We start from the raw sequence: 55,363 nt of genomic DNA, 5'->3' as shown, positions 1-55,363 counted from the left end.
CACGTTTATTATTATATTTACAAAGTACCACAAATTTTGTCTTGGTTGTATCATTTTATTTTTTTGTATTTATCTGTGACACCTTAAGCCCTTTGCTCAAGGAATCAGTCTACAGAATGAAAGGGCGATCCAAATAGAACTCTATGAGTGTGGTGCAACTGGGCAGAGGGAGAACACATCTGCAAATCCAGCAACATCTGCTCTCTGGGCTGGTGTGAGATGGTTACATCTCTCAGCTACCTTGGGAAAGACTGTCCCCGCAGATGTGCTGGAAGTGGTGATATCCATGAAAGATGAATGGATGGTTTGCAACAAGATTATAACATGATAAAATGTGGACCAAGTGAGCCGTACAAATACTTTCTGGATGCACTGTAATCTTTTGCACCAACACATCTGCTTCCTATATGGACTTTTCTTTTGCACTTTTTACTAATATATACATGAAGCAAAGATCAAACGATATATGATTCAACGCACAAATGACTAGTCTATGTATACAGACTGTCAGGGCTCTGTGTGCGGGCAGGTGGAAATGTGGAACCAAATGCAGGACTCCGAGACAAAATGTAACTGAAAACCACAGCTTTTATTGCTGGCATGAAACAAAAACAGAAACCAAACCATGAAACCAAACAGGAACACACAGGCAGGATCTGAGGGTATGACGCGACAATGAGCACAGGAAAACACAGGGCTAATATACACAGGGTGGTAAACATTTTTCATGACATTGGATTTACAGCCAGAGGATGTCATATTCCACACAGACAGATGAGGCAAATTCACAGGTTACTTAAACTAAATTAACTTCTGACTTGAAAAGTGTTGATAATGATATTTTATACTCAGAAGGACAAACGGAGGTGTTGAACACACAGTTTCCTCAATACAATTACATGAAAGTGTAGTGTTAGGAGCACTTAACCAATCGGAATTATGGTGATTGGATAGTAAGTTTACTGGCAGGAAAGTGGCTTATTTTACAAAAAAAGTTCATACATTTTCCCCATAGTATATGTTTATGTTAAATGCATACAATGCTGATTAAAAGCTGTGATGCGTGTATGTGTGTGTGTTTACCTGTTTGCACTGCACGGGAGTTTAGTATTAAAAGCATTATTAAAATGCATGAGCTTTTTAAGCCCTTTAGTCAGTAAGATTGAAAAAACCTACTATATTAATAAAGTTTAGCTTACTTCAAGCCAGTAAGAAGAGCTGGCAAAAATGCTGTGTGAGTTGACAGATTTATCACAATTCTCTTATTGAGACATTGGCGAATCTGACAGATTATTATTAGTATTTCATTAAATTGATGTTTAAACAACAGTTTTAGTCTTTTCTACCTACTGCCGCAATAGCATTTAACCTTAATCTGTCTGCTAATTTGCCGTATGGTCAACAGATTAAACTAGAAATCTACATTTAGAGAATTGTTGGCTTTCTCTAAGAGCAACATGACAAAATTAGAGCTGTCAGCGTTAATCTCGTTAAAATGACGTTAACACCTTAACCGCATTAATGCGGCAAATCTCTGTTAGCGAGTTACCACGGATCGCCCTGTGCGTGGGGCTGCACGTCGTCAACACGTTAACGAGCTAACCGCATATTGCGTTGACACTGTGCATCCCCGCGCCTTGCTTTACAGGAAACTGATGGGCAATATTTAGCATTTTTCATATTTTAGGATTATATACTGATGTATATAATCTGGAAATTGTGAAGCTGTTTGCAGTCAAGTCAAGAATAAAGTCTAAGAATCTTTATTTATTACCAATGAAAAACAGGGAAAGACAAAGGAACTAATCCTGATCCTTTCTCAGAGATCTGAGGGATATTTCAGGAACTGTGACTCAATTTTCCTAAATGGTTATTAGGCAGTGATTTCATGATTGCTGATCTCTTATCCTGAACATATCATACCACTTCCATGTCCTGAGTGCTAAGGCTAGTTAAAGTAGTTTGGGTGGGTAGTTCAGGGGCTGAGGGTATCTCAGTCAGAGGGACTTTTAGAGGCAAATATAAATAATTTTTTTTAGTTTTTTTTATTTTAAAAGGGTAAAATACTCCCAAACTTATGTTACTTGAGGCTAGTCAGTGTGGATTTCCTGATTCATCTGAGGCACCAGAACTTCCATTTTGTGCCAGAATACAAAACATAAAACTAATGGTTTGCTGGTTTAAGTAATGTCATCTAACACTAAAATTTGATTAGATGAAAACACAGAAAACACAGGTTACAACTTTGTTAACTTTGTTTTTTGTTTATTTTTTCATTCTGACTATTGAGACTGATTAGATCAATTACCAAAGAAAGAAAGAAAAGCACCAGGGTAGAAAAAACCTTCACATACAGTACAGTTCTTATACAGCAATGCCAAAAAGAAAAAGAAAATACTCCAGAGACTATTAAATCTCCAGGGGCTCTAAATTCAAACTATTACACTGAATATTATCCAAAGGGACATATTAATAAGCTATTGTTGCCAAACAAAAGAAATTAGTTCCCTGGGTATATTAGAGATGTTCAGTTAATCCCTCAGAGAGAAATAACAGACTGCTTTAGGCCTACAGGAAACTGATCTACATTCTGTAGCGTTGTGTTGTAATCAAAATGATTTCCAAGAAAACTGAAACAGCACTGTGGTTGTAACTTACACTTAGTTTCACAATATGTTGGACAGAGTTTTGCCTCTACGCATCACCATAATAGATATTAAAACAGTCAAGATATGATTCAAATGGAGAGTTTAAGTTTTCATTTAAGAGGTTGTATGAAGTGTTACATTAACTTTTCAGGTATTGGAGGCATTTTTATGTACTCCTGCTTAGATTTAACCTGAATGAATGAGCTCCAGTCACTAGGAGTGCAACGATGTACAAAATTCACGGTTTGGTTTGTTACGATACTTTGGTGTCACGGTTCGATATTTTTTTGATACAAAAAAAATGTTCATGCCTTTTTTAAGTTATTCAAATTATAAATTATTTCTTTTAACTCAAAAGTATAGTTTCTAAATTAAATGTTGCTGAAACAACAAAATAAAAAAATAAAAATTATCTGATGGAGAAATCACTCATCTGTGGAAAAGAGTTTATTACAGAGAAACTGCTCTTTCCAAAATAAAAGCTATTTTGTCGACAGCAATAAAAGTAACAATTGCCCTGTCTATCTCTTGCCCTCTTAGAATCATGTGCTAACGGCTGTCTAAATAACTTGGGTAAAGTTTGTAGCATGCGTGTTTATTGTTGTTTTTGTCTGCTTCCACTTGTCTTTGCATTAGCGTGATGTCAGCGTAAATGTGCAGTCATATTCGTTGTGTTCCGACCAATGTAATTGAGCATTGCGTGGCACATTCGACATACTGTTGTACTTTTGTCCACGACGTGCTGAAGTAGAGTCTTACTTAACATGAAAACCAAAACGGTTCCAAATGCCAGATCTGAATGACAGTGGATGAGGTTCAATTTTGGGTAGCGTTGAGGCAGTTGCCATGCTAACTTGAGTGAATGCATATGGGCGGCGCTCAGTGGATCTGCGCTCGACAATGCAGCCTAGGCGGAGTAATCAAACGCAGATCCACTGATCCCTCAACACAGACGGCATCATCAGAAGAAAAGTTGATCAAATAAATTAAAAATTTTATATTGTTCAATACATATGCGTACCGAACCCAAAGCACTGTATTGAACGATTCAATACAGATACATGTATTGTTGCACCCCTACCAGTCACATATTGATTTATTTAATCAACTGTGGTGACGTAGAGACAAAACTGTGTGTATTTGTCTGATGAATTTTGGGCCTAATTATTGATCTGTGATTGACTCTTTCAGTGAGTTTGTTCACCAAATCACTTGGTATAATACAGTCCCTAGGCCTGAGTTGCCTGAATAATAAGTGAAAAGGCCCTAAAAGATTACAGGTTTACAGAATTAGCATGATCTTACTTTCCATCCTTACAAAGAGGTCTGTGAACTACTCTTCAGGCTGATCCCAGAGGAATCCCACCACAGTGCCACTGTATCTTCTCATTTTCCCCCCACAAGAGGCCTGATCTGTTTTTCTACTCCTAATAGGCTGTTCCTTGGAGGACAACACTGTTGTCTGCTAAACTTGTTATGACCAAACTGACTAATTGATCCTGAGAGGCTTCAGAGAAAAACACAAATATTTATCACACAGATGGCTCAACTTATAATTGTTCAAGAACTTTTTGTTTTTTCTAGTCATTTTAAAGGTGCATTCAGATGCTTCCATCACAGGGGTCTTTCTTACACATCTGACTATGACATTTTGGTTTTTGAGCTTATATCTTATTTATTATTTTTGTGGATTTTTGCTCTGGAACAGAAAAAAAGGCAGAATATAGCAGGTAGTGTTCTTTCTTAAAAGAGAATTTTCATTTAAATTCTTTTAAATAATAGAATTAGTGACTTTTAGATGAAAGCCCGTGCTTCTCTGCACAGGGTCTACAAGGCCTGCAGCAAAACACACAGTCTTGGTAATGTTCATTATGTGGCCTCATGTAGTGTCTTAATTTTGAAGCCAATCCTCACATTAAATCAAAACACATGAATTCCCTTCAGTTTATCTCATATAACTCACATAATATTATACTCACTGACTCAATGCTTTGTAAGGGTCACAATGATCAATCCACTTCTTCATTTTGGGTCCAAAGACCATGGGCTGGCGGGGGCCCTGCTGTAACAAAATGGGAATAAAATTCAGACTTTCCAATTACGCCAAAATGTGCAATACATCAGAGTTTTATATGGTTACACATTAAATCAAGATAAAAGGTGTGACACTTGACTCCACTGACCTTTACGTATTGTGATAGGCCTTGGTATAGGCCCCATTTGAAATATAGTCAACTGCCCCAAATAATTGATGGTAAATTACATTTTCAGAATCAGAATCAGAATCAGAAATACTTTATTAATCCCGAGGGAAATTAGGGTTACAGCAGGCAGCACGCTAATGGCGCATGCGCACTTACAAAGGAACCTTCTGACCAACTTTACACAAACATCACATTGGGCAGACATGTCAGAAGGTAGGCTGATAGGAAAAAACAACGAAAATCACAAGGGGCAAAGAACAGTATGAAAGAAGGGCTTATATGGCTTCTTTTACATGTAGCAGGCTGTCTTGATAAATAAATAACCTTTATAACTGCCACAATTTTGCCTTTAGGCCTAACTTCATTCTTCTTCATTAAACAAGGTGCTGTAAACAATCTTCGCAGATTTTGGACACATCATTTGCAGTTGCTGCAGATTTGTCAGGTGTGCATGTCCTGCGCACTTGCCAGAGATGCTTATTGGACTGTCATCTGGTGAAATCTGGTTTCTTGAACATGACTCTTTGGCATGTTCAAGAAAACAGTTTGAGATGATTTGAGCTTTGTGAGCTTTGGGTGGTACGAAGGGCCCCAAAGTGTGACAAGAAAATATCCCGGCACAATTACAGCACTAGCAGCCTGAACCATTGATACAAGGCAGAATAGATTCATGCTTTTATGTTGTTTAAAAAAAATTCTGACCCTACAATCCACATGTCAGAGCAGAAATTGAGACACTGAGAAATTGAGATGTTTTATAAACACATGTGCATAAGGACATTTAATTCAACTTTCACACTTATCAGGATCATTGCATAATTTGCAATTATGGTGTGATGATGACCTGGTTTGACCTCCAATGGAAAGAAAATGGTTCAGGCTGCTGGTGCTGTAATTGTCCCTTGAACCAAACATGTTGAAAAACAGCTGAAAGAAGCCTACACTCATAACAGACTTGTGTGCTTGATTTTTGTAGAGGGCCTGTCTGTGTGGCATACAAGAAATGGAAGATGTGTTAAAGATGATGAAGTAAAGAAAAAAGGAAAATAAAGGTTGCCCTGAGGGTAGTGGGAGGGATGAGGACAGAGTGTGTTAGAAAACTGAGACAAAAATAATATCACAATGTAAAGTTTTTGTTTTAAATACCATAGAAATCATAAATTCTTAAATAAAAATGAAGAAACTGATGAACATTTAAGGCTGATAGCTGAACTCTTTTAAACCATGAAAGTAATTGTAGACTACAGTATGTTGAAAATTAAATTGAATTGTGCAGACTTATAAGCATATTTATGAAATGTGGTGTAATTGCTCAGTTTATGACCACTAGGGCTGGTCCATATTATAACATTCATGGTAATACCGGTACAATGTTTGGCAACGATAAGAAAATAAAATATTACGATAGAATATGGGTAAAACGCGCATGCGCAGTGCTTTTGTTTTCATACGCACATGGCCAAAAAAGCAAGGCGGCAATGGAGAATGAGAAGGGGGAAAGGGGATTGTTGAGTGAAACGGATGAACCAGAATTGGTTTGTAAAAATGGTGCAACTTCAATGATGTGGAACTGCTTTGGTGTTTGTCTGTCAGATACCCACCAAAGCACATTTTTTTGTGGAAGATGCAAGCGGGCCGTCGTTATTGCCGTATTTGTCGGACTAAGGTGCTCGTAAATCTGGGAGTAATCTGGGTCCAAAACGGTCTGAAAGGTCTGAAAATGGTAACTGGTAAATGGCCTGTATTTGTATACTGCTTTACTTAGTCCCTAAAGACCCCAAAGCACTTTACACATTCAGTCATCCACCCATTCACACACACATTCACACACTGGTGATGGCAAGCTACATTGTAGCCACAGCCGCCCTGGGGCGCACTGACAGAGGCGAGGCTGCCGGACACTGGCGCCACCGGGCCCTCTGACCACCACCAGTAGGCAACGGGTGAAGTATCTTGCCCAAGGACAGAATGACCAAGACTGTCGGAGCCAGGGCTCAAACCGATTGCAAGACGAACTGCCAACTCCTTAGCCACGATCGCCCCAAAACTGTCTAAATTTTTTCAACTTTAATAAAATGACCTGCTTTACCAGGTGTAACACGTAAGTTTAACATCCACGCATCCGTGAAAACAGAATTCATTACATTTAACGGAGTTAGAAGTTAGTAGGAAGTTAGCTCGCTAGTTTCGCTAGTTACCTAAGCATGATATACCATGTTCTGACGGAGAGATTTCTGAAAAAATTCAAACGTACAGCTCTGCTATCACTTCCAACATAAATGAAGACAGGAAACTAAACAGCAGTGACGTTTGTAGGGTTACTGAAGTTGGGCTAGGTGGTATATAATGATGACCAACTTGAACGCTAGCGAAACAGCTATGTTAGCATGACATAAACAGTGAAGCTGCAGGATGAACGCTAACACTTTTCCACTCGATAAAAGTTAGTGTGAGGGTTCCTGATGGTTAGAGACAAATGCAATTGCATGGCAGGGTGCTGTAAACGGACCAAACTTCAGTCAGAAGAACAACTGAGATAATCCATTCATAGTACGAAGTTAGTCATTAATATACTGCAACAACATGAGAATAGAGCAGCTGTGACAGAATACAGCATTAATGAATCAATGGTACAGACGTGGAGGAAGCAAGAAGAATGAGTTGAATAAAGTTTGATTTAAGCTAAACAAAGCAGTCAGATAATGTGCCTTATAATCCCGTGCACCTTATGGTCCAAAACATACGCATACCTCTTTTTAACTTCAGTGGATATTATACATGGTTATGCTCAGGATATGTCAGCCCATTTCTACTGGAAATGCCTTTTGGTTAAACTTTCAGCAAGAAATTGCATTTGCACTTTTAATATTTTATATAGCTTTAATGCACATGAAAAACAGCTGCTTGTTTAAGTGAAAATAAATGGATGGGTTTTTTGCGCTAGTAAAGTTGTGGAGTTGTATTTTGTCTGGCATTAGTTATATCGTCAGCTATAATGTTATCGCAAATTTTCAAATATATATTGTGAGAAATATTTTTGGCCATATCACCCTGCTCTAATGACCACTGCAGATTGTTGAGCTTAATTATTTATTTAAAAAATGAACAGGGCCCACATTGACTTCTTGTGTACAGTACAGTGTGCATGCAAAATTCAAAACTGGAACAAAGTCGCGGGCTAACGTTAATATTTATTGAAATATATTTATTCCTCCAGATATAAGAATGAATCTTTTCTTATGGACTCAAACACGTTTTGCTGAAAAACTGAATATGGAACAAGCAAAGCTTAGTACTAAACAATATATATATTAGCTGTATAATATAGGGATGGCACGATTCCACTTTTTTATGTCCGATACCGATACCGATATCATAAATTTGGATATCTGCCGATACCGATATAAATCCGATATATCTATTTTTTAAACTGTTTTTGTATAAGTTCAAAGTCAAATTTAAAAAGACAAAACACTAAAGCTATTCTCTTATACTTGCATGCAAGAAAAAGACTGCACCCAAAATATTGCTCACTTCAACAATGCATATCTCTTTATTTAAACTTTAGCACTGTTTAGCTGTCACCACTATCAAAATATCCATCCTGAAAGTGCGCAACATAATGCAGAACTTTAAATGTCGAAGTATTTAAAGTAACATTCATCAAAATAAAACTGCAACATTATGCTGAACTTTAAATGTCGAAGTATTTAAAGTAAAATTCAAGTAAATAAAAGTGCAACATAATGCAGAACTTTAAATGTCGAAGTATTTAAAGTAACATTCATCAAAATAAAAGTGCAACATTATGCAGAACTTTAAATCTTGAAGTATTTGAAGTAAAATTCAAGTAAATAAAAGTGCAACTTTATGCAAATTTCAAAACCCCTTTGGTACTGAAAAAAGGTGCAATTTTAGCAGAGCAAACAACATTCTTGTAATAATGCAGTTGTAACTTTTTTTTTCACTTTAACATGAGAGGTAGGTTCTTCTTCAGAAAGATCAACATTTCAACCTTCTCAGCTGTCAGCCTGCTTCTCCTTTCATTAATGATAATGGAGGCTGTACTGAAGAGTCTCTCACTCTCAATACTTGTGGTAGGTGCACAGAGAAATTTAGCTGCTGTAGAAACCAGAGTGGGAAATCTAAGTTTGTTGATTTGCCAGTACAGCAGTGGATTATCTGAGCATTGAATGGTCGGCTCACTAAGGTAAGTTTGCACTTCAGTGCGTGCACTTGTCGTGGCTAACTGAGGAACAGGATCTTGAGTGTTTTCCTTCAGGATTTCATCAAAAACACTTTCAAGTCTTCTTTGCTGGCTCCAAGACTGCTGATGTCCCCTCTGCTGGCTCTGAGGAGTTTAATGTAGTTCTCAAAAACTCCATCTTCCTCACCTCTGCCATCAAAGCATCTTTAGCTTGTTTTGAGGTTTCTACACTCGTGAAGTACCTGAAATGAAAAAAGTCCAAACTTGAATATTAAACAATCATTAAATTTATCATTAGTATCATTCAGCAGTGTGATTAAACTATCATTCCTCATTCTTGCTATTTATTCCATGCCCATTATAAAGACCTCAACATACTTTGCTGTACTACTCTGAATCAGACAATACATGTTATAATGCGCAATGGTGGTGTCCTGACTGAATGACAAGTCTATCACAAGTAATCTAGAATGTCCTCACCATTTTCTGACACACTCTCTCTAATGCACTGGATCGGATAAAAATTTTAAATTTCTCTCCGATATCCGATCCAGTAATTTACGTCAATATCGGACCGATACCGATACTGAATATCGGATAGGTCCATCTCTAGTATAATACCAGTAGGCCAGCTCTGATAGTAATTTGCTATGGCTTCGCGGGCCAAATGTACACTCAACAAAAATATAAACGCAACACCTTTGTTACTGCTCCCATTCCCCATGGGATGGACGTAGAGACCTAAAATTCATTCCAGATACACAATATAACCATCCCTCCCAAACAGTGGTCACAAATCAGTCCAAATGTGTGGTAGTGGGCACATCTGCTATATTGAGATAATCCATCCCACCTCACAGGTGTGCCACATCAGGATGCTGATCTGACATCATGAGTAGTGCACAGGTGTACCTCAGACTGCCCACAACAAAAGGCCACCCTGGAATGTGCAGTTTTTTGCGCTATTGGGGGTCTGGGGACCCAGAACCGGTCAGTATCTGGTGTGACCACCATTTGCCTCATGCAGTGCAACACATCGTCGCATGGAGTCTATCAGATTGTCAATTGTGGCCTGTGGAATGTTGGTCCACTCCACTTCAATGGCTGTGCGAGGTTGTTGGATATTCGTGGGAACTGGTACACGCTGTCGTATACGCCGGTCAAGCACATCCCGAACATGCTCAATGGGTGACATGTCCGGTGAGTATGCTGGCCATGCAAGAACTGGGACATTCTCAGCTGCCATCTGCCCTGAACAATGTGAACCATGATTCATCCGTGAAGCGCACACCTCTCCAACGTGCCAGACGCCATCGAATGTGAGCATTTGCCCACACAAGTTTGTTACGGCGACGAGCTGGAGTCAGGTCAAGATCCCGATGAGGACAACGGGCATGCAGTTGAGCGTCCCTGAGACGGTTTCTGACAGTTTGTGCAGAAATTGTTTGGTTGTGCAAACCAATTGTTCCAGCAGCTGTCTGGGTGGCTGGTCTCAGACGATCTTGGAGGTGAACCTGCTGGATGTGGAGGTCCTGGGCTGGTGTGGTTACACGAGGTCTGCGGTTGTGAGGCCGGTTGGATATGCTGCCATATTCCCTGAAACGCCTGTGGAGACGGCTTATGGTTGAGAAATGAACATTCAATGCACGGGCGACAGATCTGGTTGACATTCCTGCTGTCAGCATGCCAATTGCACGCTCCCTCATTGCTTGTGGCATCTGTGGCATTTTGCTGTGAGACAAAACTGCACATTCCAGGGTGGCCTTTTGTTGTGGGCAGTCTGAGGTACACCTGTGCACTACTCATGATGTCAGATCAGCATCCTGATGTGGCACACCTGTGAGGTGGGATGGATTATCTCAATATGGCAGATGTGCCCACTACCACACATTTGGACTGATTTGTGACCACTGTTTGGGAGGGATGGTTATATTGTGTATCTGGAATGAATTTTAGGTCTCTACGTCCATCCCATGGGGAATGGGAGCAGTAACAAAGGTGTTGCGTTTATATTTTTGTTGAGTGTAAGTAGGCTGCGGGCCAAATTTGGCCCGCGGGCCACAGTTTGACACCTATGCTCTAGATGCATTTTGGAGATTGATTGTCAGGACACTGACAAGACGACAGAGGATGGTGGAGACAAGGAAATAGAAACAACTGGCAACAAACCTCAGAGCCACAATAGTGGATTTATTTGATCTAGAAATGTGATCTAATTATCTCTGGCTGTTAAAATATTGGGGGAAAAAATGCCAGGATATGTTTTAAACATTTGTTTTGTTTTCCAGTTTTTTATTTCGTTGATTTTCTCTTAATACAGATACTTTGATATATGAAAAACATGTTTAACTCGAAGATTTACATCAACACAGTGTCCATCATAATAACATCTATAGTATAATATCAACTGTGTCCATAATCTTAAGGTATTATATGTGTTAGTATGTGTCTTGACAAGCCCAGTGCTAACCCAAACTCTATTTTTATGCAGAAGGATAATTCACGTATTCGGATTAATACCTATGATAACCTAAATCTCAGAAGGTCAGGGCCCACATATGAATTGTCTAACTCCATCTTCTCTAGTTACTTTTCTTATTCCAGCTCCATTTTCCTCTAGGCCTCATCACATGTTAAAAGTAACGTGTTACTGTAATCCAATTACTTTTTCTAAGTAACAAGTAAAGTAAGGGATTACTATTGCAAAAAAGCAATTACATTACTGTTACTCTCCTGTAAGAAGGCTGCGTTACTGCGTTACTAAACCGTGATTTCGTTTGTGAAAGTGTCTGATGACAATGATGTGTGAGCAGTAACAGATGTTTGTGGATCAACAATGGGTAATATGGAGTGTGCGAGAGTATGACCGTGCAGCGTTTAAATGCGCACAAGACCGCTAAACAAACAAAACTGAACAAAAAATCCTTCAAACTTCATGTAATCGGCTAAAAAGGCTGGTTATCTTCCAGAGCTATTACTGACTCCAAACACCAAGTTTCACCACGCTCTGATCAAAATTCACTGAATGAGCCGCCCTACTTTGGCAAAACGTCTTACCGTAAATAGTTTATGCACATTTCTGCTGTCACAGAGTAATTCTAGCACAAATTTAAGTAGGTATGACGGTTTGCCATTTAATGTTGCCCATCAGAGTATGCTTGTAGCTAGGACTGGGCAATATGACCCAAAATTCTTATCTCGATATTCTTTAGCTGGGTGGCGATATACGATATATATATCTTGATATTTGTTAAAGCCATAAAGTAAGAACAAAAAGAGAGCTCTGTCCCAAGAGCTAACGAGACACAGAAAGCAATGCAGACTAAACTCAAGACACGTAAACTTAACACAGAGACATCAGACATGGCAACAGGGAGGGAACATAGACACAGAACAGAAGGCGGTCAGAACACAAAACAGAAACCAAACCCTAAGAACAAGACAATCTTAAGAATTAATCTGAAACATAAAATAATAGTATTCAGAATCAAAATCACTAAGTCAACAGACTCAGGACCGTGACAAAAGTCGTCAGATATCCAGTTAGAATCATGCCAGAAGCTACCAAAGTGTCTGGTTGTGTCAGGGCTCTGTGTGCGGGCAGGTGGAGATGTGGATCCAAGTGCAGGACTCTCAGACGGAAATATAACTGAAAACCACAGCTTTATTGCTGGCACCAACAAAACAGAAACCAAAACATGAAAACACTAACTGGAACACACAGGCAGGATCTGAGGGTACGACGCAACACCGAGCATGGGAAAACACAGGGCTTAAATACACAGGGTAGTAATGAGGGAATGGGCAACAGAAGGGAGACACAGCTGGGGGAGATCAGGGCTAACGAGACGGGGGAGCTAAGCTGCACACACTAACATAAGACAAAGACTTCCACAATAAAACAGGAAACAAGAATTACTAAACCAGATGCAGACATGACACTGAGAGACAGACTAGACACTGAACAGAAACTGTAATACACATGAGAACCCCAAACCTAAGAACTGATCCCTCACCAAGAATAACAGAAACAGATTTATAATGATAATAATAAACAAAGCACCAGAACATCAGAAAACAATCCATAATGCAAAAATAAACCAAAACATAATAAACTCAAAATACTGGGTCCAACGGACCCAGAACCGTGACAGGTTGTGTGAGAGGGGGGCAGAGGCCTGTACAAGAACTGGACTCAAGTGCAGGATTGAGGTGCGGAAGCATAACAATTTAACTAAAAAGAAGCTTTTATTTACAATGACATTGGATTGAAAAGGCAAAACAAAACCTAGAACCTTGGCTTGATACCTAATATGATACTAGTAAGGGAATACTAGCATGGTGGCTTGAGGTATGTTACATAATGGGTGACTGGTGGAGTGGTGCTCAGGGGGCACACTGAAGAGTAAGAGAAAGAGTTAGTGGGTGCATGGATTGGGCCAGAGGTACAGTGGATACTGAGATGGAGTGGCTCACTTTAGCAGGTGAAGGCTAAGGCTTGGAGGGGGAGGTCTGAGTGACTGGCAGAGGAGCGTTAGATGTTCTGACCTGTGTTTTTAAGGATCTGCGTGAGTGGTGGTGGCAGGAGGGCAGGCAGGTTAGTGTGATTGGTAATTACTTCCTGGAGTGTGGCTGAAATACTATGAGGGTTGTGATGAGAATCCAAGAGGTGAGTTTTAGTGGTGTTGTCGTGACATAGCGAGCCAATGGAGCTAGGAGCAAAGGAGATAAGGTAAGCAAATAAGAACTTGGCTCTCGAGCTAAGAGTGTGAGCCTGTTTCCAACCTAGGTGGGTTGATGAACTTGCAGTGAAATAATGGTGAAACTGGCCATAAATACCCTCTGCTGATTGCCACAAATTAAGTCCAGGTGAGCTGCCCAGGTGAGAGAATGGCAGGCTCGACCCGAGACAAGTAGAGGAGGCAGGGATCCACACAGGACACTCCCAGCTGCTCATATTGACCAAGACAGGACGATGCAAAAGTTGTTGAAGGACATCAAATATTAGTGAGGGTGCATGTATAATTTTCAGTCTGTTTGTGTACTTTTAGGCCTGCGTAGATTAACGGAAATCCAAAATCATTTTTAATCATTCCACCCTGGAAAAATAACTGTTCAAAGAAATAATAAAACACCACAAATCAAATCAAATCAAATCACTTTTATTGTCACATCACATGTGCAGGTACATTGGTACAGCACATGTGAGTGAAATTCTTGTGTGCGAGCTTCACAAGCAACAGAGTTGTTCAAAATACAAAAATATAAACAAGCAAAATACAAGAATGGCTACATCTGAAACGAATAAATATATGTACAATATATAATAGTATATGCATTTCTGGATGTGTATACTAAATATTTTCCTACGTGTGTGTGTGTGTGTGTGTGTGTGTGTGTGTGTGTGTGTGTGTGTGTGTGTGTGTGTGTACACATATTTTACAAATTAAATAGAGTAAACAATAAATAAAATATATAAATATACAAAATATAAAAAATATACAATTACCATGACATTCAGCTCCATGGTGAGTGGATGTAAACTTTTGACCACAATCGTAACCATGACCTTTGGAGAGCTGAGTTTCACCTAACCTAAGGTGGTCTTTGATATTTACAGCTTGTATATTAGAATATTACAGGCTCTTTGCATTCACGCCTTTTATATTATTCATGAACTTCTATAAAAGTCTTTTCCCCTCTGGGCAGAAAGAAGATCTTTAGCTGCCACAGAAGTGCCATCTGTCGTCGACAACTTTCCTTTCTGCTTTACATTATTCTTCCAAATTTCTTCTTACCTGATAATAACCCTAAATATTGTATAGCCACCAATCTCTTTTCCAGTGTTTCCAAATGAGTCAGATAAATGGATTAATATTTGAGCTAAAAGAGCAACATGTCTATGAAGTATGTCCAGCAATAACCAAATCAAACATCAAAAGCAACATTATTATTGATTGTTCACTTCCATTGAAACACATTGAAACATTAACATGAAAAATGCATGACATGAATGTTACTGTGGCGACCTCTTGTGAGGGAAGGGAGTAACTGAAAATAGCTTTCTCTTTATTGCATGAATTTTACCTTTGTGATATATGGGTATGGAGGGCTTTGAATGCCAAAATGAATGAATAAAATAAATAATTATGTCATGGTCCTTAGTCTGACGACTCAGTGTTTTGTGTTTCTTTATATCATCCTATGTTCTTGTTTATTCTGTTATGTCTTTTGTTTAGGTTTGCTATGTGTTTGGGTTTTGTTTTATGCCTGCCTGTGTCTGTCCACGGTGTCTGCTTGTAAGTCTGTTAAGTTCAGGGTCTTGTCAGGTCCTCTGTGTCTGTTAGTTTCCTGTTTTATTCTGAAGGTCCTTGTCTCATGTGGGTGTGTTCAGTTTACGTTTCCCCTGTCTCGTCAGCTGTGGTTTGTTCCAGGTGTGTTCCCCTCCTGTCTCCCATCCTCTGATCACTGCTGTGTGCATTTAAGCCCTGTGTGTTCTCCTGCCTGTTGCCGGTTCGTCTGCGTTCATGTCCTCCGTCACCCTGAGTGGTTTCCCTGCGTCTCTCTGTCCGGTTATCATTTCAGGTTTGCTTTTTAGTTTTCCCAGTTTAGGTTACTCTGTTCTGTTTCTTGCCTCCCTGGCCTTGTGCATTAGTTCCACCTCCTTCAATAAAGCCTCCTCACTTCTGAAGTGCCTGCGTTTTGGGTCCTTAAATAATTCCACACGACTGCTGCCCCAGCCGTGACAAATTATCTATTAATTAAATGTGTCAATAATTAATGCATTCATTATATAAATAATGAATCAAATATGTCATTATTTCTTGCAATTGTAAATAAATAAATAATTTCTTAAATGTTTTAAATGATTTGACATTTAATTAATTATTTCTATATTTAATTCATGAATTAATTCAATTTTACTTAATTCGTGACCCACTTAATTAATTATTTAATTATGTATTAAATTCATTCATTCTGGCACTCGAGGCCCTCCAAAGACGGTATAGATGCAGTTGAGTTTTATTGTTAAACAACATAAGGTGAGTGTATAAATTTAAAGCAAATGGTAGTGAGAAAAAAAAGAAGTTACCAAAGTGTACCGTACAGCATGTTCATCAGAGCTGATCTTAAAACTCATCCACCAACCTATAGTTATTTATATATATAAACACACACACACACACACACAATAAATAAATACTCAAAGCTATCAGACGACATGTGCATTTATAGTGTGGAACGATGAGCTGTCATAGAAGTATTCTGCCAGAAGATGGCATCATCCTCAATCTTTACTGCAAACAGAATTCACCCGCTGAATTCAGGCAACTCCTGCCTTGCAACTCTGTTTGAAAGATCTTTTTCCATAATTTTATTTTTTCCCTTATAATCGATGTAAGCACAATAAAGGAATGCTGAGAGAAGCTTCATGAGAAGATATCACTGCACCAGGGTTTTAACCCTGTTGTTGTGGTCTGAAGTAAGCATGAGAGATATGTTTTATTAATGTTTACAGCCAAGCTCAACACTTAAATGTGGATTTGTATAGATCACAGATATTTAGCTCATACTGCAAATTATAAGGAGTTCTTACGGAGACTCAGATTTCCTTGGGAACACTGATTTGTATAAATACTGTTGGTGTATTGTTTGGAAGCAAAGCAGAAGTGATGCTGGCATGGTTAATGCCTCACACGCACACACAAACACACAGAGAGTGGTGCTTTTCACTACTGTAACCACAGCCCGCTCTGTCTGTACGCAGTCTCTTCGAGAAAGAATAGCTGTATTCATGTTAAATGTGGCCTGCGTTACTGTGACACAGCATGGCTGCAGGGAGGAGAGGAGGGACAAAAACTACACAGGACTCCACTGGTAACACAGAAACAGTCAGCATCTTCAGTTTGAATAGCTCTTTATGCTTCTCTTACACTGCACTGCTTTACACCTAGTGATATTCTCAGACACATATCTTTTATTTCTTTAACCACTGAGCAAATAACACATGTAACATATTTTGTTTGCTCAGTGTGTCGTTAGTAGACGAGTACATGACGTTTAACACGTTTGCAAAACTCTCCCAGGGCAGCAGGCTGGGTTGTTCTCTGTGCTGCTCCTCCTGCTGCACTTTGGTCTACTCGATGTTGAGCAAACTCGACAAGTGACTCAATGCCATCACGTTTTAGTTTTTTTTGTTTTACAAATCAGAGTTTATTCTTTCTCGCTGTGTACGACTGTATCGGTAACTTTGAGTAAACATTCTGACTTACTTGACGTGTTGAACACGAGAAACAACACAAACATTAATCAGGGGTTTTTATCCAGTGAGAAACTGTTGACTGTCACCTCACAGGAAGCATACTCCTGCACACAGACATGCTTAGTTGTTGCATCTGTAGTGTTTTTCTTTCAGTGTACCCATACTCATTTTTGAAGTGTCATAAGATGTACTGCAATACTTAATAATACTTAATATTTTGTACACAAAAAACTGCAGTACCCCTCACATTTTTAAACACCTGAGATTTTTAAACGCAGCAATAATTGCGCATCATTACTGCGTGTATCAACTATAAATATGTTATTATTCATATTTATAGCTGATACTTCATTTAAGCATTTAAGTTCATTTAACTAAAACAAGTAAAGGAGGAAACAACATTTCGATCCTGTGCATGCGTCCTGAACAAATTGCAGAGTTGACAATAATGTTGAATTTGAAAATATTGCTTTATAGAGTGCATCAATAACTTATGCAGCAATCTTACACATCAGTTGAAAAAGTCTTTGGATCATTTACTGAAACAACAACTTTCAGTAAAACAATAAAATTCTAGTGTCAGCGGCACTGCTATTATATTATTAGACTTTTTGCATCATTTTGAATAATCAGCTTTGTTATTACAAGAGTGTTTTTACAAATTTAAGTAAAATCTATTGAGTTTTTTTCTTATTTGTGTAGCACAGCCTTAAACACTTAAAACATCTCTACCACTGCTAAAATTGGTGGATTAACCTCCCACCTGATGTGTTTTTGTATATTTAATGAAGCCGTGCAAATTCTGTGCATCACAGCATACCGCAAGATGTTTCCCACATACTCACTTACTTTTTTTTCCCCAATGTGTAATGTGATAGTGTTGCTTCCTTGTTAGTTTGTACCGCCTGTCTGATTCCACCACCAGATTGTGATGATGTGTAATCTTGGTACACATTCATCTTTTCTACAGAGACATGAAAATAAGGAGCTTTCAGCTTCAGGAGGTCTAAAGTGATATCTTGATATGACTCAGAAAACAGATAAAATCATTCAGGCTCCCGCTACTGGTTTCTACTATTCTACATCATACAGTCATGTGAAAAAGTTTTCATAGCGCTCTATGGAGTCATCTGAAGTACACTCCTACTGCTTCCATAAGGATAAGTAGCAGCCAGCTGCTTCTAATTAAATGGACTTGTTTAATTGATCATCAGCAAGTGTGAGCACACCTATAAAAACAGAGGTTTGGACAGTTTGCAGATCTGGAGCATTCAGCTGTGTCTAAAGGATTCAGTTAGCACGTTAAACACTAAATTTCATGGCAGTACAATTAGAAAAATACTACGGGGCTTGTTTTTTTTGGCCAGTAGAAATGCTTTTCTCTCAAAAAACAAAAAACACAGCAAGATGGTTTAGGTTTGCATAGCTGCATCTGGACAAACCAAAAGACTTTTGGAGCAATGTTCTTCAATGAAAATCAAACAGCATATCAGCACAAACACCTCGTACGAACTTTCAGCATGGTGGTGGAGCAGTCATGATTTGGGCTTGTGTTTCTAGCCACAGGACCTGGATACTCTGCAGCTTCTCTGTTAACAGCACCATCATCCCAAATTTTACAGTTTTGTTAAATTATTGTGATATTGATGCTCAAAAGAGACTAAATGTGTTTTACTTGTTCCAAGAAGTTGAAGAATCTAAATTTAAGCCCACCTCTATTTACAACACTAACCTGTGAGTGATAGTTTCAAGGTGAAATTCAACATACCAGAGTCACTGTAACAAGAAAAACTCTTTTTAGAATAATTTGCTGAAGTTGTTAAGATGAAGATTGGAGTCCGGTGTCTTGTTCAGCCCTCTGGTTAAAGTCCCACAGACTGTGAGCTAAGATGCTGTTAGAATGATTAGTCAGTGGCGCTTAAAACATTACAGTTCACGTGCAATAAATCATGACAACGAGGTAGCGCACTTCAATAACTTTTATTTAGTTTACAGATGTATTCCATTTTGAAGTTTGCAGGGGGGGAGGGGAGAGCATTAGTGCTATTTACAATTGGTTTGAAAACGTGTATCTCTGTACAGATTTGAACCCTGATCAATATAAACAATATTTTTTTAAGACCTAGTGCTGTTACAAAGCGATTCTTTAAAGCAAAAACAACAAAACCCCACAAAGAAACAGGATTATATTACTTTATAAACAAATGAAAAAGAAATGAATAATAAAAGAGAAAGAACAAAAGAAAGAAAACAAAAATCCATCAGTCCATAAATGATTAGGGAGGATTTGCTGCTGTTAAGCACAAGACATTGTCAGAGAGTGACTGTGAACTGGCTAGAAGCTAACCGTATACACAATCATAGACTAAACACCAATATAATGTATATCACCAAGATCTAAAGTCGTCATTTTCTATATAAGATTCATATTAAATATATTCTACACATGTTACCTTAGTTTGGAACATTACTTCCACTGGAAAAATATAAAATAAAACAAAGCTTTTTATACATTTGTTTTAATCTAATGAAGGAGCACATGCTTTAGTTGTGCAAACTGGACTTATTAATGCAGATTTAAGAGGCAAATTAAGACAAATAAGGACCCTTTTCCTTCTGAGTTAATGTCCGTGCTTACAAAGCAACTGTCTGAGAGATCCTTCACAATACTGCTATAAAAATAAAGGGAGGGGGGCACAGTGAGACAGCGACGGCGTGTCACGGAAAGAAAATTGGCATGATGTTTCATTAATCACAACACTAGTCGGTCGATAATATGAGTGGACTGTCAAAACACAGTCACCAAAAAAAAAAAAATCATGAACAAACAAATATCGAAAAACAAGACCTTAAAAAAATGGTTGTTTTCTATTTGTTTGCTTGTTAGGCTTCGTTTGGCTAAAATACAGCGGGCTCAAAGGAGTGGGATGTGTCGCTCTCGACATAAAAAAAGGGAATCGTTTCTCTCTTGCGACCTTTAAGGGCACATGCAGAGGAGGGCAGTAAAGAGGGCACAAACGTGTGTGTTATTATGTGTGTGTGTGCGTGTCATGTTTTGAGTTCTCTGATCAGGCACGTCTGCGCTTTGTCTGCCGCACTAAGGGGTATCACGCAAGCACGCGCGGCTCGATGTGAGGACAGGAAGTCGGAGCGTGCGCGTTTGTTGGTATGCTGATGAGCTGTTAGTGGTTAAAATTCTCAGCGGTCTGTATGAGAAAACAAGGCCACACGCACAAATTTGGGCACTGCATTACAATGACAACCGGCCAGAGTAAAGAGCCAGTTAGAAAGGTGACTTGTAAGAGACCGCCTGAGGATGGCTCGACAAGGTGTGTGTGTGTGTTTACTGCAAATGTGTGTGTGCATGCATGTGTATGGCAGAAGGCTTCAAAAGGATTTCATTAAGAAAGAAAGAAAAAAAACATGCAAATCCAGTTCCTTCTCATTTTCAGTTATGACAGCAAATCAAGTACAACAAAGGAATCAACTCTATCTTTAATCAATTTACTGCTCTCCAAGTCTGTCCTGGATCAGCCTGAGCCTGCTGTCCTTCTATGCATGTGTATGAGGGAGAAGGGGAAAAACAGAGAAAGTGCGAGTTTGTTTGTTTCGTTAAATGTCTCTATGAGTATTCGCAGTGTAGACAGGCTACAGGACAAGGTACAAGCTCATTAGGTCCAGGACATGGAGGGCGAGAACGGATGCAAAGGATGAAAGGGGGTGGCGGTGGAGGTGTGTATTTACAGAATGACACAGCAGTTACTCTCCCCGGTCTTCTCTCTGTTCCTCTGACCTGGACACACAGCACACAAACGTCATGATTAAGCAAACACCCACACAGCACTGTCACAGAGTTACTCAGCTCAATAGTCAGACATCACCTCAAAAGGACAGATTTAGAAACATACTGGTAGGCCAAGTTCAGATACAGCAACACTGCATGGAAATACTTTTGATATACTACAACCATATAACATATGTAGCTCATAAATGTTCAAAAGAAGGTCTAAATCTCCATCTCCTACAGCTGAGCAGCATTTTGGGATTTCATGAGACTGGATCTGTTGCTCAAACTCTTTGAGTTTGTTACATTTCCTAGTGGTACCTGAAGCAACATTGCCTCATTTTTTTTTTTTTTTTTTAAATGTAGACTCTTGAAATCTACACTTACAGTGTTGTGTAAAAGTCTTAACCCATCTCTCATTTCTTTACATTTTGTTAAAATGGGAAATTGGTGCTGCAATTTACTGAAATGTGGAAATGCAGCATAAAAATCTTGAAAATCGAGATTTGGTATGACCACAGGCTTAACTTTCTTAGGCAGGATGATCCAACACTGCTTTAATAAGGTTGGGGAGGCCAATTCATGAGTGATAGTGCTCCTGACTTTGTGTTTTAATGCTTTTCCTGCTTTGGCAGTGTGTTTGGGATCATTGCCATGCTGAAAATGTATTAAATGTAGTAAGTCAGATGCTTTCCAGTTGGTACTTCATAGTGGATCAAAATCTGATGGCACTTTTCTAAGATCTCCAACACCACTGTCTGAAATATAGCCCCAAACCATGACACAGCCTCCACAGTCATCTAATTCTACAGATGCTTGGAGATAGTCACTGTTGTACCTCTCTCCTGACCTCCAACGTACATATTAATACCAATTTGAACTACAAAATGTCACATTTGTATTCATCACTCCATTGCCATTGGTTTTCAGTCAAGATCTTGTGCAGTTTGGCATATTTCAGCCTTTTCTCCCTGTTTCACTTCCTTAAAAACATCTGCCTAACAGCTCTTTGGGAATCAACTTGTTGGTGCAAACATGCTATTTTATGTCTCTCAGACTGTGTTGTCTTTGAGATTTTTCATAGATTCAACTAAAGAAACGCTGGCTCATTCTTTAAGGCTTGATAAACATAAAAAACATTTCTCTGAAAATGGTCAGGTACAAGGACTGGACTGAAAAAGCAACCAAACTTTAAAAAGCCTAGAGAACTCCTGCTCAAGAGCACTATAAAAAAACATACAAGACCAGAAATTAAAAAAAGAGGGGCGACTCAGGTCTTTTGTACAATTCACATAAAGAGTACTTCAAATCTAACTTTGTAACTGTTTCTCCACATAACAAAAGTTCATTCAGATTCATTCTTCCTCACATGGGCTCACAGATACCCAGTATAAGAACTTGATGTCCATTTGAACTCTATTCGCTTGTCATAGTCATAAAAAAATGAAGCAAATCTTCTGGCATGATTTATATTAGCTATACTCTACACAGTGTGTTGTATCTTGGGGATACACTTCAAGGAGCCAATTATTTGCACTAGTGGCTGCTCCTAAAACAGAAGCCATGTGCAGAAATAAATAATGGCTGGGAGCGGAACATTTAACGTTGTTCAGCGTGTGAAAAGCCTCCTGAAAGGAAAAAGGGGAGACGGGGAGCTGGTTACCTTGGGAATTTGGCTCAGGCAAAGTCTCTCTGGCAACTAAATGCATCACTGTGGTCTTCCCCAAGGGCAGTTTGAGAGCTGAGAGAGGGAGAGAAGGAGGGAGAGGATGAAAAGGTTATTCAGTGCGCTACATTATATTTGCCTGCACAGTGTCACTCAGCAGAAGTATAACATGACTTTTTAACAGCTTTCTGAAACTGAGTGTAAATTATAGATTGGATAATGCTGAGCTACACATAGAGAAAATTAAATTGTCAAATTATGCGATTAAAGTGGGATTGCAGAATAATAATCACTTGAAATTGTTGGCAATCTGAATCCATATGTAACTGAATCATTTAAAACACTGTTCACAAGCGGCTCAAGGAGCGGCTAGTTTCTTGCTCTTGAATAAGACGACCCGGTTCCAAGTTTTACTGTTATTTGCAGATAATATTGCAACATAATTACCAGTAATAAAGGTGCAAATTAAACGATACTTAACACTAAAAAGGATTAATTAAAAAAGAAATGCACAAAATATCTGACACACGTGTAGAGTGTAGTATGTACATGCACATGTATACAGTGGATTCAAGTTCAACGGGATTAGTTAGCAGACAAAAGTGAGAAAACACAAATGTGGAGGTTGCAGAGCACCCTCTGGTAGACATGCTATGTGACATGTTTGAAGGGTGTTTTTCCCCATTTCTTCTTTAGTTTTTAAATTTTAATTTACCAATACTGATATATTAGCTACTATAAGCCAATATATCTGCCCTGCCAACATATCAGTTGAGCTTTATTGTTTTTTGTTTTTTTTTTTGTTTTTTTTGTTTTTTTTTTGCCTGTCCCTTTATTGGTAGGCATTCATGTTAGTATGAAAAATAATGGAAAGCAATGGCTATGAGGAAGGCAGGTGAAATATCAATAAAAAAACAACAACTTTGTAATACCGAATAGACCAAAACCAATAGATGAGCTGCTGGATACCCCTTAAAGAGATAATATAATCCAACTTGGCGCCTGCAGCCTGGGTCAAGAAGCCAAAAGGAGTAAAATCAGAGGTCGATCAGTGCGCTTGAAAGTAAATCAGCAACATCAGCAAGGAAAAAGCAGCCAATAAGATTGTAAAATATTATTTTATTATTGTCTCACAGCACTCTAACGAACCTAAAAAACAAAAAAAAACACAACCCACCCACACGCCTTGGAACAACCCTGCAGGAAGGTGAGGCACCACCGGATTTTGTATGAATGCAGCATAAATGCACGCTTCATCCTGTCTACTGACGCCACTCGGCCCTGCATGCGTGTGTGTGTAGCACAGCCTCGCCCTTGGCCACACAAACACACAGACCTGCTGCTCTTTTTAAAATCCATGACACAGACACCAGAGGAGAGAGATGGAAAAGGAGCACATTCAGTCTGAAATGGTGCCTCCAGGTTCATCTAAATGTTTCCATGAGACGCTGTGGTATGCCCTCGCCTTTGGTAGGTGTGTCAGAAGTGCTCGTCAGCAGTAGCAAGTTGAAAAGGTAGCGCTCACAACAGACTGCCATAGGTGCATAACATAACAGGTTGTTCAGTGCAACCCTGCTTCTGTTTAAATAAGAGTTTTGCTACCTCGTTGTTGGAGCTGGGCACAGTCTATTTCAATAGGTTTTTACAAAGTCCTCAGACTACACACACAGCTGTAATTGGCATGGGGTTAAACAACCACTGCCTAAAGGCTGGAGCCCAGAAATGTCGTGAATACACAAAATAAGAAGGAAAATTTGCAGGATCTCTCACCGCTTCGCATAAGTTCATATATAGTTATAACTTTTAAAACTACACACTGCTGTTAACATGTAATAGTTGGCAACTTGTGTGTGTGCTTTAAAATGTGTGTGTCTGTACTCAACAAGGATTCTGTGTTAATGTGCAAACATGCTAAAAGATAAGGGAATTATCAGATGGATGGCAGATAGAAGACTGCAAAAGGGTTAGGGTGCGCTGTAACACCGTTAACCACAAAGCACCAGTCAAGTCTAAATTGGGTTAGGCAGATAAAAAGCCTAAAAGCCAGAGAGAGTGAACTGGCCTTCCACAACAGAAGACGTCCTTTTCTGCCTTTCACTCTCGCTTCCTTTCTCTCTCTCCTTTGTACCACTTGAGGTCTCCTTTAAACGCCAGTCTTCCCTCTTTCCTGACCAGCCTCTTTCCCCTCTTTTTCCTCTATTTCCTCTCTCCTCCCTCTTTCCCTGTCAAAGCAAGCTTGTCCAGAGCACTGAGGTACCTCTGTTCTGTGACTCAGGAAAAGGATGAGAACAGCAAAGAACTTTCCAGCAGCGCACGGCTGTGATTTTGTGTGCATGTCTATGAGCGAATGAGCCATTTTCTCTGGGTGGTGTAGCTTCAGTGTTTTCTCACCTCCTAGTGTTACGTTGCCGTGTAGAAAACGTCCCTGGTAGATGAGCCTCAGGATGTTAGGACTGCTGACCTGCTCTTCCTCCCAGTCTGTAGGAAAGCAGAGAGAAAGGAGGAGACAGTTAAAGAGAAAGGAGCCCTGCTGGTTCATTTTTACCTCTTATTTTACTCGTTTTCCATGAAGTATTAATTTGACATTTCACAAGTACAATTTAATGTACTTCAAAAGCCACAATATACAAGAATCCTAAAGCTGTGTATAAAAAGCTGTCGTGTCGGCGTGATGAAAATGCTGAACACAGTGTAGTGAAAAGAAATCAGTTGCTGCCTGGTAAAGAAAAAAAAAAAAGAAGAACCACAGACAACCACACTGAAGATATTTTAAGACATTTAGGGCCTTTATTTTAAATCCTTAAAGGCAGAATGTATAATATTTGGGCTTTGCGGGATGCCCTACAGAACGTGAGAAAGAGCCGAGGCAAAAGAAGAAGACGAGGTGTGGCTCGGGAAGAGCTAAGGACAAAAGTGAACGCATTAAATGAGAGAGAAACGAGAGTGCGGAGTTGCGCAGCAACAGAGTCTGGCCACCAGATGTTTGTCTCTAGCTAAGCGCAGGGTGTTGTTGCTGACTGAGAGCCTGCTCCGGGTCTCTCAGGGTTCAGATGGGTTGTCTGGGAGGAACACAGGGTGCTCCCAACACTGACGGGATTGAACGGAAAACTTCTGTTGTCGAGGAGAATTCGAGTCCAACTGTGTAATTTGTAGTTTTTCATGCATCGTGGAGTTCTCTTAAACTGGAGTACATTAGCGGCACCGTGGGAAAAAGCTAGAGTTTTGAAGGTGACGTAAGGTGGGCAGTATCAAATGAATTCTAACCCTGGTGCACAGCAGCAGCGAGGCAAGTGGGTGTATTACAGAAAGGAAGCGGCTGCACTGTGATCCCACATTCCTGTATGCAATGATAATCAGGCTGAAAGGAGTTCATTCTAATTACCCTACACCAAAGATATGCACATTCCCCACACTGCTATATAGACCTGCATGTAAGCAATTAGCAGTTGGTCTGACAGCAATAAGTCTGATCAAGTAGTTTCTAAGCAAATTAACAAATATTTGTTTACAGTTAAATTGTTTAATTAGAGTTTTTACAGAGATTCGGTAGCTGTGCCTGCATAATGATAATATTTATTAAACACCACATATTAAATGCAAAAATGTTAAAGAATATAGAACTGTAAGTAAAACCAAAGCTGATGCTAAAATCTGACATGTATAAAGCAGATGTGAAAACCCAGATCTTTCTCATGTAAATCAAATAAATAATACAACTGTGTTATAAGCACCTTTGTAATGAGGTAAGAAAGAAAGTCAACTCTAATGCTAATTTTGCTGTTAACCTAAACCTTGAACTGTCCGTTAATCTTGTTTGCACATTACAAGCTAGAGCAGCTCCACAATCATCCACCGTCTTCGCTAGCTCGTTGCCGACTGTTTGGTGTCGAGCAGGTACATTTTCCACGTGTTATTTTTTAGTTTTTAAATGTCAAACATGAAAAAAAAACTTCCAATACTGAAAAAAGTGAACTGAAAAAGTACAACTGCAGGCTGGACAGGTAAACAATGATATTTTTCTTTTGCTACAGATTACTATTATAAGAATATATATTTAACCTGCTTTTTCACTTTTAAAAAAAGTCAATCAGCTTTGAAAATGTGGTTACTGTAAAAATAAGTTTGTAGATGTCTGTAAGAATTAATCAAATATATGAAAAGCTATATCTTAAAGAGGAAAGAGAGAAAAAACAAGTGTGCCCTGACTGCTTCCAGGAGTACCCTTGTACTGCTGTATGGATCATGAGTGCATTGCCACGTCCATAAAAACAAAAGTCTTGGCAGTTTGTTGGTGAGGTGTGTATTAACACAAAGCCACAATCTTCCCAGGAGGAGATGTCCCAGAAGGTTCACCCCAACGTCAGACCATGCAAAAAAAAAAAAAAACTGTACAGAACCCGAGAGCTAAATCTCATACTCTACAGGCCTCAGATAGCATTTTAAATGTCAAAGTTCACAATAGTACAGTTTAAAAAGGCCGAACAAGTATGGTTTTGTTTGAAAGGGTAAACAGGAAAAAGCCTCTTCTCACTAAAAAGAACAGGGCAGCACAGACTAGCTTTGCAAAGCTGCCTCTAAATGAGTGGAGATGTTTGTCTACAATAGAATGCTCCGTGTTTGGTGAAAACCAAAAACACTATATCAGCACAACTACCCCATACCTTCTATCAAGCACAGTGGTGGAGGGCTTAAGAGGTAGGCTTATTCTGTAGCCACAGAACCCAGGTATCAGGTCATTGAGTCACTGAGTCAACCATGCACTCGTCTCTATACAAAAGTATTCTAGAGTCAAATGTTAGATCTGTCTGAAAGCTGCACCTTAGCTGAAATTGGGCCATGCAACAGGACGATGATTCCAAGCACAGCAGCCAATCTGTAACAGAATGGCTGAAAAAGGAAATAATCGAGGTGCTGCAATGGCCTAGTCAAAGTCCAGACCTCAAACTAATTAAAATGTTGACAACCTTAAAGAGAGATGTGCACGAATACCTTTAAAGCTCAACGTACTGAAGCAATGCTGTAAAGAAGAATGGGACTACAGTCAAGCAGAAAAATGATTTGTGTTATTGCTGCTAAACGTGGCTCTACAAGCTACTGAATCTTGGGGTGTGCTTAGTACAGTGAAAACCTTTTCACTGTACTGTAAGCGACTGCCTTAGACCACAATGATTTTATTCATAACGTAGGAACTTGTTATTGCTTTCATATTAATATTGCACATACATTTATAGCAGACTCATACCTCTGCATATCGATGCACATGTATCTGATGTGAATAGCAATACATAATTGAGCTACTCACCCATTGGCCAGTTGTCATAAACGTGTTTGGCGATATCTGCTGCAGAGTCGTTGGGAGAGAAGAGGAATTCTTTCGTCTTTCCACTGACCAAAATCAGCCGCAGGTTTATCTGCAACACAGGTAAAAGCAAAAAACAAAAAACAAAAAAAACAGCATTAGTGAATGTGAGAAACAAAAAATGAAGACAGAGAAAAATGCACATTCAAACAAACAGCTGTCCCATATGTCAGATTATAGAGCTGGGTCAGGAAGCACACGGTTTCAAGTTAGTAATTTAATAGGAAACAGAAGAAGGATATGAAGACCCTGAGGAACATCCTTCCGTTGGATGAACTCCCATCAGTCTCTCCAACTTCCTCTTCAGCTTTCTCAATTCCCTCAAACTGTATTTCTTTGTCTTTGGTTCCCAAGTCTGAAATTGAATGGAAGTTTGTCTCTCGCTTACCATTCCTCATTTTTTTGTCCCTGTAGGTGTTTGAGCGAGACATTTTTCAGGCAACTAAAATTAAAGATTTTCTTAAACCTTTACCTGAAATTAGAAATGCTGTATCCATGTTTGTTTTGTACTGTAGTTTATGTAGTTAGTCACCTGTGTTTTTAATTACGTTTCCACAGTCATGTCATGTATGTATTTTTTAGGTTAATTTCCTGGATTTGTGTGTAGAATTTAACCCCTCCAATGTGCAATCACTGAGTAACTTTAGATTGATACTATTTATAAATCAGATTGTGAAGCACCTTAGTAACTTAAACACTACCACAGCACATGTTGACCTAAACATTTTGGTTTTAACAGTCTTAGTTATTGTTGTTGTTGTTTTAGTTGTTTTAATTGACTTATTTTATTTATTTATTTGTTTTTTCTCTATATTTTACTGCATCATTGCGGTGCATTTTATTTATTTTAGTGGCATTTTACATTGTTAAGCACTGCAAGCAGCATGGACTGTTTGGAAATGCACTATCTGAATAAACTTGACCTTGACTACCTAACTTCACTATTACTGAATACAAACTCTCATTATGTGTACTGGATAATTCGGCTGACACATTACAAAAATACATCCACTGAATTCTTCTGTACTGAAAAAAAGTACATACTTGCAGTTTAACAGAGAGAGAAAAAAAAAACCCTCAGTGGTGATCTCTGCCCCGCGTAGAGACAAGGTCATTATTCACCAATGTGATTGTGCATCTAAAAAAAACCACATAAATGAGAGGGACACACGTGTTTTGCTTCCAGCCACATGATTTTGTTTCTCTCACCTTAGATCACCAGCTCCCAGCGAGAAAATATACACAAGTGAACTGAACACACGTGGGGGTGTACATTTAGAACCGTTAATTTGCAGAGCAATTAAACTGCCAAGCACTAGGATGCAGATGAGAGGCCTGATATGTGTTTAGCAGTGGTACAGTGTGCCTTTAAGAGCAGAACTCAGTGGTGTGTGCTTGCCTTTGCTTACTGTATGTGTGTGGCTGGGCCCCTGTGTGCGCATGGCACGAGCACGTGTGTCATTGTTGTCAGTGTGTTTCCATGTGCCAAGTATCTGTTAGCCTTCTACACCACACCCCGTGTCCTACCAAACCCACTCTGCTGAGTGCCACACACACACACACACACACACACACACACACACACACACACACACACACACACACGGAGCCGGGTGGAGTGATGTAACAGAGCTAACACCAAAGGATTGAAACTGAGATCTCTTTAAGTACGTAACCAAATCAGCTTATAGGTTTAAGCATGGACGAGCCATACAGAAGCATGTGTATATATATATGACATACACAAAACATCACGTACAATAAACATAATGAGCACAAACACAGGTAAATGTGCCTCTAAGAGATTAAATCAACTTAATAATGAGATAAGATAATTTCAAGCTTCAGTTGTGTGTGTGTGTTTTTTTTCATCTATTTGCAGGTGCACTGTGTACAAACACATGCATCCAGGCAAACAGACTCACACAAACACACCTTTAACGACTGGGAAACGCTAGAAATAATTCACTGCTGCTTCCGGCTGTGATTCACAAAATATACCTTTAACAACTTTGATGACACAGATCATAAAAGCATGAATTTGCATCAGCTTTTGAGCAGATGCCTGAAGGTAAACATGCACACTGTTCCATCTGTTTGATTGTTATAAACACAAACACCTGAACGTTACAGGCAAATGCAGAAAAGAAGCAGAAATGAGCACAAAGTGAGATTCAAAGGAATCCCCTTTGCATACGAGAGGTTTTGCTCCTTCCTAGTAGAACACCTGGTAGTTACCATGGTGTCACCATGGCGACAGCCAGTGGTGAGCAGCTTAACCTGATAACACCTACAGGATAGCTTCACTTCAACCTCCCACCCCCAACCCCTGCCCATTTTCCATTGCTGTGTCACATCAAACCATCTTCCCATGCTTGCTGCAGTCTCTGCATCACCTCACTCACTCTGTCTCTTTCACTGACTCCATCAATCTCTGGCTCTGTACAGCGTACAGTGGAGAAATGTACAAGGCCGGAATAACAAGAAGAATTGAGCTAGCCTGGGTTAAACAAGGCAAACTAAGCCTTTCTTCTTATATATGTCAGCACAAGGGTGAATTTCTGCCTTTGCCTCTCTTCTCTGTCTCTTTTTCTTTGCTTTCTCTATTCTTACAAGTCTCTTTCTCTCAGTGTACTTCCTGGAAAATGCAAATTATTAGAAAAAATAAATGCATGACAGATGCAGATGTTTCCACTCCAACTGAGAATGTTTGAAATGGTTTGCGTATCAAAATTATGCAAAAATCTCATGCTATGGCCAGTGCAGCCGCCAGATTTCCACAGAACTGAAATTCCTGCAGGACTTGTGAACAATGTGCAAGCCACCTGGAACATCAGAGCATAAAATTAGAAGAAAAAATCTTTACAAAAGACTCGTGTGCACTTCAGGGACATCAATGAAAAGTACCAGTCCTTGTGTTCTGGTGGCTCATGGTGGTGTAAGACCTTACATTGAGCTATGCTGCTACAGATGAATTTCTCCCCTTTTCCCTCTCTGTTCTAATTCTGATTTCACCTGAGTCGAGATCTCAGCTCTCCCTTGCCATTTTTCCCTTCCCTGCCCCCTTTTCCCAGAGGCTCACTTCGCCTTTCTCTCTTCCGTAAAAGGGCAAGGTAATGAGGTTGCACAGCCAGCTCAGGGAAGTATATTCAATTACAGTCTATTCTCTCTAACAAATACAATTGCTCCAGGTAAGGGGAGGAAAACAATTCATGCGTAATCACAGTACAAACACATATCTCCAGGCAGACTGCTAGTTACTCATGCATACAAATACTACATCCTAACCCACTGCCAGACGCACTCTGAAATGCCAGAAATTAGCACTGTGAACATTTCACTAGCTTGCAGAGCTTGTAGAGCTGCGAGAAGAAGAAGAAGTCATTTAGCAAGTGTTTGCAGAGCTTGCAAACACTTTCATGCCCTCCCGTTGGAGACGCGAAAGTGTGCAAGCTCCAGTAACAGAATGCGGAAGCATCCTTGCTCCTATTCCTGGCTGCTTCTGAAAATAACACAATAAAGAAACAGGTTACTTATGTGGAAAATTGGTGACACAGCTTTTTGCCTGTCGAGCCTCTCTGCTCCACTGCAGACCAGACATTCACAAAGTCTAACACTAATGTGACCCGGCTGCCAACAAATGCCATGCCGTAAACATGTGAGCAAGCAAGCCCTCTTAGCTAAACACCGTTTGCACACGGAGGAGAGCAGGAAACTCAATGCCATCTATAATTATTCCTCCCTGAGCGCCGCTCTCAACTCTTTCTCAAGGCACTGTTGTGTGTGCATATGCACGCATGTGTCTGTGTGTATGTTTACAAGTGCATTAAAGAGTATTGCTGCTCTTTAGACCCTCTGCAGCAGTCAACAAATTACAGAGTGGGAAGCCATCCTGTGGGAATATATTAGAGCAGCTTTATATGTAGTCTGCGCAATAAGGTTAGCTGCTGCTGTCAGAGCGGATTCATAACTGCATGAATGAATTTAAGAGAGGACATGGGTGATTAACCCGGCTGTGGTCTGTTTAAAGCGAGGCAGCTGGATCCAGCAGCCAGCTCGCTTTGACTTGCCCGTTAAATCTGGAGAAAATTCGGCTGTAAACCTGAGAAATGTAGCTGCACAGCACTTTAAATACTAATGAATTCTACGTCAGTGATTTCACAGACAATTGCGGAGAGGTCACTTTTCTTTCTGTCACTGCTCTCTGGCTGTAAATATTAAATGCTACAGAATAGGCCATGTTCTGGTAACCTGTAACACATTTGTTGCATTTTTTAAAATGACTTAAAGACGTGTGAAAAAGAAACAGCGTTGCAAGCTCTCAGTAATTTTCCAAAGACACAAAAAAGAACCACAATGTTAGTCTCCATTATCGTATAAATTATGCGCAGGAGCCTTTATTTTCTTTAATTAAAAACACGCTGAAAAGGGATAGCGCTTTTAGAAAATCACTGTGCATATTGGAAGTGCTGGTTAAATGCGTGTATTAAAAGCCGCGAGCTTCATCTGCGCGCATGTGCAAACTGTAAGCGAGCGCATGGGAAAGCAAACTCTTTCGATTTGTCAGAGAGCCTCATTTTGAGTTTGACATAATTCAATATTCTACACAGAGGTATTTTATCGCTTGCACGAGTTCCCTCTGTTACGTTCACACATACACACAAACGCAGTCGTTACGTAACAGTGGCTGACTTATAAATGTGTGATACAAAAAAGCAAAGATTTGTAATCTTTGAGTCTCTGTGGGCATGTGTGCGTCTAGCAGCGTTCGGGGGGGGTAATGCTCTAATCACATTAAACGTTAGCTTTTGCAAGCTTATCTTTCTTTCCTCCCTAAAATGTGCTACCTCTAATCTTTGTTTTCAGACCTGAAACGTTGCAAACTGAAGTTTAGCAGTTTCAAGCAGGATCCTTGAAATTATGCTGAATTTCAAGGATCCTGCCCTCGGTTGTGGGCAAAAGACCTGCAACTGACAAATAAAGGCTATCTCATCTCTCATCAAAGGGTGTGCCAGGCAACAGATTGGTGAACCAGCTTGTTAGGTGCACCAATAGCCAGGCCAACTTTACTTCTTTATCTTTTAATGAATGGGTGACATGCAATGACTTCTCCCCACTAAGGGAGGTGGATAAATTGCGATAAACAAATGTGGCTTTATTAAAAATAAAAACAATATGTGAAACAACAGGAGATGTGGGCGTCTTTTGTGTTTTGCATTAACCAGTGTCAATGAACTTCTTTGCTAGTGATGCGATAAAAACAATAAAAACTGTGGCGTAATCGTGACTGGATATTTAATAGACTAACTGACTGCATTTTAACAAAATGTTTCCCTGGCAAAGCAATGATGATGTGTTTAAGTGAAAAGGTGAAATAATTAGGCTCAGGGACAGAGAAGAAATATGGATTAACATAATTTTTAAGAAATATTTTTAAGAAACAGTGCAACACTCATGCACATTCATACAGACATGACTGTGCAGATGATAAATTTGGATATCAGCATGTTCACTGTAGGAAAAGAGAGCAGAAGGACCTTTACCCAGTTGAAATGTTTATTATTAACTTTGCTATCTTTATAGACCACATATCTACAATTGCTGGTGTGTCATGCTTTGTTTTGACATGGCTTTCCAACAAACACTAGATAGGTATTGTTTCCATGAAACAGAGAGAGGTCAGATGAAAGACAGTGGTGCTAAGGTTAAAGAAAGATAATTTGACAAGAATATACACTTTGAAAATAAATTAAGCCAAGAAGAAGTCATTATCGTTACATGTTTACATCATGCCAACAAGATGCAAACAAACTGGCAGAAAGGGGCCGAGGGAGAATCTTTCAAGCAGTTGCCAGACTGAGAGGAAACCTAATCTTCCTCCAAACTTTTAATGTTAAGAGAAATTGTCGTCTTTGCTCTTGCAACAAGAAAGCTCCAGCAAAGCAGTCTGGCTGGTCAAAATTTATTCCAACACTGCTGATTGTGCCTACAGCCATGCTATGATGGCTGCTATGTCAACACTTGTGGTAAACAGGGGCCTTGTTAGTCATCTGTGCTATTTTGTTCTGTTTTTCTGGATATATGTGAGCTCCTCTCTGTGATCATGTAATCAGTGTACAAAATAATAAAAACACCATCTGACTGAAGTCCTTGCAGACTCGAAGCTGGAAGTTAAATGTGGCACATGCACTTAGTTTTGTGGTGCTCCTCTTCTGTGTTCGAACGACAAAAATACTGACCAGGATGCACGCGAGCTACAAAACGCAGTCAAGTTTGTACCTATTTAATACATAGGAGAGTTGGTTCTCTATGGTTCTTGAAGCTTGCTCTGTTTCTTTTCTCACGTTGTATTGACAAAAGTATATGGACATTGCTCAGCGACCTTGTAACTTTATGTGGTCTGCCACTTTGAAGCCGAGTTGTTGTGGCTTCCTCTTTGCAATAACACCACTTACAGCTGATCGAATATCTGAATATCTAGGACAGAAGAAATTTCACAAACTAACATGCTGCAGCAGCTGCATCCTGTTACAGTATCACAGTACCAGGGAGCGCTTTAGAACGACCCATTCTTTCACAAATGTTTGCAAAGGCACGCTGCATGGACAGGTGCTACCTACCTGAATTCACAGTTTAAGATCAGTGTCCTAAACCTTTCGCCCTTTTAGTGTACTCGAAGCTCATGCTTTATGGTTCTTGAAGCTTGCTCTGTTTCTTTTCTCACATTTGTTTAGGTAATTTGCATATTTGTGGTCTTGAATACTGAATGCAGTAAGAACAGAGAAAGAAACCTTGACAGTGTTCAGCCTTGCTTGCATTTCCTGTTTTAAATGGAATTTTCAGACCTCGCTTTATTTATTTATTTTCCCACTGTAGCACAACCACAGGAAGGAAACAACAGGGCAACAGGTGTTTATTTTTACATAATGACCCTGACGGTGCTGAGTTTTATTTTGCTGTTATTAGTTAGAATAGAATAATTTTGGTTATTTTTTCCTTTTGTGTCCCGATTGCTCCTTTAGCTACATTTTGCAAGAACACATGTTTAGCACTGCTGCTGTGAAATAAATTCATCTTTTGATGAACAGGGGACTTGTGATTTATCCTCTGTTATTTATCCTTTCAGAGACTCTTATCCTCACAGTTTTTCAAACAGCAACTAGCATTTCCCCTCCCCTGTTATATGTCTCCACAGACCAGTCAAGATGCAGTTTACCTCTGTGTTACATTTGACAGTTTAATGTAGCTGTTCCTCATCTCAGTAGAGGAACTATGGGTCGTAGATTTTGTTAGCTGTGCAGCTGTGCTGTAAAGTCCCGTCAGCCACTCTTCTGATTTCTGATATAGATGCAAAATATATTTAAAATATATTTAAAAAATCATTTGACTTGTTCTTGTTTTGCTTTGTGTCTTCTGTGTTTTTGAAAAATTTAATGTGGGAAAATAAAAAAGAACGGTTCCACAACAGCCCTGGTTTCTCATGTGACCCCCAATCCTGATCTGTACTTTCACCATAACTTCAAGGTGTACCCCAAAGATTATTGTGGACCAATCAGTATCCAACCTTGCTTGTTTCAAAAATAAACTCAGTTTCCGAGTTACGTTGTTGAATGTAATAAAAGAGGTGTTTCCACTGAAAATTATGGTGTCTTGGGTATGAAAAGGGAGCTATCTTGTCATAATCCCACCCATTTTGTTTTCCTCAAGACAATGTGGGAAGGGCTGTACCCAGTGACAAGACACCAGCTTATCACAGGACTAGCAGAGGGAGACAGACAACCATTCATACTCACTCGCTTCACTTATGGACAATTTAAAATTACCAGGTAACTTAACCCTGTGCATGTTTTGGACTGTGGGAGTGTGCCCACACAGACACCTGGAGAACATGGAAACTCCCCACAGAAAAAACCCATTTGACTGGATTCAAACCCAGGACCTTCCAGTGCTCCCCTCATCTTTCCATAATTAACATATAGAATCCAAACATATGGACAAGAAATTTCATCATCCTTCACCTCTGAACAACACAATCAAATCTCTTCATCCTTGACTCAAACTGTGTGCCAGATGCACAGAAATACCTGAAATACATTGTGTTAAAAAGAATGAGATTGAAGTGAGGTCTCACAGAGACCTTGACCTTTAACAGTCAAAGTCTAAAGAGTTACTTTATGAATCCAAACACATACATGCACTAAATGTGAAGAATTCCCTTAAGGAAAGCATTTTAGGACATCCGGAGCCATGAACAGCTATGCCATTTTTAAAAAGCATCATATATGTTCTCAAATCTTAACATAAATGAACATGATAACAAGCTGATAATTAAGTGTTTAGAAAATCATACATCTCCCTGCCTCAATATAGGCAGAAGCTTGTTCAGTGACCATAAAACACCGCCCTATTTCCTGTTGGACTCTATTAGGGGACATTAATCATTAAATAGAGTATCTACTGTAAGAGCGATTTTAAAAGCACCACAGACCTTTATCAGATGCCCTTTCTTAGGCTGCTTCCTAACTTCCTGTAGTATAGGCAGCTAATGGCTGCATTACAGTACTAATAGCATTGTAATAGTGTGCTTTCTTTCCTTCGCAGCATCCTCAAACTTTCTACAGCAGTTTGATTGGGCAAAGTAAAGACACCCTCTGCTTAGAGATCATCTGCAAAGGCTAAAAATTCATAAAGGTTATTCCATGATCATTGTATAACACTGAAGGCCTTTCTTCCCTGACTTTAGCGCTGACCTTGTGGTTTGGATTTGCATCTATGGAGCTTCACTACACCTCCAGGTTTTGAATCCAAGGGTAATCCAATCCAAGAGAGATGAAAACTCGCTTTTTCGGCAGCTCCCACTACTACCAGTCACATGTCTGATTACACAGTTGCCCCATCATGCCTCGCATCTCTCTCCAAGCCCTTGTCCCTTTGTAGTGTCATTCAAAAAGACCCATCCTTTGACATGACGACGTCCTCATCATAGCCAGAATCTGCTCTGCTCCTCTTTCTTTTTTTTCTCTGTCCCTCTCCTTCCTGTCACAAGCAAGATCAGCCGTTTCCTGTGCTGTACCTGACAGCCTTTAATCCATCAGCTGCTTCTCTTCTCTCCAGAAACAGGCAGGGCCTTCTTTTCATGCTGTCATCATACTCCTCCCAGCCTTCTTCTCTGAAAACCTGCTTTGCTCGACACACACACACACACACACACACACACACACACACACACACACACACACACACACACACACACACACACACACACACACACACACACACACACACACACACACACACACCTACATTCCTCTCTCTCTTATAGGCACCAGCTACATTCCTCTCTCTCTTATAGGCACCAGGTAGGTGCCTTTGTTCACACATTCCTTCTATGCTTTCTCTGTGTGTTCGGAGCTGTCACACAAAGGTTTACTTCTTGCGGCTTTCTCCTGCGTCCCGTGTGACTGTTAAGGACTTCACACTTTAAAAATGGCTGTTCAACACATCAGGAACAAATGAATTAGCATGACAAATGTGCACAACGCTATAACCGAAAGGCAGTGAGTTACCTGCAGATAGCCCACACTCTAACAGGCTACTGTATGCTGAATGTGAAGCAGAGAGGTCAAAGAGATCTTTATCCAACAATGATATAAGAGTCAGAAAATGTTATGGTGATGGTGTAAGAGCTGACAGACAGGACCATGCACCTGATTTATCAGCCAGGGTTCAAAATTTCCCTGTTTATAGTTTACTTTTGGTAAAAAGATTCAAAGAAAACAGCTTCATAACCAGCTGTATCAACTGATTATAAAGACAACATGGTTTCTACTGTAGTGAGGCTGAGGGTACAGGATGGCTGTTATATGCAGGTCAAAGGTCACTTTATGCTCTTTCCACAATGAAATACACCATGTTGATTTTTTTAAAAACAATAATAAAAGTGTTTTAATTAAAAGTGCGCAACACACCTCGGGGTTAAAAAATTGCGTGGAAAAATTTTACGCATTTAATAAACAGAAGAACGGAGGAGACTGTGAAGGGCGGTACGCAGAAACATTAATGAGAGAAAAACGATGACTGTTTCACAGAAATATCCGAACAGTATTTTCAGTGTCACTTCCCAGTGTCTGTGAGCATCTGTAACAGTTTAGGGCTCTGTAACAGCCCTATCCTCACCCTTCATCCAGGGGAGGCTCCACTGTCATCATCTCAACAGGGAAAACAAAACTCCACTAAATACTTTTAGAAAGAAATGTAGGAAAAAAAGACAAAAAACACAAACAAGTTGTCAACTGGAAGAAATTTTAAAGCTACAAGAGGGAAAAAGAGGTTTGCAGAGTCCTGTATCCCACAACATTACCAATATGCAGGTCCGATGCAGTGATGACAATGACAAGTCAGAAGCCACAGCATACATAGGAACCCCTGACACTTATAGTACTGAGGAAATGAGACAGTGTCACAGCAAAGACAGAGAGGCCCAAAGCAGGATCAACAAAGGTGAAATAGAGGCAGTAAGAAGAGGAAGCATGATGGTGAACAATGAGATAAAAAGGACTTTCATGTATCCACCACTAAAGCATATGCACACACATGAACATTCAAACATTTGTGTGCGCATTCAAAATGACTGCTGTGGGAGCTGGCGACGCTCCGGTTTTAAAAATGTGGGCAGAGATGTCAAATTACTCTTGTACGCTTCAATCGATTCTTCTCTGATCCACCTGTGAACCTCTCGACTATCCATTTCTCACTTTGTGGGTAAATTTGATGCAAAGTGTGACAGAAAAAAAAGAGATTACAAGGTACAATGTTTGATAAAGTGATAAAAAAATATATATCACTGGTTGCGCAAAGCTGTGATGAAATTATGCTTTGCGTGGCTGAGAAAGAAGTTGAAAATGATGCGTCCGGAACTGATAAAGAGTTCACCAAGACGTTTGTTTGCCCACGTGTACGACTCGCTCCCGCCTGTTGGGTTAATACACATCACCTATTTCTGAAGTGCTTCTGCATGAAAGCAAAAAGAAACTGAGAGCTATTTATAACTTTCCTCCGGAAAAAGGCTATACGGTAGGTGCAATGCATGCTTCATCACGAAACCTCAGAAACCTCTCTTCATAAATCTTGCTCTTATTGGGTTTTTTTAAATACTGTCTCTGTTACTCTCCTTGTATAAAGGATTGCATTTCTAGGAAATCTATATCTATAAAAACATGCATCTTTTTTCTCTCCTACATGAACTGCATTCAATTTGCACAACTTATTTCTTTCTTGAAATGTGGGCTTTTGGAACAACTAACCACCTCTAACTTCAGTCTTATCTTACCCAAAGAAACCACAACCTTAACCCTCTTAACAGGTATACGCACAGTTTCCTATCCTCTGAATGTCAAGTGAATTCCTCTAAAAGTTACAGTGTACTGCCTTATTGTCTTTTTCTTGGAAACCGTTGCTGAAGAGGCTCAAAAAAAAAAAGCAACAACAACAACAAAAACTATCAACTTGTTCACCAATTAATGCTGACAGAAAAAAAAATTTCAAGGTTAGTGTTTGTAATAAACACCATGAACAGAAGTATAAAGATTTTAAGGTACAGAATTACAAAAAACAAAACAGCAGTAATAATAATAATATAATAAATGGCTTAGTGAGCAAGAAACTAACTTATCTAGCCTCTATTAACTGTAAATTTTATTGGAAATTGAGATTTCTGTCTTTTTTTATTCCACAGCAGGTTGCAGTGTTATAGCATCACACTCAGTTCACATTGAAATGCACAGAATTCAAGACAAGCAACACATTGCTGCAGAAGTGATGACACAATATCACAACTACACAGTCACATTCAACTACAGCGCAGCCCACCTAGACCCTTATTTGTTTGTTTGTCAGTGCAGCTATGTCACGTCGTAACTGCGGGTAACTGACGACTAAGCTAACGACTCTTGTTTACATCGCAGTCAAAAAATAAAAGGTTGAAGCTAAAACTTTAAGAGCAGTCTCAGATATGAGCTGTGTGTGGGTTACTATTTGCCTTTTGTGCTCTACTGTAACCTAAACTGGTGTAGGTAATGAGTAAATGGTCACAATGCAAGTACATTAGGAAACACTGACACCATAGCACGAAAAACAGCACGGAAAACACTGGGTGTTGTCTCCTTGTTTTGGCTCCCACTAAGGTTTTTCAGGGTTTTGTTATCAGTCAACAACTCTCAAGGTGTGCTTAAAGAACAAAACCAACATTTGTGTGTGTGTGTTTCCTTTTTTTTTTTTTTGCATTCAGTGTAACTGAAAGCTACAGGTGTTGAAACTGCCTGGAACAACAGACTCTAGGGACATGTATGACTTACATTATCTTTTACATGTATACTATAATGTGTGTGTATACATGGTTGTCTTGTTTTGAATCAGCACTGGATTCTGTTTGGAGTTTTTCCTTTCTTTCACTCTAATTTTCTACACATGCAGGCGTGTTGCCGGTAAAGTGACCACACACACACACACACACACACACACACACACGCAGACTTGATGATTGCTGGTGATGGCACTAAAGTAGGGACATCCTGTCCTTTACCTCATTCGTCCAACCATTTGCTCAGCCTGCTCACGCCTCCTCCTCTCTTTGTCCTTTGCTTCCATCACACAGTGTCTCACCAATGTGACTTCCTCCCGTGTGCTTTCCCCTGCCTATTGCTATGTAAAAAACCCTGGAGACATGTAAAGCATCCCCATGCTGCTCTTCCCCTCCCTACCTCCCAAGAGAGCTGCATGCTCTGATGTGACCTCTGCCTTCCCCTGTCTCCTCTTCATCCTCCCTACTGTGTCAGCCCCCCTATCTCCCAAGAGGTGTGCAGTCCAGGTAGTCAATTTGTAACTTTCAGGTTTCCCCCGCCCCCAAAGAACAAGCTTTCCCCTGTACTACATCAGTGCCTCTATAATTAATTGATCACATGCATTTTCAGAATCATAGCCAGCAATTAATTAAGAAAAGAGGGCAATCCCTCCCCTGTTAATCGCTTCTAGAGTGTGAAAATTTGGAGGATTAAGTGAACAAAATAAAAGGAAATGGCCATCAACAGATTTATTGGCATTCCTCCGTGCAAAAATCTTTTTGGCGGTATTTGCAGGCAGCAGATTAATGCAAATCAGTCTTGTCTTGAAATTAAAAGTGCATGTTTATGAAGTAAAGGCTTAGCGGGAGTGTTAAAGACCAACTGATATAACATGTGAGGGGGGGGACAACAGAGTCGAGAGTAGAAACGGCCCAGAGACAGCAGTTATATCCACGACACTGCATTTTCTTTTCTCCTTCAGAAACAAGCACTGCCCTGTAGTCACGACTCACGTGATGCCGAGTGTGTGTAGAGGAGAAACTGTGTGTCTGTGTCTGTGTGTATGTCTGTGTATGTGTGTGGGTCTGTGTGTTGGAGGGGAAGAGAGGGAGGCACACACAGAGACATAGCTGGCAAGCTAAAATGCCCTCTGTGCAGGAATTCACCAGATGGTACTGGACAGAAACCAGGGCTATGACACACACACACACACACACACACACACACACACACACACACACACACAGTACATTATCTGAGCCTATTTGAGAATGAGAATTAAAGAAAGTTATTAAATTCTGACACAAGATTATGCAGTAAGAAACCAAAGAATTATTAAAATGAGCCTAAAGCAAAATTGAACTTGAGGTCATCCGGCTGTTTGCAATTAAAAACAGACTATTAGGCAATCACAATATTAACAATGCAACTAGCACTAAGCCTCATAAAGCGAGACAACAGACAGAGGAGTGCAAGATTAGGCACATTAGAGATTTCACCATACCATACAATCCTGTATAACATAATGCAATCTAATGAAATGGCCTTACAACAAATCAATGGCTCTGCGATGAATGTTATCTCCATGATGCTCATTTGCTGTTTGGGGAAATATCTACATTTATGTCTTGTTTCATTTCTTGAGAAGGGCCGTGGTGTTGTTGTGTTAAATAACACTGCATCGGATGTTACAATAGCTCACCGGGTTGAGAAGGGGAGCCCAGAGGCCATAAGGCTATTGCAGAGGCGTCTCTTCCCCGGCTCTGTCTCCCAGCTTTCCTCGCCACTCTCAAATGCCCTGTCATAATAAAGACTAAAAGTCCCCCCCCTTCCCGCCCATTAACATGATGCATTTACTTGCATCACCCACACAATAGCCTAAACGTTCCAAACTTCCAAAAACCTCAACAGAAATCTCCTACAACTTCAATTAAGTGATAATAAAAAATGTATTAGTTATCTGATCAAAACAAACATAAATTTAGCACGTCTTTGTGTCTGCAGAATATAAGACATGCACCGGCAGTTTTCATCATTGTTTATTTATTTTTTCATTGTTCTGGTTAAGGCTTTTAGCCTCCGATTATGCTCGTTTGTACACAACAGGAAAAAGGAAGCCTCTGTGGGGAGACAGTGGAGGCAAGCAGTTACACAAGCAACAACAGGAAGGCACAGGATAGCGACAGAGGGGGGAGGGGATTCATGAGGTTTCATATTGTTCCAATACGATACAGACGCCCGAGTGAGGTTAAGGGATGTTGTGCTGCTTCTGTAATGTAAGCAGAATTGAGATGATGGCACACACGTGTCACAATAAAGGAATCTGCGTCACACATAACCACCTGAGATGACAGAAGTGGCTGAAGATGCAGAAGTTTGGTTAACCATTTCAGAACGAAGCACAGCACGCTTTCACAAACAAGGGTGCTTTTTATACAATGTTGTGACCTTTAGATTAAAAATTAAACAGGATTACTGTGCCTCTCAGCCTTAATGGTTCGTCTGAGCTTTAAACTCCACTGTACCAACATCAGCTGACTGAGGAGTCTGTGCTAAATGAAAGCCAGCTAAACTTAGCTGAAATGTGCCAGCTTTATATATACAGACACACACAAGCATCTGAGCTTCCAAATGCCACTAGCCTCAAACACTAATTTAGGGCCCACTGACTGGTTCTGTAACTGTATATCTGGCACACGGGAGCCACTTCACAGAGATGTGTAATTAGCCTAAATCATGGTTGATATCTGATGTCTTCTATGTAAGTCAAAGTTCTGCCATTTCCCCCCGACATAAACGGTTGTTCCTTATTACCAGAAACTGAGAAAAACAGTTCAAAAGCCTTCAGTCACATCAGTTCAAGGTCTAATGCTTCATTGCTGCTAGCTAGTTTAGATAAGAACACACACAGACACACAAGTGTGCACACACAAAAGCCCTGCCAGGATCATTAGAGATCTTCATCGAGCGCTCCATAGCATCTAACATGCAATGACAAATTTGTGCAAGACACCATGAAGGCCAAACATACCCTCTCTCTATTCCCCATATCAACCAGCATGCATGCACACAAACACACACGCACTCTCCCTTTTTAACTCTATGACCTCTGCCTCTTGATTCCTCATTGCCCATTTCCACCACCTGTGTCTATGTGAATATATTAAAACCAGAAAGACAGGAGAAAGACTCTGATTATGTTACTCTTTAATTTGACATCATTACAACCCAAAACGAGCCAAAAACACACCCTGCCAATTTTCTGTTACATCCTGTTCGGCATAAGCTTGACATTACTTCAGTATTAAGAACACATCCCGTACACAAACACACAGGAGTTTCTTAGTAGGTTCGGTGCGAGGACTCACACAGCAAACTGAAGTTGCACGGAGGGGATTTTCAGCGGCTGAGGAAAAAAAAAAAGCCGGAATACTGGTGTGACCGTTCTCAAAGTGGCAAAACGGAAATAAAGTTGGATTTGATTCTGGCCAAATATTTTCTTCTAGCTACAGCCGCTCAATTTTTTCTTTCCTGTGTTTATAATCACACAAATATCATGTTCTGAAACTCTTCTGAGCTTAGGATTTTCAAATAACATAACAAAGTGACTGTTTAATAAATGAATCAATTATCAAACAATCACAGCAGCAGAAACGCTTACAGAAACAATTATCAGCTGTTGCCTCTTCTAGCTATGATACAATTAAGACAAGTCAAAGCATGGCATGGTGCTCATCATCTGATGATTGCAGACAATAAACATGATATCATCTCCTTTTCAGAGAAAGCCATTACCTTATCATTAACTGTGCTATATGTAACTATCTAACCCTGTTCTCTACCTACCAGCAGACTGACTATGTCACTGTTGTGCCAGATCTCAGTGTTTTTCAGAAGCTGGTGATGGGATGGGTCTGCTCTACAGGGGATACCCTACAACCTGGAGGACCACTCTAACCAGCACCTCTACGACACCGTGAACTAGGTGACTGCCAAACAGCCACTACAGCTGCAGTAAAAGATGATGATGCTGAAGTCCACATCTAAACTCACAGCTAATCATGAGACCTAAATCTGTTGGGTGAATCGTGACTCATATCTTGGATCTTGGTCATACCACATAAAATCATCTTCATCCTCATAATCATGATGTGGCTAAACTGCCCTCCCCAAGCTGCTTCTGAATGACACTAGGCTGGGTTGATTTAAAAAAAAGAACAAGAAGCTGTGTCAGACTTTTTACATTTTGAAAACACAGAGAGGAAAATCTATGACTGACAACCACAACGGAGTACAAGTCTGGTTTCAAAGACATGTGTTTGATGACCTGAGGTCAGCGGATCCTTTTGGAACATCCAGTCAATGAGGCTTAACCTTTGGATGACTGCTCCATGGCTCACACCTCCCCTGTTTGGGGCCCAAAGAGTTTCAACGCTGACCCTCTAATTCTCTCGGTACGTGCTGTCTGTCTGAGTGCTCTGGCACAGGGTGTCTGAATATCAGGACAGATTTAAGCACTGATGTAGAAACGGCAGCCTGTCCAGAAATGTATGAGAAAGAGGGCTATTTGATTCATGCCCGGTTCTATTCAATTCAATTTATTGTCATCACACAAAGCCGAGCCAGTGCAATGAAATTTGCAGCATCAATCAGGGCAGCACAACGACACGACAAGTGCACAGATCGAGACCTTCGCTGGCTCAAATAGAATGAAGATCAATACAATGTTCTCCATAGAATTACCATACGATAACATGCATGCGAGTATAGGGTAAGATAAACAGCAGATTAACGAGTTTATTAGTAACCTGTTATTACTGATAAAGTGGCAGAGCATGGCAGTCTCTGATCCAGTCATTGTGTTGTTCCATAACATGAACAGCGCAGACACACACATATACATAGAGCCTGTCCTGGCACAGCGAAGCTTTAATATAAATGTCCCCTCAGCTGGAAATTGTTTCCAGCGTAGCTGAAAGACCGCTTTTATTGAGCTAGTTAAACACCCCCACCCCATCCCCCTTTTCTCCTACACACAACCAGCACACACGCTCCTTTTTTATACTCGACATAATACTTCTAAAGAAACACAAGGTATTTTTCTGCATTTGTAAGCCTTTTTTTAGATTTACTTAAATTATACACCGAAAAAACAACAGTGTCACAGTTTTAAGTAAAGTCCTCATCGTGTAATGTCGTTTGAATGACATTAAATATAAAGCATGACATTATAAGAGGACCCAAAAGTCTGCAAATGTAGTTAATGCCTGGTGTAAACCTGAAATAAATGCATTACTCATTTAGAATGAACATGTTTGTGCAGAATTTTCATCAGCAGGGGGGGGGATGGAAAAATACAAAAGCGTCCAGTTTGCATTAATGATTCACATTAGTTCACATTGCCGGTTGGGGAAAAAAATGACAATGAGCAGCATATTTAATGACGCTATCATACCCCCTTTGCACAAGTGCCTCGGGTGGTTGAGAAAACGATATAAATGAACAAAAGGTTTTCACTCGGTCTCCTTTTGGAAAACAAGACTTTCTATGTAAAGGACATTATAATGAGCTTTTGTTAGACTGCTCATCTTCCTTTTCACGTCTAACTCTGTGGCCCTTTCTCAACTCGTGTTTCTCTTCCTCTTTTCATCTTCTTAATTCAGCCGGCTGAAGCATGAATTTAATTCCTTTAGTATTAGGTGGCAGCTCAGCTTCTCCTTATCTCTCTTTTACAGTTAAGCTGCTGTTTTCTTAGACGTTAACTTAAAATACATTGTGGTCCTGTCTTTGATTATATTTCTGGGTTTATGGCGATTTAAAACAGATGAAGAACAGTGTTGGGATTGTGCATTTGGGTGTTTTTCTGCCAGAGATATATTTGCGCCATCATGGGATGGGCCTTTAGCTACGTCAAGTTGGGAGATTTACAATTTACAGGAAACATAATTGAATGTATTGGTGACATTTGCGTGATTATAGACTCACGGTGTCTTTTTGTATGGCTAGCCAGTGACATAAGGCGTTAAATGATACAGTGCCAGCAGCACAGGAACAGCATCATTACATGCAAACAGCAGCTTTTTGAAGCCAGTCCAGTTTGTCCTGGGATCTGGAGCAAAGGTGAGCTGGTGTGGGTGTTACTCCACCGGCAACACCAACAGCAAATACGTCACATTTAACAGCAAGAAGAGGTTGTGCGTTCGCTGCTTCCTTCATGCAAATATGCACATGCTCACATTTGTCAAAAAATAAACATGCACATCGACATTAAAAGCAGCTGCAAGCGCACGGGGATTCATTTGTTGAGTGTGCGAGCGCTTGTGTACGACTTACATTCATACCCCCTTATTTAAGTCATGCTTGGACTGAACCATTTGGCACAAAAGCCTAAGAGTGTCCTCGGGTTACTTTTGTCCTGAGGTGTTTTGTGTCCAGCATCTACTACTAAGAACATTTCTGTTTTGGAAGAGCTCAATGCCAAGAAATCACAGTTGTCACATCACTATTATTGCTCCAAGGACACAAACATTTACAACTACAACCTGAATTTTAAACAGTTTTGTATTTTCAACTGAGTGTAGTTATAGCCGTTTAAATTCACTTTAGCTTTTGTCATTTAAAAATGTTCTGTTTTAGTTTCAGTGTTAGTTAGTAACTGCATGCAACAGCTGCCTGTCTACTATTAAGACTATTAAGAGGATCAGAATCAGACGAGTAGACCAGTTTCATCTTGAATTACCAGCCCCCACTCGCCCCCAAAATGATGAAGCAGTTCAACGCATTCCTCAGCCTGTGCAAAGCCATACCTGCCAACACCAACTGCTGAAAAGGGGAGGGTTTTCTAACGTAATACGTGCTTATCCCAACACAAGCACAATCTGTCTTTTTCCTTGTAATTCCTTGGGGTGACTTAAACAACTATTCCCTCTTTTAATAAAATCTGTGCTAATCCTGAATTCAAAAATAGGAAAAAAAAACTTTAACTTTATTATAAGGATCCAAACGAGGAAGTAACACTTTATTTATACTCCACAGTATTTGATTGTGGAGTTAATGTTTAAAAGCACCTGTAACAGCACAGAGGCTGAAGGGAAACCTAAATTCTGCAGAAAACAAATTGATCATCATTATTGATGTTTACTGTTTTTGCTTTGGGGAACTTAAATATCAATGAGATTGCTTTTTTATAAGTGAAGTTTTTTTATTCCTCCACAGCTGCTCCATATGTTACTCATTCTTCAACCATAATGTTTTACTTTGGTTTGGAGCAGCCAAGAAAAAAGAAACAAAAAAGCAGGTTAATCATCAACTGTATATAAAAGATGGCCCCCAGCTTCCAGGTCAGAAAAGTCTGCATTCTTTCCAAAGGCCAGTCCTTTTTTATGTTCAGTTTGTCAATTATTTTCCCACAGGGAGAATAACAGTTTATAAAGGATGGCATGGAAAAGGATGGGTGGGCAATGTCCAACAACTGCAGGTCCTCTAGGTGTCACTTGAGGCTGGCTCCAAAAGACACCCAATCCCCAAAATGAATAACTTAACAGCATTAGAAAGCATGGTTATGGCCTGGTCCAAAAACAGTTTGAACCTTTATGGACAGTCTATGGACAAGTCAACTCCCTGGATAAATTCAGGGCATGGCTAAATTGTTTTGACAGGTATCCCAATAATGGCACCGGATTAGTGTCTGCTAGGCTTCATCCACATCCTTCCAGTAACTAAACTGGACCTGTTCACTCTGTGTGTGTGCTGTTGGAGCATTTTTAAAGTATTATCCGTCTAATTTTCTTCCTTGTTTTCTACTACAGACCAGCCTATACGTTTGTGCTTTAATTTTGGTGACTGATATTCAGTATTTATTAGTCTGTCCCTTACCACTAATTAGCTGATATGTGCATATCTGCACTGGACAGTTACAGTTTATCAATGCAGCTTGCTAACCAAAGCTTGTCACCTTTATCACTCCACCCATAAGACAACGTCCGGCGTCAACCCCCCCCCCCAAAAAAAAACAAAAAAGAACAAGGCGTCCCCCAAAGCACTAAAGGTTAGATTTCAAAATGCAGAGTTAGAAGTCAGTGATCATGTTATCGATGCTACATCCATCTTTTATACTGCATACTGCATGCAAGTCCATCAGTGCATCATTTACGTACAGTCTATGGTTGAGCTGAATGTAAACACGGTGTTCACTTACAGCACTACACTAACTCTCCAAGCACGATACCATACATGTATAGAAGAAAACTTGCAGCTTCTTAAAAGGTTATGTTCATGAGGTTCTAAAAATTCCTATTTTTTACATTAACAAGGACAACACTGCTTAATAGAACAACACGTCAAAGGAAACAGACAAGCTGGGAGAAAGAGATCAGGGAGAACTAACAAGTACGTAGCACTACATATTTGCAGCACATTCACAGGATGCACATGCCCAGACACAGGCCACAATGAAGAACATGCAGACAAACGTAAGCAAAAAACAGTTACATAACCAATCGATAGATGACAGCTTCTCAGTTGGACTTCCTGTTGGTGTTGTTGACATGCATCAATGCAATAAAATTACCTCTATACAGAGGACTGCTGGGGATATACATTGACAAGAGCTTTTCTAATATCATTAACTGTAAATACAGCTTTGAAGAGCGATACAGTCCATTTTGCAGCGACAAAGCATCCCCTCACAAATTAACTATAAATACAGCCACACAGTCCACAAACAGATCATAAAAAACTTGACAACTCTTTTTCTTTTCCAATCCCATCAATCAAAATATCGGCTAAATGTATTTGGTTCATTTATGTTTGTTAAAATATTTATATATATATTTTAGCTGCTGTATCTATTCGAATCTCCTGACTGGCTTGAAATTAATAGGAATCAGGCACACAGCTCCTGCACCTTCAGAACTACCATTAGAACTTTCCATGGCTCTGCGAGGCCTGCATGTGACGATGCCAGAGTCAATATGTCAACTGCTGCACGGGGGCAAGATGACGTAATCCTGATCTGTGACTCAAGACCGGCAGTACATGGCATTGGTAGCACACACATATCCAACGACATGCTTTCTCCAACTGGCGCTGTCAGGCTTCAGTCATGTTCTCGCTCCCTCTGAAAGTGTCAATCAAAGCCTTGTTAGCATCTCCAGCCTGAAGCTGACAACGCCTGCGGATCTGTCACTGTGGCATACGTGCTAAGCTAAGCTCTAGCTGGAATCAGAACATCAGAACCGGTAGTGTTGTTTTCTGCAGCAAGGATTCCCCACCCATTGTTTCTTTCATTCCTCATCTGCCACCGACACACAGTGGCCTCTGACCCTGACCTTTGACTTCTTTTGTGTGTGTGCGTGCGTGTGTGTGTGTGTGTACCCAAACAAGTCACTGCGCTGTTTTTGAAACCACACACAGAGTAGATTTATCCAGTCCTAATACCACTAAACAAATCTGATATACAGCATTTCTTTTGCTTTAAATATAGTCACAGTGGCGCAATCAAAACAACTGGATCGACAATAAGGATTTAGCCATGAATCAATTAATCAAGTCATCATAAGTCAATAGACAGAACAAAGAAAAAAATTAACAATAAGTGGAAAAAAAAGTCTGTTTTAAGTTGAGATTTGCTCAATGACATCCACACACTGCTGTACCAACTTCAATGTCTCCATCAAACCACATCAGCAGCATTTCCAGGCAAAAGACAGAAGACTTCATTGACTTAATAACAGTAATTATTGACTAGGAGCTCACACTGATGTTGTTGTTTTTTTTGTTTGTTTGTTTCAATGATCAAGTTGTAATGAAGCTAGGTCCTCCACGCCAAAACGAGCCAGTTTGGGTGGTTTGGCATTTAATAAGAATGCCTCCCGGGAGGGCGGCTTCCTCAGAATGCTTTCTGGGAACGCCCAGCTGGGAGGAAACCCAGGGGAAGACTCAGGAGGAACCGGAAAATGCTGCTTAGCCTACTGCCACCTCAGTCCAACTCCCGAGAGTTAGAACTGTACTGTACCACATGGTTTGTTTTGAGTCAGAGCTGCGATCACCTCCTCCAACACAAATTAACATGTTCTCGCCAGTCCACAAATGACGGGGTGTCTGAATACTACACTCGTTGTGTGTGAGTGAGTATGTGTGATCACAGTCTTTATTTCTTCATATCATCTCATAGCAGGATCGCATGTGTTCCTGTAGTAGTAACCTCGTCCAACCGGGAAGAAGGACCAAACAGTTAAATTCATTTAAAATTTGCAGGAGCAGTTGATACAAAACTGTGTCGATCAAACAGCTAATTCCTAAATGACTGCTTATTTGATAAAATAGCTGGAAAATGTCCGCAAGTTCTTAAGGACCAAGTGGATGATTTCAAAAAGCTGCATTTTTGCTTTAAAATAGCAGCTAGCTAAATGGCTAATTCGCTGACTTGTGGAAGCACCCTTTACTGACCCAGTCACCAAAACTCCTCTGTATCACTGACAAAAATCTGAGATGTGTCGATATGATTAAGAGGTCTGCAAACAGGTTAAACCAAAACTTGCTGTTGTTAATGGTTTAAAACAAGCATTAGCATACAAATGCTGCTGTTTCATGGTCTGTTACAAGTCTATGTAAGCTGAAGCTCCCCGTCTTGCCTGTTAAGCTGGGACATATCGAAAGCAGCGATGTCTGAAATTCACTCTGCTCTGTGGGCCTTTCACTCTCATCTGTGGCGTATTCATTCAGCTGGGCTTATCTGAAAAAGGGCACTGCTATCTTCTCCTCTTCCCGCTACTCTCTCCGTCTCTCGTCTCGTCTTGTTGCCACAACACATACCTGCAGTGCACAAAGACCTATCCTTCTACATACTTTCACGCAGACACACACCCAGACTCAGATTCAAGCGTCTCACTGTTGCCATGGGGACTATTTCAACCCTGTCAGCACTTCTAAGATCTGCCCGGAGAGAGGCAATTTGCCCCTCTTCCCATGCTTCGCAGTCTTTCTATCTACCCATCCTCCCCTCCTCCTGCTCCTGCTCCTGCTCCTCCTCCTCTTCTTCTTCTTCTTCTCTCATTCGAAGATGGAAAAAAAATCCCATCCTCCATTCTCGAGAGGCATGACTATTGCTTCTCCTATTCTTTCTGTCAGATTCATTCACCCTCAGTGTTTGGCACCAGCAATCTCCTCTCCTCCTACTCTCACTCCCACTCTATACAGCCTTTATGAGGCTGTGTGTATACACTTGCTTCTTCCTCAGGCTGAGTGAACATTGAGGTGGGGGGCTTGGGGAGAATGTGCATCTGCTGCTGATTTCAGCCACACAGGATCAGCTAAGTGCTGAGAGCTGAGATTTTCCCCCCAAATTTCCGTGGGGAACCCAAGGGGCCAGTTTGATGTATCGACTGAGCCACACCACAAAAGGGAAGATTAGAAAACCTGAAGTGTCTTACTCATGTGGCGAATCTGACCTTTATGTTTCTTCTGCAGGCATTTTAATAGCGTAAGCCTGGAGCAGGTATAAAAAAAACGATTTAAAAAAGGGGGAAAGGATTACTACTTTGGAGAAGTGAAAAGAATATTATTACTCTACCTCTTAAGAAATGAACTTTATGGCCGGCACTGCCGATAAATGATGTAATAATAATGTGATACTTCCCCAACGGGGGAAATTCTCAGAGAACAAATCAGGCAGAGCCATAAACCAGCTGGCAGGGATTCACTGAGTTGCTTGAAGACAATTTAGCAGGAGGCTTGTGGCTCAAAACCAAAGTTCACTGGCTGAACGATGCTCTTGTGCTACCATAAAAAAATTAAAATAATAATATCCACACCCACAGCCAAGGTGACATAATATTTTAGTATTCAGCTTCCAGTACTTCACAGGTCAAAAGATGAAAGATCCGGCTCATAATTATGTCTGTAATCTGTGAGAATATCTCGCCATTAGCTACACTTTGAGATGCTCTAACACACATATACACAGTGGACGTCTCATTTACTTCCTCAGAGCATTATCCAAATATCCCGACAACATTATGGACCTGCAGCTAAGGGGATCAGCTGAACTTGGACAGGCCGGAGCAGGGCCACAGCTGGGATAGCTGATCTCCCGGAGGGGCCATATTACACGGTTTATCCTTTCTATACATAGACCTGTAAGTATTCTTAGTGCCACCACACGCTGGCAGCAAAGATAACAGCCATAAAACTGTCATGCCCACGGGAAGGGAAGCATTACGTCAAAGACCCAAACCCAGCTAAATGCACTTTGTGATGCTTTTAATATTTGACAGTGGGGAGACAGGAAGCTGACGTAAATCCTTATGAGGAGAGCTCATAATACACATGACAGCCAGTAAGCTAGTGTAAAACAAGTTAAGATGTCATAGTGACTGAAAGAGTTGCCTGCTGATGACCACTTTTTACTGCCTTTGTTTTAAGGTCTACATCAGTAGGTGTGACATGTCGCTGTATGACGCTGATTTTATAAACTCCAGGGTGCTTTCAGGCTTTCTGCGATGGCTCCAATCTGATAAAGGCATGAGGAACAGATCTGAGCGAGAAGTATCATCAAACTGGGAAATGCAGAGTAATCACAATACGATAAATCACAGCAACATAATTAAAAGTATGTGTTCCCACAGGATCGTGCTGCTGGTTATTGCAGTTTCTGCTCATGTTTTACAAATGTTTGTGCATGCACTGCCTTCTTTTTTCATGCGTTTGTGTGTGTTTTAAAATGTACTGATCTTTTTAAACTTCATCTAACGTTTCCAGGATGCCATTGTCTTCCACGGCTCCCTCTGCAGCGTGAAGATGAATTTCTAAACCCTTGTAACTTTCTTGAGTAATGCATGTGCAATTAACTCAACTTTTCTTTAGCCTCAGGATTTACGAAAGGGTGCCGACCAGAGCTCAAGTGGAGCAAATGATCGGTCCAGCAGTTTGCAATCTAAATATGTTCAATTCAGGTCTGAGGTTCTGATTTCTTCCAAAAGCTGGACCCAGGTAATGTTAAGCTTTGTGTCATGATCAAAACTGCCTGTTAACCTCCACAATCAACTTCTTTCTTCACATTTCCTAACTTTTTAAGTTCTCTCTGGATGCAACTGCCTCACCACAGCAAGATAATATGATGCATAAAAATGAAGGTACACTTGATGATGGATTGTAAATGGAGTATAAAGCTTCCAGAGCTTGCTAAAGGAGCTTCACACTTAGTCAATGGCAGCCTAAAACTTTTTACAACATGTACTTTTAAACAGTCAGCAAGAAGAAAAGAAAAAAGTTAAACTTCCACATTTTATTTCCAGAGAACCTCTGGAGACCCAAATTTGATCAGCCATAAAGGGTCACACATACAGCTGAATTAATAAAAGCAGAAGTAGCGGTCGTGGGCAGGACACACTCAGACGCGTCTGCTTTCAAGTCCAAAGCCTGAGGAAATGAATGGGTGTGAATGTTAAAACAGCGGAGGAGCTGACAGGCATTTCTCTTACCATGTCTGCTGGGGTGCTGCCCGTCATCGTGAAGCTTCTCCCGGTACTCGGAGGTGTTCAAACGCACATACACACACTCACAATCTCCCTCGCAGGGCAGATGCCAATATTCCTTCTCTTTTTTTTCTTCCTTTTTCTCGCACTTGTAAAAAAGCTCCCCGCAGCTCTGACAAACGCGTCCTTGTGGTGTTTTAAAAGCAGGAATTTATTTTTTTTATTCCCGGCGACTCGCTCTTTCTATCTCTGTCTGTCTTTCTTTTTTTTCCCACAGTCACAACACTGAGGTAGCCGAGACGTGTGAAAATGCCTCTTCCTCTCTATTGCACAATCATTTCGTTAATGTCTCTCCCTCACAAATCACTGATTTGGGGAAATATACTTAAGATTAGAGGGGCAAACTGTCGACCCGAGGGCCTCCTTTGACCCTCAAACATCAACAATATCCCGATTCAGAAAAAACAGAGGTGCCTGCGACATGCGAAAAAACCAATACTGCTGGCACATCCGGACGCGGACCTTGTTCTCTCGGGGTGGAAAAAGAACAAAAAAACATCCGCAAGGTTAACGTCTGCCGTCCTCTGATAAACTCGGACACGTCCGCCGGTCGGCGTGAAAAGGCGAAACGGTGAAATGAGCCGGTCCTGCTCTTTAAAATGCGGGTATGACCGCTGTTAGCGTTTCAGACTGCACTGCTGCACCTTTAGGACCCGTTCAGCTGTCATTCCGCTGCCTCGAGTCAGAGTAAAGCTAGCCAACGATTCAGAACTTCCGGTGTGGGTTTTCAAAATAAAAGAATGTAACCGCTTAAAGGCTTTTTGTGTGAAAGTTTTTCTTTGAAAAAATTGGGGAAAAAAATAATGTACAAATCATGACATTAGTCTAGCATGCTGGGGTTTCTATCTGTCTATCTATCTATTTATCTAGCTATCATTTCATTTTTTTTTTCATATCATAGAACTTCCCACTTAAATTATGATTCTCAAACATTATGTGGTTGTCTCCTCCCACTAAAGTAAGTAATAATATTAATAAATATAAAACACATTAATTCATGAACAATAATAAAAAAATAAATAAAAGTATCTTATCTATCCATCACTACTAATCCTATTTTCTATTATTATAGTATATTATACTATTGTTTTAGTTGTTCACTGGTAATTTGTCTGATTACTCAGGAAAACTACTCATGTAAGCTGCACAGCTATTTTATTGAAGAACATCTATACAACAGCCTATTAAACATTCATCAAATATTTCATTATCCTTAATGAGCTGTGACAGTGCACCGTGACCTGAAAATCCCAAATGAAAAATTATCTTACTTGTAGGGCACAAGTGGCCTCATGTTATCATTCGTAGTTATTCTATTCATCTGATTTCTTTGACCAGTCTATTGCTGGGCCAACGCAA

The 55,363-nt window shown here is 40.1% G+C and overlaps 1 protein-coding gene across 1 annotated transcript; it reads right to left on the bottom strand.

Moving 5' to 3' along the window:
- Nucleotides 1-19,283: 19,283 nt before the first annotated feature.
- On the bottom strand, nt 19,284-54,688 carry ubl3a (ubiquitin-like 3a). Its single transcript, XM_026181370.2, has 5 exons — nt 53,951-54,688; nt 28,075-28,183; nt 25,164-25,250; nt 22,770-22,847; nt 19,284-21,115 (listed from the first exon to the last, which is right to left on the bottom strand). The coding sequence occupies exons 1-5, from the start codon at nt 53,975-53,977 to the stop codon at nt 21,063-21,065; spliced, it is 354 nt and encodes a 117-aa protein (XP_026037155.1). The 5' UTR covers nt 53,978-54,688; the 3' UTR covers nt 19,284-21,062.
- Between the last annotated feature and the right edge of the window lie 675 nt (nt 54,689-55,363).

The sequence above is a fragment of the Astatotilapia calliptera genome, chromosome 10 (assembly GCF_964374335.1).
Source record: "Astatotilapia calliptera chromosome 10, fAstCal68.1, whole genome shotgun sequence".
NCBI lineage: Eukaryota > Metazoa > Chordata > Actinopteri > Cichliformes > Cichlidae > Astatotilapia > Astatotilapia calliptera.
The sequence above is the reverse complement of the archived record's forward strand: the minus strand, read 5'-3'. Positions and strand labels throughout refer to the sequence as shown.

Coding starts and splice junctions, on each gene's coding strand:
- ubl3a (XM_026181370.2), bottom strand. CDS start 53,977: ATGACGGGCAGCACCCCAGCAGACATG. Junction 25,251..28,074: donor TTATGACAACTGGCCAATGG/GTGAGTAGCTCA, acceptor GCTTTCCTACAG/ACTGGGAGGAAGAGCAGGTC. Junction 21,116..22,769: donor GCCTGAGCCAAATTCCCAAG/GTAACCAGCTCC, acceptor CTGTGTGTCCAG/GTCAGAGGAACAGAGAGAAG.